The 51,847-nt window shown below is 43.1% G+C and overlaps 7 protein-coding genes across 7 annotated transcripts in view; 5 read left to right on the forward strand and 2 right to left on the reverse strand.

The window, feature by feature from the left end:
• On the forward strand, window positions 1,334–5,928 carry LOC8069135 (protein RETICULATA, chloroplastic). The gene is made up of 8 exons (XM_002459538.2): window positions 1,334–2,205; window positions 2,301–2,399; window positions 2,492–2,712; window positions 3,733–3,802; window positions 3,894–3,973; window positions 4,400–4,464; window positions 5,221–5,436; window positions 5,537–5,928. Exons 1-7 carry the CDS (start codon window positions 1,624–1,626, stop codon window positions 5,412–5,414), a joined length of 1,311 nt encoding a protein of 436 aa, XP_002459583.2. The 5' UTR covers window positions 1,334–1,623; the 3' UTR covers window positions 5,415–5,436; window positions 5,537–5,928.
• On the reverse strand, window positions 6,586–7,723 carry LOC8069136. Its single transcript, XM_021453100.1, has one exon. It carries the CDS (start codon window positions 7,506–7,508, stop codon window positions 6,879–6,881), a length of 630 nt encoding a protein of 209 aa, XP_021308775.1. The 5' UTR covers window positions 7,509–7,723; the 3' UTR covers window positions 6,586–6,878.
• Window positions 13,453–17,186, forward strand: LOC8069137 (DIMBOA UDP-glucosyltransferase BX8). The gene is made up of 2 exons (XM_002459540.2): window positions 13,453–14,413; window positions 16,145–17,186. The coding sequence occupies exons 1-2, from the start codon at window positions 13,849–13,851 to the stop codon at window positions 17,020–17,022; spliced, it is 1,443 nt and encodes a 480-aa protein (XP_002459585.1). The 5' UTR covers window positions 13,453–13,848; the 3' UTR covers window positions 17,023–17,186.
• LOC8069138 (DIMBOA UDP-glucosyltransferase BX8) lies at window positions 23,433–25,689 on the forward strand. Its single transcript, XM_002459541.2, has 2 exons — window positions 23,433–24,207; window positions 24,291–25,689. The coding sequence occupies exons 1-2, from the start codon at window positions 23,613–23,615 to the stop codon at window positions 25,214–25,216; spliced, it is 1,521 nt and encodes a 506-aa protein (XP_002459586.1). The 5' UTR covers window positions 23,433–23,612; the 3' UTR covers window positions 25,217–25,689.
• Window positions 26,744–30,970, forward strand: LOC110432599 (platelet glycoprotein Ib alpha chain-like). The gene is made up of 2 exons (XM_021453356.1): window positions 26,744–26,912; window positions 30,531–30,970. The coding sequence occupies exons 1-2, from the start codon at window positions 26,744–26,746 to the stop codon at window positions 30,968–30,970; spliced, it is 609 nt and encodes a 202-aa protein (XP_021309031.1).
• On the reverse strand, window positions 38,076–40,082 carry LOC8069139 (DIMBOA UDP-glucosyltransferase BX9). The gene is made up of 2 exons (XM_002461676.2): window positions 39,441–40,082; window positions 38,076–39,103 (listed from the first exon to the last, which is right to left on the reverse strand). Exons 1-2 carry the CDS (start codon window positions 39,982–39,984, stop codon window positions 38,211–38,213), a joined length of 1,437 nt encoding a protein of 478 aa, XP_002461721.1. The 5' UTR covers window positions 39,985–40,082; the 3' UTR covers window positions 38,076–38,210.
• Window positions 50,505–51,847, forward strand: part of LOC8081774 (UDP-glycosyltransferase 76C2) — a 1,842-nt gene continuing 499 nt past the window's right edge. The window contains exons 1-2 of the mRNA XM_002459542.2: window positions 50,505–51,099; window positions 51,311–51,847. The exon at window positions 51,311–51,847 is cut by the window's right edge and continues 499 nt beyond it. Coding sequence (XP_002459587.1) covers window positions 50,571–51,099; window positions 51,311–51,847 — 1,066 coding nt within the window. The 5' untranslated portion in view covers window positions 50,505–50,570. The remainder of the gene's footprint in view (window positions 51,100–51,310) is intronic.

Consider the following 51,847-nt stretch of genomic DNA (forward strand, 5'->3'; position numbering starts at 1 on the left):
GTTATGCCTCTCCTGATATCCAAAATAGGTCTTCTACTCTGTTGGAGACTATATGTATTATGTTGGAGACCATTTTGGGTTTAGATTTCCAAATAGGTCTCCTATTAGAGACAAGCTAACATACTTGGGAACATGCTACATCATGTGTTGTCATGTAGGTTGGGATTCGGCAACGAGAACTTACTCCCTCATCCCTATTTTTTTTTAGTGTTGCGATGCGAACCATATTAATAAAAAAATTCTCAAGTTTGCTTAAATTTATAGAAATATAAGCAATATATTTATGTTTTTAAATAAATTATAAAAATAGATTCAATGATCTAATGATACTATTTGTATACTATAAATATTAATATTTTATGTTATATTTAAAGTTAAGTATAATTGATTTCTCGAGAAGTGAGAATGACATATGACAGAGGAAGTACACTATAGGCATAGAAAAGGAGAATAGCAATTTACACTAATAAAATTATATAATGTGCAAATTTGCAAAATAAAAAGGCATACCACGTGCAATAGATCAGACATGCATCGATTAGACATGACCTGTTTAGTTGCTACAGTAAAGCAAGAGGGGTGTTTTCCGTTGGTTTTCGTCCATTTTCATCCCTAGCTATAGCCGTTGCAGCCGTGTTTTTTTTTTCACTCACAGTTTTTTTTTGACAATAATTTTTTCACTCACAGTTCACTGCAGGAGCAGCTGCAAGAGTAGCTGAACAACCCCTTAGAAGAAACTTTTATATGTAAATATTATTTATTTATCTTATTTTAATAAATTCAAAACTAATATAAATATATACTCTACATGTTGTATCTATGAAATTATTAAATGAAGCTCATAGTCATTAGGAAATAATACTACAGCAAAACATATACTCCCTCCATATCTAGAAAGAAAGAAAGAAAGTTGTTTTGGACAAGGTTTGGGTCAAACATTAAAAATATAAATCATGAATAACTTTTAAGTTGTTAAGTTTGAGAATATGAAAACTATATGAATAGATTTATCTTGAAAAATATGTTTATAAAAATATAATATCACTTTTAGATAAATATTTTTTTTAAATAAGAAGTTAAAGTTAGGTTTTGAAGACCGTATCATTGTTCTAAATGATTTTTTTTATAGTTATAGAGAGAGTATTTTTTAAAAATTCTCACATGAGCACGATTGACCACAGGTAAAAAAAAAAGCATGGGAAACGCCCACTTGCACCCTCCACGTCACGATATATGGGCCCGTTCTGTCACCCTCACAAACTTTTTTTCCCTAGCGTGTAAACCAGGAAACTTGGGCCTCCTTACGGGCCCGCATGGCTGAGGGTACGCACGGCCCCCGGCCGCAGCGAAACGCCGGCTCCGCCTCCCCAAAGGACCCCAACCACTGTTCTTCTTCCCGCCGCGCCGCCACCCCACCAATCCCCTCTCCCCTCCTCCCTCCAAGGCTCCCAATCCCCGCTATTTCCCGCACCGGAATCCCACCCGATCCCCCGCAGAGTCTCCGTGATTCACCGCGCTCCTCTCCGTGGCGCGCTCCCCTCTCTCGCCGCGGCAGAATCGTTCACCCATCCCAATCCGAACCGTTTTTTCTCTCTCTCTCTCTCTCTCTCTCTCGGACCGAGCATGAGCATGGCGTTCTCCTGCGCGGGCGCGCGCCTCCACGGCCGCACCGGCGTCGGCGGCGCCAAATGCCGTCCCGGCGCCGCGGCCCTGCTCGGCCGGCGGGGCAGCTCCTGCTTCCCCGCGACCGCCCGGAGGTGGAGCACCGCCTTCCCCAGGGGAATCCGCGCCGACCTCCCGCCGCCGCGGGCGAGCGCGGATGGCGGCGGCGCCACCTCCGGCCCGGCGGCAGTCGCTGTCCCCGAAGCGGGGGACGCTACTGAGCAGGTGGCCGCCGCGGTTGCCCAACCTGCTGTTGTGCTCCCGGAGAGGCTTGACGTCGATGATGGGGCTGGTGGGAACGGCAAGCTCCCGCCCGCCGCCGGCGGCGGTGGTGGCGGTGGAGGTGGGGACGGGGAGAATGGCGGCGGGGGTGATGGTGACGAGGGGGAGGATGAGTTCGGGCCCATCCTCAGCTTCGACCAGGTGGTCCAGGAGGCCGAGAAGCGCGGGGTTAGCCTGCCCAGTTTGCCCGCGGACATGGTTGAGGCGGCCAAGAGCGTTGGGATTCAGAAACTGCTGCTGCTGAGATACCTGGACATGCAGGTCTTTTTAAAAGAGTTATCGTGATTGTACTTGTGTGTTTGCTTGTTTGTAAGTTCATTTGATTCTGAAATTGTTTTGTTGTTTGGGTCTCAAAGGCGTCGGCGTGGCCCTTGGGACCTGCGATTAGGTCCTGCTCGCTTCTCCGGAATAGGATGCTGGTTGATCCTGCATTCCTCTTCAAAATCGGCACTGAGGTTGGTTCAACTAGTATTGTGCATTTTTGTAATGGTACTGGCAATGGTCTATCGGTTCAGTTTTGACTGTTTGCTCCATGGTTATGTTGCAGATAGTTATAGATACGTGTTGTGCGACATTTGCTGAGGTTCAGAAGAGAGGGGAGGAGTTTTGGTCAGAGTTTGAGCTGTATGCAGCAGATATGTTGGTAGGAGTAGTTGTTAATGTAGCTTTAGTCGGCATGTTAGCGCCATATGCTAGATTTGGTAGCAGATCTGCACCAGAAGGTCTCCTTGGGCGCGTTAGGCATGCTTATGATGCCCTCCCAAGCAGGTTTGTTGTGAACAGAAATTATCCTCTAAAGTTATATCTAAAGCATACCATTCTACTAGTTGTGTGAACCTATGTGGGCTATTGAAATTTACTCAACCAGGAAAAATAATTACTCGAAACAGATAATTATCAGAAGGGATTTTGTAGATGAGTTATATAGGGGCACCAAATACTGCTATCATGCTTGTTTGATTCTCTTTTTTAGTTGGGTGGGGGTTGGTTATTTTCCTGCATTAGAGTAAAATGACATATTATGCGGGATCAATAGGAGCAATTTTCTATGCCACTGAATTGTACACAATGTTTGAGACCCCCCCAATCTGCTATGATAAGAATAAACCATGAAAATGTTCACAGAATAATTCAGTATCATTGTTACCAGTATAATAATTATCAGTTGGACATGATATTTTTTTGTACTTAATGACAAGGAAAAAATATGTCAAATATGGAAAATTATTAAAGCTGGAGGCTGTAGCTGAAATGCTGAATCCTTAGCTCCTACACTGGGGCTATTGGAAATACATGTTTACCGGCATACTTCAGATTAATTCTGTGGTGAACTAAAGCCTTGGCAAACATGTTTCTTAGATTATTTTTCGTATGTTGGCTACATATAATTGATTGTGAAATCACCTTGAATCATCGTAACATGTATGTTGGAGCTCTGTTTCCATCTTGTAGCATATATAAGCATTTCTGTTAAGGTGTGTAGTTCGGCCTTTTGTAGCCTGAACAAGTATGGTGTGCCCAAATGTTGCTACTTGTTACTCTAAACCGGAGCATAGGAGTCTTTGGAGGACAAAATAATAATACTGCCAAGGGCCTATATTCTTTTGTTGCATAACCTGTTGAAATAGTGATCTTGCTCTCCTAGCCTTGTCTTCCATTTTCATTACTTGTTGCATGTTTGATGTATAGTTTTACCACTATCATATTCTGGCAATGCAGTTCATTTTTTTTCCTGTACTGCATTCAGCCATTCATTTGGGTAATGATCAACAAAACTGATTCTTACAGCGTTTTTGAAGCTGAAAGACCAGGATACAAATTTTCTGTGCAGCAACGGATAGGAACATACTTTTTCAAGGTATTTTTTATTTAGTGAAATACTTACTATTTTCCCCAGAAATGTTATCAACTATATCTATTTAAATGTCTGAAATATTATTTGTGAACAGGGAATATTGTATGGTTCTGTTGGATTCTTTTGTGGTCTTGTGGGACAAGGGATTGCTAATTTGATAATGACAGCCAAACGGTATGTTCTCTTGTAATATCTGATAATGTGCATGCTTACCATGTTCATAGTTTTGCTCCCTCATCTTGTTATTCTGTTTAACACACATATATGTTAGTAAGAAAATCATGTCTCAGGGCTCATGAAGCTAATGTTTTATTTACTTTATCTGGCTGTGGTGTACTTGAGTTTTGACGCTGCAACATGGTGTTTACTTGCATGATCACTGGCAATTTGTTCTAAACCTTCTTACATTTATAGAGGGTCTATTTCTGATTTCTTGACCAGTGTGGATTATTGCCTATTTCAATAAGTAGGTCGAGTGTTAGGTGATAGCTAAAGATTAAGATGTGTATGGTGATAAAGCTTAGCAATCTCTTTCACAAATTGTTTGTGTACTATTCGTGAATCTCAGATTTAATTATTTCCTTTAAATTTGTACCTCAGGAGTGTTAAGAAGTCAGAGGATGATGTACCTGTTCCACCTCTTCTCAAGACTTCTGCTTTGTGGGGTAAGGCTGTCCAGACAAGTTCTTATCACCATCTCATATCTCAATTGCTTGTATGTTGACATCACTCGATTAATGTTTCTCCTTCATCCCTGTATGTGGTTGAATTAAATGTATGTAGGTTTTTGTTGATTTTAACACTAAACAACTATATGTTTGGGATACATGATCATGTGCAAAACTTTAGTTTGCAATAAATATATGCATGGTAGTGTCTAAATATTTTCAGAAACAAAGGAAAAATCCGTTTTCTTTTATCTTGCTGGGTCCTGCATGCTTAAGTGATCTCATACCTTCCTGCATTAAACGTTTCTGAACTGCTTATTTTGTTTGTTTGGTTGATTTTCTTTTGGACACTGATATTGGATAACTTGTGAAGCTATAGTGAAGGTTATATTGATCGAGCGAGAATATTTCTTTCAAACTATCAAAGCTATGTGGTATGACTGTGATCATGGCAAGTCGGCAATTGATATTTAGCAGGCATCTTCATAATGCAATGCCATTGTCTCACTGCTGTGGTTCAAATGCATCTGATTAAAGTTTCCTATGATGACATCATTACAAGTTTTCGTTGTTGTACCTGTAGTCAAAATCTGCAGTTCTTGTTTAGCCAAGTTTTTTTACTGTAGTCAATGAAGTCTGGTTGATACTCTTAGTGTTTTGATAATGATATATAGGTTTTGTACCTCACTATTTCCTGATTGTATCTTCTGAAACTCTGTAAAGTGTAAGCAATAATGGACCTGATTTTTGCAGGTGCATTCCTTGCTGTTTCTTCCAACACACGGTACCAGATTATTAATGGATTAGAGCGCCTGGTTGAGGCTTCACCTGTTGCGAAGCGTGTCCCAGCTGCTTCTTTGGCATTCACTGTTGGTGTGCGGTTTGCCAATAACGTGTATGGAGGAATGCAGTTTGTTGACTGGGCAAGAATGAGTGGTTGCCAATGAGGTGCGAGCTTTCATTTTCATGGTGAGAATCTTCCATTCCTTGTGCTATACATGTGTTCCCCCATAAATGTAGCTCTCTTCTCTTGGTGTAACCAATGGCTAACATTATCGCAATTACGCAGATGCTTCTTGTTGCAGTCACCATTCACTGTGATGCCGTATTGCTGTTGCTTGCTGTCTGCTATTTGTTATTCCACCGAAATTCGTCGAATTTTCATCATGACAAAGTCAAAGATGTGGTATAAATATCTTGGGGGCAGAAGATCTAAAAAATAAATGTGGAGGTTTCTCAGAGATTGAGGAGTTTAGCATTAGGAGTGCTTAGGGCAGGGTAGAACCTGAAGAGATTGAAGTACTTGTTTTGTTGTTCAAGATATCACCCTCTTGATTTGGATAGTTGAGTCTCCTAGATATACTTTATTAAATTGCTGTCTCCATATTCTGATATGTTATCTGGACTATTTTGAAAGTCCACTATCTTGCCACTTAATATTTCTTAGTTTTTATGGTGCAAGTGTTCCACAAAACTCCACTATTTATGTTTTGCCAGAAACCTAATACGCGTGGTCTGAAGTACTAGATGACATGCCACTTATGATGAACCCCAAAACATTGCTCGTGGGGATGAACTGGTTTTGTTATTCCCCCTCTCCTGAACTGAACGATTGCAGTTTCTCAGTTGAGATTGCATAGTTTTCAAGCGGCAGTACATGTGCCAAAACAAACAAAGTTGAGAAATTCAGCTTAATTTTTTTTTCCAGTCAGTTGTAGGTCTTGCAGCAGTGGATGCTCCATCCGCTGAAGCAGAGTCATGCGTTTGACTATACAACATTACAACTCGCAGTTGACGCTGGCACGGAAAGGATTGTTCAGGAAACGGATGCACAAAACCTGAAGACAGCAATTCGTCATTCCAACGACTTTCAAGTCAGATTATAGGTGGATAGCCCAGAGGCCATGAATTTTGTTGCTAATGCAGATTTTGCGACCTTCCATGCTCACAATGCAGATAAAGACAAACTCAGACCTGATACCTGGGACTGCTACAGATCTTAGTAGTAATTGAGATCTGGGACAATTTCTCATATCAAAAGTTGAGAGACCAACCAGCAGTTGAGCTCCATCTCATCATTGCTTTGCTTCAGTCTAGGGACATCTGACCAACTTGGCATGCACAAGTACAAAGCCCACTTACATTGCAGATAAAAGCACAGCAGATTCATCACTTGCTCGAAACAAGCACACTCCAGACCACAATCATCATAATAGTATCACATGGATTTATATATTTTAATTTAATCTACAAAAGTCAGCTGCATTATTGTTCCTCTGGAACTGGAAGTCTCACCATCACCACCAATCAGTCAATCACACACAAAGATGGAAGGATCACATCGACAAAAAATCCGATTGAAAACACTGGTGATTTGGTGTCTTCTCTTCTTGATCTGCTAGCGACTACTACTAGCGTGTGAAGGCGTAGAAGACGATGCCGATGTAGATGAGCATGGCGGAAGGGACGAGTGTGACGAGCGGCACGACGGCGGCCCAGGCGGCGGCCCCGCCGGCGCCGCACCCGAGGCGGCCGAGCTTCACCTGCACCACGTTGACGAGCGCCATCATCAGGAACCCGCACCCGGCGACGGAGCCCACGGCGGACGCGAGGATCCCGACGCGGAGCGCGGCGCGGTTGATCCGCGCGGTCCGGCCTACCACGGCGGAGGAGGAAGACGCGGCACCGCCACCGGCGCCGGCGCGGCGGTGGGGCGGGTAGGTGCGGACGAGCTGCTTGAGGCAGAGCGCGACGAGGCTGGAGAAGAGGAAGCAGGCGAAGGCGAGCACGTGGAAGGACACCAGGTCGGACTCGGCGCGGTCCCCAGCCGCGCAGGGGTTCCCCGTGCGCGGGTCGGCGCCGTCGGCCAGCCCCGGACCGTCGGAGGAGGGCCGCCACGCCAGGCCCAGGAAGGCGGCCAGCGTGAAGAGCGAGTTCACGTTCACGATGCCGTCCAGCGCCGTGATGTGGATGCTGGTTCCCCCGCCCCCGCCGCTCCCGCCGCCGCCGCCACCCCCCGTCGCGACGTCGCCGCCGTCCATGCTGCTCTGCTGCTTGCTGCTTCTTTGGATTGGATTGGGGAAGGTGAGTTTGGGGATCGGACTGGCACTGCCAAGCACCAAGAAGCGCGTGGTCGGCTGGTCGGTGAGCACGTGTGCCCATATGACGGACACGGACCAACCTCAGGTGCGAGAGTGGGTGGGTGCAGCGCGTCGACACTGCGAAAGTTGGGCTTATTTAGTTGTGTTTTTTTATTTTGTTATTGTAGTATTTTCGTATGTATTTGATAAATATTATTTAATTATGTACTAACTAGGTTTAAAAGATTCGTCTCGTGATTTATATGTGCAATTAGTTTTTTTTCATCGATATTTATTGCGCCATACATGTACCGCAAGATTCGATGTAACAGAGAATCTTAAAAACTTTTTGGATTTTAGTGGGAACTAAACAAGGCTTGATTGGTAGGTACGTACAAAAAAGAATCATATACTCTCTTAATAAATAAGTCTTTAGATGTATCTTAAAATATATTTTAAAGTTTGATCAAATTTATCAAGAAACAAAGATTTACGGTACTAGATTAGTTTCATTGTGTTAGAACTATAAAACATACTCCCTTTCGTACCAGTTTTAGTTAATGTCCTAGGCGATTTCAGCGATTCCATGAAGCTTGACGTTTTGGCCGCATGAGGGTCCGGCTAGACTTGATTGCCCTTGCCCCTTCGTTGCCCACACGCGCACACATAAATGAAGCAACAAGCAAAAAGAGTGGTTGCCAGAGATCAAACATGAGATGCAGCACTCTAACCTCTACACACTAGCCAATTGAGCTGGTTTACTTTCTCAGGCCTTGTTTAGTTCCCAGAAAATTTTGCAAAATTTTTCAGATTTTCCATCACATCGAATTTTTGACGCATGCATAAAGTATTAAATATAGATGAAAATAAAAACTAATTGCACAGTTTGGTCGGAATTGACGAGACGAATCTTTTAAGCCTAGTTAGTCCATGATTGGACAATATTTGTCAAATACAAACGAAATTGCTACCGTGTTGATTTCCCAAAATTTTTTGAAACTAAACAAGGCCTCATACAAAGAGCATCCACAACCATATTTATTAGGGGTAGACATAAAAAATTAACCCCTAATTAATCACTCTTTGGTTATTACAATCATGTTATAAACGTCAAGAATTATGAGTATGGAGGAGTATATTTTTACAATATATATGCTTGTTTGATGCTATAAATATTTCTATTTTTTTTAAAAAAATTTATTAGTTAAATATATAAAAACTTAGAAATTATAATATGTTTAGCGACGGAGGGAGTTCAAGTATCCGGACCGACAAATGGCTCAAAAGGTTTGAGTGATGCTAGCCCAAGAAAAAAGAAGTCCGATATTCAGGGCTAGTTTGGCTAGGTAAGTTTGGAGCAGAGAAAGCTGGAGCGGAGTAATATAATTTGGATATATCAGACGTAAATCAGAGAATTTATTCATACATATACAAGTATTATTATTAGTATTCCAATACATGTGTGGGATCTATCACAGTTAATTAACAGTTATACCGAGAATCATTGTTCACATGCCTTTAGATACGAGCTGGGTGCTGGTGCGGTACAGCTTGAGCCAAAGCTGCTGCTGCACCGATTCACATTCTAGCTAGCTTCGTGTTCTAACGTAAGCTTGAAACACGAAAGTACGTTTGTACATCACTAATTTGCTTCTAATCTAATACTGTAGACAAAGCATATCAAACATTATTAATGACCGGAATCTGACTCTACAAAAGAAATTGGAGCGTTGTATATGACACGATCCAAATGTGAATGATTCCCATTTTATTAAGACCGGCCGTAAAGAGAGCTGAAGTTCAAGGGGAAGAAAATTAATTCAGCCCGATCTGGCCCAACCTGAACCCCTAGCCCATCATGAAACATGTGAGAAATTGGCCTGTAGACCTTGTTAGACTGGGCCAGATAATAATTTCCTGGTTCCGGGAACTTTTGTATGAGTCCATACGATGACAAGTTTTTATTTTATTTTATTTTATTTTGCCGATGTGTGGCTACTGGCTAGCCCGAGGATTGGTACGTCGGTTCCGTTTGATAGTGGTGTAGTACTTCCTTCTCCAGGTCTTGTTTAGATATATTTTTTTTTATTTTGACACTATAACACTTTTGTTTTTATTTAACAACTATTATTATCCAACTATAGAGTAACTAGGCTTAAACGATTTGTTTCGCGATTTACAGATAAATTGTACAATTAGTTTTTGTTTTTATCTATATTTAATGTTTTATGTATGTACTGCAAGATTCAATGTGACAGAATTTAAAAAGTTTTTGGTTTTTGAGTGAAGCCGTCGTTCTGGCAGTTTATTTATATGTCTCTTCCATACATTCGGACGCACCTTATGTCTAAATTTAAAGAATCTTTATTGTACTCGGTGAAAAACTAAAATGACACATAAATGACAGGATAGAGGAAGTATCTATTTTGCCTTTGAGCTGGCTTTTAAAAAATTGAAAAACTGAGTGCTGAGTCTATACCTATTTATAAAGAGCCAAAATTTCAGTTTGCTAAATTTTCTTCTGCCCCTCATCCTATCCGTCCTGTCCGTGTTCGGTTCACTGATGCCTCCGTCCAACTTTTCTAGAAGGGGAAAAACAAAATAAAAAACATTCTAAGGGTCCTAATGCAAAATCTCATATTACCGCTCTCGTTACAATGGAAGAGAGAAAAAAAAATAAAATTTTTTTTAAGGTTCCCAATGTAAAATCTCCAATTTACTTTTCTTTTATTTTTTAAATCAGCTGAAAATTAATAAATACATAGTAATTCATTGAAAAATCTAAAAATTATAAAACAAATTTTGTTCAGCTCCACATATGTACATCCATGCAGTAAACAAAAAATATCGCAAATTTTAGTACACTTTTTTTTAAATGCTTGCCTATGCTTTCTACTGTAAAATTAAAATTATAGTTATCTTGCTCCAATTATTATAAAAATTTAATGGTAGCCTATTTAATGTGATGCTTGATTCATATTTCATAGCAATCCTAATCTAAATTAAAAAAATAATGCTAGCATCAAATTTCTCATGTTTTAATATAATACTGAGGCATATTAAGAGGTAATATTAGAGTGAGATAAGATTTCTATTTTCTATTTTTATTATTAAATAAATATGTTTTTAAGCTACATATTATTGTAAATATTAACTATCTCATACCATAGATGTTACGGTTATCAATAAAATAAATTATGGACTTTAAATTTTATAAAAAGGATAAATATAAATAGATATGTAACATTATGTCATCACTTTCTAGGGTTATTTGATGTTTTTCTTCCGTTGCAATATTACCAAATTAAGGAAAAGCAATTTTTTTTTAAAAAAAATTGTAGCCCCCGGCCCCCACTCCTCCCATGGCTCCGCTCCCCGTCCCCGTCCACCCGCCAATCGCTCCCATCCCCGTCCCGCCGCCGCCACTTCCTCCGCCGGGGGTGGAGGCGAGGCCGACTACGAGGTCTCCGACGACCACCGCGCCGCGTGGGAGCGTCACGAGCAATCGGTGCAGGAGCTCCTCTAGCGGCGCCGCGCCTACGCCATGGTCCGGCTCGAGGCCGATGGCCAGGTCGACCGTCTCCTTCGCGCGCAGGAGGACGACCACGCTGCACGCACCAGCGAGGAGGAGCAGATCCAGTACCCCTTCTTCACCAAGGGCACGCAGGAGCTTCTCAAGGCGCGTGTCGACATTGCACAGTACTCGCTGCCCGGTGCCAAGGCCAGGATTGAGATGGCCAAGCGCTGCCACGAGGATTCCGGTGAAGACCTAGAGGCGGAGGCCGAACTCGTCGTGAAGCAGGCTGGGGAGTTTGTCCTGGAGTGTAGCGAGATTGGAGATGATCGCCCTCTCATCGGCTGTTCCTTCTCTTGTGATGCATCAATGCTGGCCACAAGGTACTTCCTCTTAATCATACGGAATTACATATGTTTTGTTTATGTATGTCTCAAACAAATGCTGTGATGAAAGGATGTTGAGAACTGTTACCTATTAATTGTATTATTATGTGGCGGCTGTGACTGTGGGCTTTTGTCACTAGCTGCGCCGCTGGTTTTGCTTTGCATTGCACTGAGCGACAATAAAAGTGGACTGATCTGACGTGCTGTTTTATGGAATTGTTCCTCATCTTATGCTTTTATGTTTTCTTTACGTAATATTCTTCCCCTTTTAATTTTTATACATATTTTTATATTATTAAAAATTATTTTTTACTCTTTTTCCTCCACTGTACATGAAGATTTCTGATTTTTTTATGGGACATGATTTTTTTCTATTTCTTTTCAAGGTGATTTCCGATATTAGTTTGATAGTTTTGTTTGTTTTGGTGGGGTTATATTTATTTGATTCAAGGTTGGACTAAACTCATTTAAATTTTATAAAAAGTGTACAATTATCAAATAATAAATTCTATACCCGTTGCAACGCACGGGCATGTTTTTCTAGTAAATAATAAATAAATAAATTAAAACCTAATGCAAGAGATGAGAGAGCATCTGACTGTTCGCCATTGCAGATGCCTTGAGCCTGCAGCCTGACATGCTGCTGATTTTTGTTAGGCCTGATGGGACTATATTTAATTTTTGTTTTCAGCACATAGCCTTGTTTACTTCCGAAAAGTGAAAAGTTTTCGGTACTGTAGCACTTTCGTTTGTTTGTGACAAATATTATCTAATCATGAACTAACTAGGATTAAAAGATTCGTCTCGTGATTTACAGCTAAACTGTATAATTAGTTTTTGTTTTCGTCTACATTTAATGTTTCATGCATGAGCCACAAAATTCGATGTGACGGGAAATCTTGAAAATTTTTTAGTTTTTAGAGTGAACTAAACATGGCCAGGTGGAAGTAAACAAGGCCGTACGTTGGTGAGACTTGACAACGCAGAGGCATATCAGACCTGCCAACCTGAAAGTAGCCAGCTAAAAAAAAATAGATCCCAGTATATCACTGTTTTACAGGAAGCTTCTCTCTTGTGCACATCACCATCTCAAGATACACAGAGAGCACCTTATTTATTTCTGACAACTGAAGGTTAATGATTTAAAGATATGTGGTCTCATGCGAAATAAATTATGAGCAAGCGTGTCCACTAATATCCAAAATGTGAGAAAAATCAAGGTTTGCTCATAAATGAATACTGTTGACATGTTTGCTCATAATTTATTTGCTCATATACTCCCTCGATATCCATAAAGCAAATCGTTTTGGACAGTGACACGGTCTCTAAAGTCTAACTTTGACTTGTTGTTTTTATAAAAATATTTATCAAAAAGTGGTATAGATATATTTTTTATGAAAGTTTTTTCAAAACAAATCTATTCATATGATTTTCATATTTTCAAACTGAACAATTTAAAAGTCATTTATGATTTATATTCTCAATGTTTAATCCAAACCTTATCCAAAACGACTTGTTTTATGGGTACGAAGGTAGTATGTGAGAAAAATGTGAGAAAAATCAAGGTAAGTGTCAACAATCATCATTTATTAGCAAACGTGTCAACAATCATCATTTATTAACTAAAAGAGATCCCATATATACTCACTTTATCTCCAACAAAATCAATTCTTAGAATCCATGTCAATCAAATTTTATAAAAAAAGTAACGACATATATAACATAACATGAGTATCTTATAAAAATATTTTCTACAATAAATCTTATGATACTAATTTGATATCCTAAATTTTAGTATTCTTTTAGAAAATAAAAATTCGATCAAAGTTTCAAAACTTTAACTTCAGACAACTCTAGAAATAACATTGTGAGTATTAGCGTTTATATACCGATGATCTGCTGCAGCATTTTTTTAATCAATAAAATAAAAATAGTACTACTATTGATGGTTACCCGCTACAGCTATATTATAGGCTGGCTGTTGCTTAGCCGCCTAGCTAGGTGGTTGGTGAAACGTGAATGCGGCAGGGCCGCGCGAGCCAACCGCGACGAAAACACGATAAACCCTGAGCTGTCTGTCCTGTATATAAAAACAACGACGACAACAATACAACACAGAGCACGCATGCTAACGAAGGCCTAGACCTAGAGCACACGCATTTCCCAACTCATCTCCCACATCAAATCCTCTTCACATCCCTCGCGTATCTTGCTTGCTTCCTTCCTCGCTTCCAGCTGCAAATTTTCAGCCTTTCTTTTGCTTGATTTCAGCAATATTTCGATCGATCCTCTCGCGCGCGTCAATCGCCTCCAAATCAAATCCCATCCATTTTAGTATCCATCCATCTCTTTCATTCATCGTCAAGAGCTGCAGCCAGACAACCAACCAGCCAGCCAGACCATGGCGACGACGGCGGTGTCGTCGTCGTCGACCCCTCCGGCAAGCTCCGGCGGCGGCGGCGGCGTCCGCCGGCGGCGCGTGCTGATGTTCCCGCTGCCGTTCCAGGGCCACCTGAGCCCGATGCTGCAGCTGGCCGGGGCGCTGCACGCGCGGGGCGGCCTGGACATCACCGTCTTCCACGCCGCCTTCAACGCGCCCGACCCGGCGCGCCACCCTCCGGGGTACCGCTTCGTCCCCGTCGGCGAGGCCGTGGCGTGGGCCGACCTCGTCGTGTCCGGCGGGGACGACGACATCCCCGGCGCGCTGCTGCGGATCAACGACCGCCTGCGGGACCCGTTCCGGGACCGCCTGCGCCAGGCTCTCGCCCTCGCGGACGACGGCGCCGGCGCGCCGCCGCCGCCGGCGTGCCTGGTGCTGGACTCCAACCTCCGCGGGATGCAGCTGGTGGCCGAGGAGCTCGGCGTGCCCACGCTCGTGCTGCGCACCGGCGCCGCCGCTTGCCTCGTCGCATACATGGCGTTCCCGGCGCTCTGCGACAAGGGCCTTCTACCGCCGACATCCAAAGGTGACTCATCACTCTGCTCTGCAGTTTCGCCTTTTGTCTTGTCAACGCCTACGGTGTACTGTATGCTAGAGTTGTTCTAAGTGACCAAATTTCTAGAAAAAATGCTAGGATTTATAGTATCAAATTAGTATTATTAGATTCATCATAGAATATATTTTCATATAATGTGTATTTTATATTATAGATGTTGTTACTCTTTTCTATAAAGTTAGTCAAACTTTAAAAAATTTGACTGGCACGGATCCTAGGAATTGATTCTTTCAGGGACGGAGGGAGTACGTACTAACTAGAGAGATCAAGGCCTTGTTTAGTTCCGAATTTTTTTTTGGTTTTCGAACTGTAGCACTTTCGTTTTTAGTTGACAAATATTGTCCAATTATGAAGTAACTAGGCTTAAAAGATTTATCCCACGATTTACAGATAAGTTTTTATTTTCGTCTATATTTAATGCTTCATGCACGTGCCGCAAGATTCGATGTGACGGGAAATCTTGAAAAGTTTTTGGATTTTGGGGTGGACTAAACAAGACCCAAATCATAGAAGGTATATGCATTTTGAAAAAGGTAAAAGGAGCAATTGATTTGAGACGTGAGCAGGTAAACGAATAATCTAGCTTGCTTACATGTGCATTTTTACAACCTTCTCTCTTTTGGATGCTCATGTGAATGATAATGCGGATTTTTGTTAGTATGTTCGCCACAATAGGTGCGACTTTAATTATGTCGTTTCACGAAAACTCTAATTGTCTTAAAGATGATTATGCTATCAAGATGTGAATTTGACATCTCATTTTATACTTAAAATAAACTATACTTAATTCAACTATGTGTCAAGGTACTATGACACAAGTTAGAGAAACCAACACATACCATTCAGATTCCAAACATTCATATTTGGTTCAACTACTCCTCTATTCTAAATTATAATTTTGACTTCTCTCTCACTCTCTCTAGATTTTACTATGCACCTAGATATATACACTATGATAAGATAAATAATAAAAAATAATGTATTTAGAAATGCCACAACATCTTATAATTTTGAATGAAGGGACTAGTATTTATCATGGTGTTGCCCACTGCTGTTTGAAATTAAACTTACATATTATATGGAAACAAACTCATATAATTCAGATTCCATATTTACCATGGTACTAATACTACCAACTGGTGTTAAAATTGTTTATGTTACACGTGTTTTTGATGATTATTTCTACTAGTCCTATTGTTTCACACTCTCATGTTGTTTGCCACCCACCAGTCCATGCATCGATGATAACTTTCATTCCGTTTAATTCATCTATTGTGAGTGATATAAAGATGTCATTTTCTCATTGAAAAAAACCTTTTCTAGATAATGATGATGCACAAACCATCAAAGTGGATCGCACTTTCAGGGATTAGTACAGTTCATGCTAAGTTTAACAACACATGGTTAATAAGAGACAAGCTACAACTTGTTGCATTATTAAATTGAAAATTAGTACCATAACTATTCTTTTTATAAGGCTTGTAAACTTGCTAAGCTTCGAAATATTTTTTTGCCTCATAATGTGGAAAAAAGGGGATCACCCATAATTTTTTGAATTGAATTGTATGCATTTAGAAGCCAACTTGGAGGCCACAATAATGATTGTCGGTGGGAAAACCACAAGAAATGGAAGATATGTGCCAATTGTGTTATCTATTGGATACACTGACAATTTCTCATTGTTTTTCAACTATATTCCAGATAATTCCTGGTTGGACATGCCATTAGATGATCTTACACCACTACGACTAAGAGACATGGTCTTCTCATCGACTACTGCACATGCTAATATGAGAAAATGCCTGAAATGTTTAGTGGATGCAACAAGGAGTTCTTCTGGTGTCATACTTAACACCTTCCAAGACCTTGAGAATTCTGATCTTCAAAAGATTGCCAATGGCATCGGAGTTCCAATATATCCTATTGGGCCACTTCACAAGATTTCTTCAGGCACTGAGGACAGCTTGTTAGCACAAGATTGGGCTTGTTTAGAGTGGTTGGACAAACAAGAGGTGGATTCTGTTCTTTATGTGAGCTTTGGGAGCTTGGCAAATATAGATGAAAAGGAACTGTTGGAGATAGCATGGGGCTTGGCCAACAGTCAAATGCCATTTCTATGGGTTATTCGTCATAACTTGGTCAAATCCTCTAATGATGTGAGCCTTCCTGATGGCTTTAAGGAGGCGACACATGGAAGGGGAATGGTGGTGCCCTGGGTTCCACAACAAGAAGTTTTACGACACCATGCAATTGGTGGATTTTGGACTCATAATGGATGGAACTCAACTCTAGAGAGTATTTGTGAAGGTGTCCCGATGATATGTAGACCCCAGTTTGCTGACCAGATGATAAATATGAGGTATGTCCAAGAAGTGTGGAAGATAGGGTTTGAGCTAGATGGTGACTTGGAGAGGGGGAAGATCGAGAGGGCTGTTAAAAAGTTACTTTGTATGGAAGAAGGAAGGCATATGAGACAAAGAGCCAAGGATTTAAGGAACAATGCCATTAAGTGCATCAAGGAAGAAGGCAGCTCTAAGTCCGCAATTGAGCTATTGCTAAATCAGATAATGTCATTTTAGTTTATATGCGTATTATGTACTTTACATGTAAGAAGTAATTCCATGAGAAGGTAGTTAAATAACAGTGCATGAGATGAAAAGTGGAAGATGGCTCATGTGATTCATTGAGAATAAACATTTGTGAATAATATAGTTTATAATTTTATTGGAGAACTCTTTACATATTCTGTGGATAGCATAGTTTGTGTCTTTGTGCCTTTGTTCCTCATGTATAAATATTTTCGCTTGATTTTTAGCTATTCTTGTGTGTGTATGGATGGCCAAATAGGCAACATGATATGGGCATGACTAGGCATGGACAGTTGGGCATAGTTACCTGGTCATGCTGCATGTCGTGTTGAGACTAGAGCTTAGGCATCACTGGCTTAGCCATGCCGTGCTGGTATGCTAACCACGATAGGCTTGGTGTGCTCGTGCCAGCCCAAGCATGACAGTAGCCATAGCTACCCATTTGGTTCCAAATTGAACAATTCATTCGATCAGTTCATCTATATCACAAAACTCACACATGAATATCATCACATATTCATAGATCATAGCATAAAGTACAATATGCGCGCGCGCGCACACAAATAAAGTTCAATCTTACAATAGCAATATAAGTTTGAGCTGTGCATTGACTATGCCATTAAAAAACTAAGTAAAGACTCATATCTCATGAGAAAACCCTAGCTAGGGGAAAAAAATACTAAAACCCAGCTCTAAATGTTCTATTGTTACATTACGTATTACACATAGCAGAAGTTCATTCATTGACATCTAGGTACAAATCATTGAGAGCTTCCTCAAGTTTCTTGTCCTTCACCCCGTGTTGCACCTTTGCATCATCTAGCTTATGTCTAGGCTCAAATGATGTTACCGATCCTCGAGGATCCTAGCTAGCTACTAGAAAGACTAGCTAAAAAAAACATCAGAAATATAGCAATTAATTTTCAGGGAAAATATAATATTTCCACGACTAAAATATTGTATAGTTGTAGTTTAAATAAAACTAAATAAATTGTGTACCATCGATCATTGGACTCTCGTGAGCAAATGGGCCGGAAATGGAGGTGCTTCCCGGTCTTAAGAAATTCATTATGGTTTCTCATATCTAGTTACTCCTGTAGTATTTTATTTAGAAATATCTTTGTTGCTGCCTCCTGTATTGACTCAATGATTGGACATCCCCTTCCATGTATGCAGCTAGATGGGTTTATCACCATCTCAATCAACGACATCATCTATAATGAGCAACTACTTGATAGGTTTCTTAAAGCAACAACATGTCTCAAAGCGCTGGAACTTGCCGATCAATATATTATCTTTCATATTGAGATAGAAACAGACTCAAAACAATTGGAGGAAGCTATCACAACATATTCTCGAGATCTAGGCCCCAGCGAAATCATCTTCAAAGCCATTCGTCAGCTCCTACTATACTATTGCGCTTTAATCTTTTGGATTTAAAGCATGTGCCTCGCTCTTGTAACTCGTCTGCGCACGAGGTTGCTTAGTTAGCTAGAGTACAAATAACCTTTCTAGTCGTGTAAATGTTGCTGCAACTCAAGATTCAGTTAAGCTTTCGTTGATTAATACAAAGCTTTAGAGCCAAGGAGTGTGATAAAAAAAACTAGTTTCCAGGGGCATATATGCATGGATGCAGGCCTTAAAGAATGCATTGTAGACAATGATGCATGTGTGAATATATGGGCCGTTGGGTTTCGGTGGTGTGACATAACTGTTGGTTTTTTTAATATATTCCTATATCTATAGAATAGCATGTGAACGAAATTGTAGTTTTCACATGGTCCAAGTCGTGTCTTCTTAATATACGCTCATAATAGGAAAGCAATGCAAATGCAGTTTTCTTCGGCCATATATCCCGATCGAAAAAGAAACATTTTTTTTTGTTCCTGGCAATGGTCTTTATCTCGTTCGTCGTCGAGATCTCTGTGTCGTATTCGTGCCATTATTATGTCCCCACGTGGCCGAGTGCAGCCGGTTTTTGTTTTGGTTTGTGAAATACGGTTGCAGGTTCTAAAAGTGAAAAGGTGCTGTTTGACGTGATCGACCAAACACGTATTGTTTGGGGAGCTCATGAAGCATGCGGGCTAGGCCTCTCCGAAAGAGGTCTAAATAGAGGTTTTGACCGCTAAATGTAAAAACCGGTTCTATAAAAAAAGAGTACACTTATAAATGACCACTCCTATATAAATGTCCAAGGATATAAGAGGTGAAGTTTCTTTGGAATGAATAACAATGTAACTCAAATTTTTGTAACTCGGGATTAAGATTTGGAGCTATACAAAACGTGGGTATAATATAGATGAAGAACTGTTTCTAAATATACATATTTGTATTTTATAGTGTTTGTGACATGGTGATGTAGTAAGCTATAATTTTATAAAATTCTTCTTCTGTAAAAAAAAGAATCATTGTTGGAGAGGGTAGAGCCTCCGAGGGAAGGTCCCTCGGAAGTCTAATAAAATCCTTCTAGAGTCTTTAAGCAAAGACAACAATACCTCCAAGTATCTATTTATCAATAGTTGCCCCTCACCATGTTTTAGCACGAGAAAATGTGCACATGAAAGAAGATATGTTTGTTTCTATTTCGGGAAGATGTCACTGCTACAATAATTCTAATCAAGGCAGGCATAAACGGTTAACCATGCAAGGTGGTTTTAGTAACCACCTCGGATGAAAGATCACGGTAAATGGAATATTTTCTGAGATGTTTTGCTGCTTGTCTCGGTTAACTAACTAAAAGAAGAAAAAAAAATCCATGGACAAGCCGGCGAGCCCATCTATGGCCCGCCGAGCCCATCCAAGTGCCGCTGTTGTAGCTGCTTGTCAGACCACTAGGATTTGCCCACCTACCTCTAGATTTGGTCGCCCACCGTCAGATCCGACCTTCGGCCGCCGAGATCCAACCGCACGCCGTCAAATCGTGATGCATGCCGCCAAGAGAGGAGAGATGGGAGTCGCGTTGTGTCGTGGAGAGCAGAGATGGGAGCCCCATCGCCGTGCCACCCGTGGGCCCACGCCCGGCCGTGCTGCCTCTACCACCACCTCCGCACCGTGCCGCCTCCGCCACAACCAGAACCGCCCCACAGCGCGCGCCAGTGATGCCGCGACGCCAGCGGGCTTGTGCCAATGGAGTCACTCCCACACATGCCATCGACGCCATGCCGCCAGCGGGCCCGCGCCCTCGGAGCCACCTCCTGCACCACCGATGCCATGCCGCCAGCAGGCTCGCGCTGCCGGAGCCACCATGCACCTACGAGAGAGAGAGAGAGAGAGAGAGAGAGGGAGGGAGTTGGAGAGATAGAGGGAAAGAGAGTGAGAGAGACAGAGATAGATGCAGAGGGAGAGGCGTGGTGGCTGGAGCGGATCTGAGGAGAAGGAAGGGGTGATGAGAGTGAAAGGGGCGCTGGAAATGGGCTGATGAGAGAGACCTAGGGTTTCTTCTATTTACACAATGTGACCACTTAGCGGCCCGAGTGGGCTTTCTATTGTGCTAGGCCACTATTAATCGAGGCGGGCTTTATAAGTGGCCTGCCTCCAAAAGTGGTGGTATTTGTAGAGGCGGGCCACTTGTAAAGCCCGCCTCGGTTAATGGATTTTAGGAGCCTCTGTAAATAGAATTTTTTACAAGGTGGTTGTTTATAACCGTCTCGGTTAATAAAAATCGACTGCCTTGAAGTGGATCTGACACTATTACACAAAAACTTATTTGAGACGTTTTCAAAATGGCCTCTAGGGCAATTGGCCTGACTACCCGCCTTAGTTATTTGTTGCAGTGCAGCTGGCCCAATAACCGCCTCGAATAATGTTTAATTAAGACAAATAATATAAAGAATCTGCTTCAATTAGTAATACCGGCCTAAAGTAAACTGGAAATATTTCCTGTCCTCAATCATACAGGATCCGTGCGCCGCCTCCTCACCCGCGTTATCTTTTTTCATTTTTGGAAAAAGTCTACCTTTTCTCCTCCAACTTTAACGAAAGTTCGTTTTCCCTCCCTCAACTTCAAAACTGAGCAAACCACCTCCTCAACTTTTTAAACCGTACATTTTACCTCTCTGGAACGGTTTCGAAGGTAGTTTTGCTACACTGAAGGGTGGTTTTGCTACAGTAACAGCAGTTTTGTCTTTTTCTTTTTTTTTTAATTATTTTGGCTGAGTTTTTGAAAAATCATAATAAATCACATAAAATTCATAAAATGGAAATCCATTTTTTTTGAACTCCACATAATTAGATGTACATAGTAATCATATAATATAGTATGCTTTAGTACAAAGTTTTTGCTATAAAGGTTTTGTCCTTTTTCTTTTTTATTTATTTGGCTGAATCTTGGAAAAATTATAGTAAATCATAGAAAAATTATAAAATAGATAATACAGTTTTTTTAGACTCCACATGAGTATATATACAGAACATATGATATATGTATGCTTTAGTCCAACAAAATAATTATAGAAGTTGCAACTATGAATTATTTTAATTAATTACAGAAAAATATAGATCTAAAGTTAATTTTATTTACTAAAGCATACCATATTATATATTTACTGTGTAGATATTCTCATGTGGAGTCTAATAAAATTAGATTTTATATTGTATGATTTTTCTGTAATTTACTATTATTTTTCAAATATTTAGCTGAAATAAATAAAAACGAAAAAGACAAAACCCAAAATTTTGTACTAAAGCATACCATATTATATATTCACTGTATAAATCTACTTATGTGGAGTCCAATAAAGATTGGATTGTCTATTTTACTATGATTTTTCAAAGATTCAGTCAAAATAAATAAAAAAGAAAAAGATAAAACCATATTCATTGATGCAAAACCGCCTTCGATAATGTTCTAGGGAGGTAAAATGCATGATTTGAAAAGTTAAAAGAGATGGTTTGCTCAGTTTTAGAGTTGAGAAAGGAAAAATAAACTTTTGTGAAAGTTGATAAAGTAGACATTTTCCTTCATTTTTATTATTCAGCCGAGCGTGGCCCATCCACAAGAGCAAGCGGCCCAGGTCTGCATGCTCCACGAGCGCGGCCAGGTCTAGAGTCATGAGCGAGCGCCGGATTCCCACTCCGACGTACAGGTACGTATTTTTCTTTTTTACTTTTCCTTTTCCCTATTGTATTTGTTGTTTTATTCTAATTTTTGTTTATTTCCATTTTTTATTTTTTGCGTTTTTTTATTTTGGTTCATTATTTTGATTTTTTTATTTTTTTGTTATTTTATTTTATTGTCTTTTCATTCTTCTTTGTTTTTTTTGTTTTTCTTTGTTTTTTTCTATTTACTTTAGTTTTTTTTCTTGCATATTTTTTGTTTTGATTTTATTTTTTAGTTTGTAGTTCATATTTTTTATTTTTATATCTTTTCTTCTATGTTATTTAGCACTAACTAATTAATTCACTTATTTTTAATTTTTTATATTTTATGATATATGTGAGGTTCACGTAATACATATGTGATGTCTAATACTATTTTTTGTGATGTCCGTGAGTACAAATGTAATATTCTACAATATTTCTTCTACAGTAAACATTGATGTTCTAAGATATTTTGTTGTAATGTTCGATAGTATTTTTTTTCTTCTTTTTATTTGACTAGTTAATTACTCCCTCTGTCTTAAAAAAACCAATGTTTTTTACTTTGACCAATCATGTTTGATCGCTCGTCTTATTCAAATTTTTTATGCAAATTCTAAAATAGATAAATCATTATTAAAGTACCTCTAATGATCAAATAAGTCATATCAAAATAGACGATATTTATACAAAATGTTTTAATAAAATGGATGGTCAAACAAGATGTCTGAAAGTCAACAACTATGGTATTTTTGAAACGGAGGGAGTACTTCACTAATTTATTATTTTATTTTTTATATTCCAATACTTAATAATTCTTTAATCGGCCAAAAACACCATTATTACTATTACTAGTGGCCGAATTAACCAAACTAATGCATGGATGACCAAGTTGTTTGACATTCCAATGTGGATATCTATTATGTTTTAAAATAAATATAGCATAAGCTAAATTTGAGTGCTAACAGATTGTAAGCAGCAGATATATGTGTATCCGAACGAATAAAGGAAATGTCCAAGTAGAAGATGTAGACTAGACTTTGTAAATTTTAAGGTGAATATAACATGAAGAATCAGATTATATTGTTCATCCCAATATGATGTACTTAGTGGTGAAGTTAGAGCAAATTAAAAAGAGAAGGTGTACTTAGCTTATTGGTGCATAGACATTTTTCGTTGAATGTATATATAGTGAAATTTTGGACATAATCACTGTTTTTACAATTTTAGGGGGTCAAATTAATGATGGAAGACAAAGACAAAGGCTGTCAAAGTAAAATCTACCTACCCTTTAATCTAAGTTGGGACGGGATCGGAGGGGAAAAAATGACAAAGTAAATCCATGTGTACTACACGTGAAAGTGGAATATGAGACGACGAATCAAAAGGCATTCAAAACAAGGCCTGGGTAAGGACGATCCAAATGACCTTATTATGTTAGAAAAATCCAGTTAAAAGTTGAATCCTTGTCCACCGGAGACTAACCTAACATTAAGAACCAGAGCATGGTGTCAACTGGCAAGTGGGCAGCAACCACACATCCAAGACTCCACAAGAAACCGTCAATGGGTTCCATTGGAGGACACACCGCCACCGGCGACCGGCGCCGCCGCGTGCTGTTCTTCCCGCTCCCGTACCAGGGCCACATCAACCCCATGTTCCAGCTCGCCGGCCTCCTCCACTCGCGCGGGTTCGCCGTCACCGTCTTCCACACCGACTTCAACGCCCCCGACAAGTCCCGCCACCCTGCCTACGACTTCGTCCCCGTGCCCGTCGTCTCCGACTGCTTGCCGCCGGAGGGCAGCTCGGATGCCTTCCAGGTGACCGTCCAGCACATCCTCGCCGTGAACCGCGCCTGTGAGGCTCCGTTCCGGGAGCGCCTGGCCGCGCTGCTGTCGTCGTCGGAGTCGGAGCAGCAGGCACAGCAGGAGGACGACGACGTCGCGTGCCTCGTCGCCGACGCCCACCTTCTGACGCTCCTGGACGTTGCGCGGGGGCTCGGCGTGCCCACGCTCGTGCTGCGCACCGGCAGCGCTGCCGGCCTCCGCATGTTCGCGGCGTTCCCCGTGCTCTCCGACAAGGGGTACCAGCCGGCGCAAGGTACGTAGTAGCTTAGCACGCACACGCACTGATCCACCACCAACTCATGAATAATGCTCCTGTGCTCTCTATCGGTGTGGCAGAGTCGCAGCTGGAGGCGCCGGTGAGGGAGCTGCCGCCGTACCGCGTCCGGGACCTGCCGTCGACTACCGTCGCCTACCACGGCGTAATAAGCGAGGTCATTTCCCGTATAGTGACGGCCGTGACGACCTCCTCGGGCGTCATCCTCAACACCATGGACGCGCTCGAGTCCGGCGAGCTGGCGTCGCTCCGGCGAGACCTCGGCGTGCCCGTGTTCGACATCGGCCCGCTCCACAAGCTCTCACCAGCGGCCTCGAGCACGAGCAGCTTGCTCCTGCAGGACCGCGGCTGTCTCGAGTGGCTCGACGCGCAAGCCCCGGCGTCCGTGCTCTACGTCAGCTTCGGCAGCCTCGCCAGCATGTCCGCCGCCGAGCTGGTGGAAACAGCCTGGGGCATAGCCAACAGCGGCCACCCGTTCCTGTGGGTTCTCCGTCCGGGGCTCGTCCGCGGAACGCCACCGTCGTCGTCGTCGTCGGAGGCGCCAGCGCCAGTACTACCAGCGCTGCCCGACGGCTTCGACGCCGCGACGCGCGGGCGTGGCGTGGTCGTGAGGTGGGCGCCGCAGGAGGAGGTCCTGGAGCACCCCGCCGTGGGCGCGTTCTGGACGCACTGCGGCTGGAACTCGACGCTGGAGAGCGTGTGCGCCGGCGTGCCGATCATGGCGCGCCCGTGCTTCGGCGACCAGATGGGGAACGCGAGGTACGTGGAGGACGTGTGGCGGACGGGCCTCACGCTCGTCGACGGCGAGGAGATCGTGAGGGGCAAGGTGGAGGCGGCCGTCGCGGCGGTGATGGGGCCAGGAGAGTCCGGCGACGGGCTGCGGCGGAGGGCGCGGGAGCTCAAGAGCAGCGCGGCGGAGTGCATGGCCGAGGATGGGTCGTCCTGGACGAGCGTCGACAAGCTGGTAGAACACATACTGACACTGTAGGCGGTTTGTACGAGAGCAGCCACGTGGTGCTGTTCTTGGGTACTTACTCTTTTCCATTGGAAACAGGAGCTCATGATCCTCAACTCGGCACTCAGTCACAGTAGACTCGATCTCATGGATACCTTCAGGTGACCATGCATGTGAACTTTGTTTTGTCTCTTGCTGTGTTTGTGTGTTCTTGTCCTATCCATGATCTGTGCTAACTTTGCGTATACAACTTGTATGTTGCCACTGGATGACTGACTTTGACTTGCGGACTGTGGTGGAGCATGACAAGAAAGGGTTTCGTTGGTTGGATGGTTTTCTCAGAGACCGATTCTTTAGGCTTCAGTTAGCTAGCATAGGACCGAGTATTTGAGTTGTAATTTATGACTAGTCTTAGCGTGTCCTAGTCTTCAACTGATCCAAGCTTGTAGGAGTCAGTTAGTCTTGAGTGGCTAGCCTTGATCGGTATCGTGTATATGTACTCTGAACTCTGCACATGAATGAATTAAGCATTCATGTTCTTACATGGTATCAAAGCCTTTCTTCGATCCCCACCCTCTGCTTCCGCTATTCCCACCCATGACGAGCCCCGTTAGTTCATCCGCCGGCACCAACCCCTTCGCTGATCCTCCTCCACCCTCTGCCTCGTCCCTCATGATGCTGAACATCCGTAGCCATGTCACCGTCGCTCTCTCCACCGACGAGGGCAACTTCCGGCAATGGCGTTCCTTCTTCGAGGTGACCCTCAAAAAATTCAGCCTCCTCGACCACATCGACGGCTCGGTGGATGCCGCTGCCATGATCGACGACGCCGAGTGGCTCCAGGTTGATGCCTGCATCGTCTCTTGGCTCTACGCCACCATCTCCAAGGAGATCCGGAACAATGTCAATCGCCCCAACGCCACCGCCTACACCGTCTGGAGAGCGATCACAGGCCAATTCCTCAACAACAGCCTTTAGCGCGCCGTGTACGCCCAACAAGAATTTCACAGCCTTTTCCAGGGCGACATGGGCATCGCCGAGTACTGCGGCAAGCTGAAGCGCCTCGCCGACACGCTCTCGACTGCGGCGCCGCCGTCTCCGACCTCACTCTCGTCATCAACACTCTGCGCGGGCTGAACAACAAATTCAGCCAGGCGATCGCGGTCCTCTCCGTCATGAACCCACCCCACCTTTCTCTACACCAAATCCTACCTCATGCAGGAAGAGCACTGGATACGACACTCCCATCAGATGGAGGCGCAGACAGCACTCCTTGCGGCGACCCCTACGACCAACACTCCGACCCGGCCCGTCGCGCCTACTCCACCAGCGTCCCCGGCGGCCAACAACGGGAACAATGACCGCCGTAAGAAGCGCAAGGCAACTGATGGTCGCAACCGCCAGAATGCCCCCGGTGGCCAAGGTGCTCCAACCGGCGGATCCACGGCGCCTGGCGGAGCGCCACCACAACAGTGGCAAGGCGTGGTCTAGGCCTGGCCTATGAACGTGTGGCGGCCTAGCCTTCTCGGCGCACGCCCTGGCATTAGCCCACCCCATGCAATGGCGGCGTTCTCGGCGCCACCAAACCCCTACGACGCCCACAGCTCCGACACACTCCCTACCGGTCTCTACAACGCCTTCAACAACATGGCCCTCAACAACCCTGGCGGCGGTGGGACAGAATGGTTCCTCGACACCGGCGCTATGGCACACATGGCATCCAATCCTGGTATCCTCTCTTCCCCTCCTCAATCCACTGTTCACCGTCAAATTGTTGTCGGTAATGGACAGTGTCTCCCAGCGCACTACACTAGCAATACCTCCATCACCACCTCTTCTTCTCCTTTACAGCTTCGCAATGTTCTTATTGGTCCTCAAATTGTTAAAAATCTCATTTCTGTGCGTGCGCTAACTCGTGATAATAACGTGTCTGTTGATTTTGATCCTTGGGGTTTCTCCATCAAGGATCTTCGCACCAGGATGGCACTCCTCCGATGTGACTCGTCTGGAGAACTCTACCCTCTACGCCAGTCTCCAACCACATTGTTGCCGTCTTCCTCTGCACTCCTAGCCTCCCACGACAGCACGCTCTAGCATGCCCGGCTTGGACACCTTGGCCATGCTGCACTCCAGCAGCTGTCGCACTCCATTGGTTTTACTTGTTCTAAGTCTAGTCCTCATACTTGTGATGCATGCCGTCGTGGCAAACATGTACGTCTTCCATTCAGTGCATCCACTCATATTTCATCATTTCCATTCCAGCTCCTGCATTGTGATGTATAGACCTCACCAATAATGAGCAATTCTGGTTTCAAATACTACCTAGTCATTCTGGAGGATTACTCACATTACGCCTGGACCTTTCCCCTATGCCACAAATCCGACGTTCTACCCACGATAATCTCGTTTCATGCATTTGTGCGTATACAATTCCAGACCTCCATCATTTGTCTCCAGACTGACAACGGCAAAGAGTTTGATAACTCAGCATCGTGCGCTTTCCTCGCTACCCACGGCATTGATCTTCGACTCACCTGCCCATACATCTCACAGCAGAATGGTCGCGCCGAACGTGTACTCCGCACCCTCAATGACGGCGTACGCACTCTGCTGTTCCAAGCATCAATCCCACCTAGTTTCTGGCCTGATGCCCTCGCCGCATCCACATATCTCCTCAATCGGCGCCCGTGTCGTCCTCGCAACAATTCCACTCCCTTTCATCTCCTCTTCGGGGTGCCACCAAAATACAACCATATTCGGGTTTTTGGGTGTCTTTGTTACCCCAACCTCGCATCCACTGCTGCGCACAAGCTTGAAGGGTCGAGATGGCGGACTAGAGGGGGGGTGAATAGTCCTTTCTAAAATATCACGCCGGCTAACCGAAACAAATGCGGAATTAAAACTATCGGTCTAGCCAAGACTACACCCCTCTATCTAAGTTCTCTAGCACCTTGAAAAGATCCTAAACAAACAAGCAAGGTGCTACCTTAGCAAGAGCTCACCTAAACAATTCTAGGAGCAAGGTCACACAAACCTATGCAACTAGTACTTTGTAAACCGAGGGAGCTCCTACACAAACTAGTAAGCAAAAGCACAAAACTCCTAAGCTCACTAGCAAGCTCAATAACAAGGCAACTAATGCCAAATTAGAGAGCGCAAGTTACTTAGCTACCCAAACTAAGCAATGTGACTAACAAGGTTACACAAACCAATTAGTCACGCAAGAGAACTACTTCTAGCTACACAAGCAAGAAGGTAACTAGCAAGCTACACAAGCTAACTAATTACAAGAGCAACTACACAAGCACAAGTATATGAATGTAAGAACAAGCTTGTGTTAGGGACTTGCAAACCAACGGGAAGAACAATGTTGACACGATGATTTTCTCCCGAGGTTCACCAAGCTACGTCCCCGTTGAGACAAGCTCCAAGGTTGCCGCCGGTCCTCTTGCTAGTGGTGACCCGCAAGTCACACTCTCCCACGTGGAGTGCTTACCACAAGCTCTAGCACTTGACCCGGCCAGACCACTTGTCGCTCTTCACGTCTCGCTCAACTAGAGTTGCTCTTCGCGATCCCCGCGGGGTGAGCACCGTACCCCTCACAATCTCTTCTCCGGAGCACACAATCTCCTTGCGTGCTTCGACGGAGTCACAAGCCACCAAGCCGTCTAGGAGGTGGCAACCTCCAAGAGTAACAAGCACCACCGGCTTGCAACACGAACACCTAGTGCCACTCGATGCAATCTCTCAATGCAACGCACTAGAATCGCTCACTCACACAATCGGATGATCAGTATCAAGCATATGTGAGTTAGAGGCTTCACTAGCACTCCCCAAGCATGGACACTAAGTCCCAAGGGTGCTCAGCACGAGCCAAGGCCGGCCACCACTTCTATTTATAGCCCCAAGGGCTATACTAGCCGTTGCCCCTTCACTGGGCAAAACACGTGGGCACCGGACGCTCACAGGGAGCCACCGGACGCTCAACCCCCAGCGTCCGGTGCTCAGGCGTCAGCCACGTGTCACTAGCCGTTTGAATTTGGCCGTTGCCGCCAACAGCTACCACGCGCTCGCGCCTGACAAAGGACCACCGGACGCTCAACTAGTCCACACCGGACGCGTCCGTTGCACACCGGATCCGTGCGCAGAGAGCTCCGCAAACTCGCATGGTCACCGAACGCAAGCCACCGGACGCCCCTGAGCGTCCGGTGCTCACCGGTCAGAAACTTCTCACGTGCACTCGCTAACGTCACACACCACCGAACGCTCGAACAGAAACAGCCCAGCGTCCGGTGCGCTTTGCACACCTGAGTCACAGACACCACACCGGACGCTCTGGACCAGCGTCCGGTGCTGCCAACACTAGCGTCCGGTGAGAAACACTCCCGCAACTTCTCCAAAATTCCCACCGACGCAATAGAAAAAATGCACTTAATTTTCTCAAAAGCTCGGCGGGAGGGAGAGAGGAACCCACACCCCTCTCAACCCTAGGAACTCTACCTCCTTTGTAAAAGTGCTAACACCAACAAGTGTCCACGACCAAAGTGCATGTGTGTTAGCTTTTCACAAACATTTTCCCAAAGAAGTTAGTCTCTCAACTTGCCACGCCACTCGATCCTAACACGTAAGCAAAGTTAGATTGCTCAAGTGGCACTAGATGACCGATATGCAAACAAGTTTGCCTCTCTTGATAGTACGGCCATCTATCCTAAATCCGGTCATAAACTTCTCTACACACCTATGACCGGTGAAATGGAAAAGCCCTAGGTTATACCTTTGCCTTGCGCTTTTCATTCCAACTCCTCCAATGTTGATGCAACACATGCACCAACCAATCACCAAATGATATGATCCACTTCATATCATCATGTGACCATATTGGTTCATTGATCTTGACCTCACTTGCTCTTCACCGTTGCCTCGGTCCATCGGCGCCAAGTCTTGCTCAAGCTTTACCGTCACACGCGGTCCCTCGCTTCAAAGCCTCCGACTTGCCCTTCACTCTTGCAACCGGTCCATCAAGCCAAGCCTCATCTTGATCTTCTCCACCTTGGTCACATGACTCCATGTCATGTCTCATATGCAATGAGCTCCTCCATCATCACATCATCACCTGTGGACTAATCTCCTGTGTATCTCACATAAACACTATTAGTCCACCTAAGTTGTCACTCAATTACCAAAACCAAACAAGGACCTTTCAAAGCTTGCACCACGCTCTGCTCGATGCGTCTTCCTTGGTTACCCACTTGATCAAAAGGGATACAAGTGTTATAATCCTGTGACCAAACGAGTAATCATCTCACGTCACGTCTATTTTGACGAGACTTGCTTTCCGTTTACGTAGGTTGCTGCAGCTCCACCACCGGTGGACTCTCCATGTTCGTCGTGCCCGCCGGACGACGTCCTGATCCACCCAGGACCGCGTCAGCCTCAACGTCGGCACCACACGCTGCAACAACGGCGCCGCGCAGCGCCACAACGCACCCTCATTTGACTGAGGTCCCGTTGCCATCTCCTGCGCGCGACACCACCCTTGTGCCACCTACGGCCACGACTCAGTCTACGGCCGCAGAACCAACGTCTGCACCCACGACATCTCCTGTAGCCACGACGTCCACTTCAGCGCCATCACCACCGCCCGCTGCTCAGCCTCCACGACACCACATGGTCACACGTGCGCAACATGGGATCCGGATGCCCAATCCCAAGTATGCGCACCTGGCAACGACGTCCCAACCGACAACCCCACCAACGTCGGTGCGCGCCGCCATGCGCGACCCATAGTGGATGGCCGCAATGCAGGAGGAGTACGACACGCTCAAGAACAACGGAACGTGGACACTTGTACCTCGACCTGCCCACGCCAACATCATCACCGGCAAGTGGCTGTTCAAGAATAAGCTGCACCCCGATGGCACCTTGGAGCGACGCAAAGCCCGATGGGTCGTGCGGGGTTTCTCGCAACGTCCTGGTGTCGACTTTCACCAGACCTTCTCACCGGTTATCAAACCAGTGACGATCCGCACTTTGCTCCACCTCGCCGCCATTCGACGATGGGCGGTGCACCAGCTCAACGTCAAGAACGCATTCCTCCACGGTGAACTTGCTGAACGCGTCTACTGCCATCAGCCAGCCGGCTTCATCGACAAAGAACACCCCGACCACGTTTGCCTGCTCGTCAAGTCTCTCTATGGACTCAAGCAAGCGCCGCGAGCGTGGTTCCTGCGGCTCGGCAACCACCTCCTCGCCATGGGCTTCACTGCGTGCTTGCTTGAGCAGCATCGTGTGCTCCGATAGCTCGCTGTTCATCTACAAAAGCGGGGCACACGTGGCATATCTTCTCGTGTATGCCGACGACATCATCCTCACTGCGTTGTCCACCACACTGCTGTGCCACGTGGTTGATCACCTTTGTCAAGCCTTCGTGATCAAGGACCTAGGCGCGCTCCACTTCTTCCTCGGCATACAAGTGCGCCGTGATGCTGCTGGTTTCTACCTCAATCTGGCCCAATATGCAGAAGACATCCTCGAACGGGCAGGCATGACCAACTGCAAGCCGGCGACAACACCAGTTGAAGCCAAGCCCAAGTGTCAGCAACGGATGGTGAGGTGGCGACTGATGCATCATTCTACCGCAGCATCACTGGAGCCCTCCAGTATCTCACGCTCTCGCGCCCGGACATCGCCTACAGCGTAAACCAGGCGTGTCTTCATATGCATGCTCCGCGCGACGTCCACTGGAACCTTGTCAAGCGAATACTCAGATACCTTCGCGACACAATCAACCATGGCATCACCATCTCGGCCACACCATCAACGACACTGACAGTCTACTCCGACGCCGATTGGCCAGGCTGCCTCGACACTCGACGTTCGACATCTGGCTACTGTGTATTCCTCGGTGACTCACTCGTGTCATGGTCGTCCAAGAGGCAGACCACGGTCTCGCGATCGAGCGCCAAAGCTGAATACCGAGCAGTTGCTAATGCTGCTGCAGAGTGCTCCTGGCTGCGCAATCTTCTTCGAGAACTCCATGTCATTGTTGATAAAGCCACGGTAATCTACTGCGACAATGTGTCTGCAGTATACCTCTCCGAGAACCCAGTTCATCACCGGCGGACCAAGCATATTACCCACTCGGTACCAATTTGCAGACATCATGACCAAAGGGCTTCCAACGTCATTGTTCAACGAGTTTAGGGACAATCTGTGCATTCGATCACACGAAGCTCCAACTGAGGGGGGTGTCAGAGACCGATTCTTCAGGCTTCAGTTAGCTAGCATAGGACCGAGTATTTCAGACTTTCAGTTGTAATTCATATGACTAGTCTTAGCGTGTCCTAGTCTTCAGCTGATCCAAGCTTGTAGGAGTAAGTTAATTAGTCTTGAGTGGCTAGCCTTGATCGGCATCGTGTATATGTACTCTGAACTCTGCACATGAATGAATTGAGCGTTCATCTCTTACATGGTTATTAACCCTCGATCACTAGTTGTTTGGAGTCGATGATCTTACTGCTACTTGCGCTGAGACAGCCCTTTTTCCGAGCATGCAAACCAGGTGTTTTATGAGATGTGTGAGAGGGTTAACTTTACCAATAGAGAAGATGTAATTCTATATAATACAAAACACAACCAAACACATTCAATGGAGCCAGGTTTAGACAATGCATAACAACTAAAGATCGGGTTTCCGCTAGGCTATCTAGGCGTAGATTCTAGTCAAGCTAGAAGTAAGCCACGAACTAGACACATCCTTTGACTAAGCCTTTCATTGTGTTGTGTTAGTGATGAGTTTATATCCAGGGTTTAGCTTTGACGTAGAACTCATGCATATACATAACTACATATATAGCACGTATATGTGTACTCGCTCTATCATGTAATTTAGTGTATTCTAGGAATCTTAAGACAAATTAAGTGATAACATAAAAAACACATGATTTCATCTCCTAAATAGACGCCATCATTAACGTGATTAATGATGATTGGTTGACAAATGAAAAATATTTAATGCAATCCAAAATATATTATATCTGAGGACAAATTTTAAATGCTAGAATGCAATATGTTACATGACTAAGGGAGTAAAATACTAATAGAAGAAAGACACTAGTTTAACTCAAAATAGAGTATGAATAGAATTGAACATTATAGCTTGGTAGGATTGATTCGTACAACAGAAAGCACACTAAATGGTAAGAATGGTTTTCTTGACGCCTTCCTCGGTGAATTCCTCTTCCAACTCCGGCCATTGACATGGCCCTCTCTGATGATCTAGTGTCATTGAATTTCTGGCTTGGAAGGGTGGCGGTGGCTGAAATTTTCCGTAAGGTTGGTTTGCTATCGAATTAAAATACAATATTTATATATTGTTTTTCCGATTGCAAAGCATAAAAATATTTAGATGTAAATATATCATAATTTTAATTTCATATTAGGTATGTATTGCTACAATTAAACATTGAGTTTCCTGAATTCCTTTGACAACCTATAAAATATACAATTCTAATATTTATTAAAGTCAGCAATGAGTAATTTCTGACGTGTCAAAAATTGGCCTATCAATTGATGATTATGACAAGAGAGATCACTCGGTTTTTGGTATGTAGCCCTTGTTGGAATTATAGACATATATTTATTTAGATCAGCTTAGGCAATAAACTGAGTAAGAATTTAGTTTATGATTTGATTAGTTAGTCCATGGAATGATCTAGATTTTAGTAAGAATAAATTTTGTTACTAATTAAAATTATATCTTGATAAAAATCTTTGTTTCATGAAGAGATACCAAGGTTTAAAGACCTGTAATGTTATATTTATTATTTATTTTACAAGTTTATGATTTGATTAGTTACTCCATCGAATGATCTAGATTTTAGTAAAAATAAGTTTTGTTACTAATGAAAACTATATCTTGGTAAAAATCTTTGTTCTGTGGAGGCCAAGGTTCAAATAACTTTAATGCTATATTTATTATTTATTATTTATTTTGTGAGAAAAAACACCAATCAAAAGTAGAGAAAACATAGGTTCGTAATATAAAGAACAAGCGAAAAAACAGAAACCAAAAAATTAAAAATGCAAAATGATTACAAAAAGAAATCGAAAACCAAAAGAAATTGAAACACAATGGGAAAAATTAAAGTGAAATAAAGGCATGAAAGGATGCACTTAGATCCTCCCAGCTTTTCTTTCTTTCTTGCACTTTTCCATCAGGATTCCTTCCTTCTTGTATATTTTCTTTTCTGATCCTTTTTCCTAAACCACGAATAGAGGCGGCCAATCTATAATCGGTCCTACATGGTCAGATATAAGCGGAAAAGAATATGGTGGAAAAAGAAATATGACGGTCTATGATTTTGATTTCTATGTGTGTTGATAATGGAAATTGGAGGAGTGTTGTCTCTTGCTTTTCTTTATTCTGGTTGTTTTTAGCTCTCTCTAGGTCCGATTTGTTTTTATTTTATAGTTGTAGGATAGTTGTTTGCAGTCCTATTTGGACAAGGATTTAGTCCTAGACGAAATATGTATTCGAACTGCCGAAGTGGAAAAAGAGGCTAAAAAGAATTCATAAAACTGACCACGGCTTACTGAAATCAATTGTATGTGGTTCTGTCCGACTGATTAAGGAAAAAGACACGTAGCTCCCTCTAATTCTAATATGTCTACACGTCCATAAGAAAAAGAGAAAAGTCATCCAGAGAGAAAAGAGAGACGTACTGATGGAAAAAAATAAACAAATCGAAAAAAGGATACGTAGAGCAAACTTCTACGGAATAACATGGATTACCTATCTATAAAGAGCCAAAATTTCAGTTTGCCAATAGATTTCTTCCGTCACCATGTCCGAGCCATGTTCGAATAGTAGAGGGAAGAAAGAAGAAAAAATCCAACAAAATCGAAACCATGATGGAATCACACTCTAACAACCAGAGTCCTTGTCACTCCTGCCTTCCAAAATCTCTACCGAAATATAGAGTATTAACGTGGGAGAAAACCGAAGCTGGCCCAAGTACGGTATCCCAAACCTGTCCAAACGCAGGATCGTATGGCTCCTGGTGTGTACATAGGCCTTCGATGACAACGAGTCAACGACGAATGACGAAGCAGTTCTATCCATCCGGATGTTAACGGTTATTAAGCCCCTTATGTCGGTTCACAAGTTGTTCATACTCAAATTTGTACAAGTTTAATAGTCACTCGGCTTGGATGGCTGAGCGCATATTTTGAACAATAGTCTGAGTGTATTTGTGAGTTAATCTGATGTTGAGCCTGTCGCCACTGGCCGAAGTGTCCTTTATCGATCGATCTGAGCCAAAGATTAGAAAAGAGAGACTCACTCGATTGAATTGCCTGGCCTCTCCAGTTTCCCGTACATGGCTACAAGATGGATGGATGGCTGTGATATGGTATTGGTATATATACTCAAAGGATGCTATACCTACCTGAGTTAACAAGAAGGATCCGAGTCCAGCTAGGAGATCAATTAGGAAAGGAGATTGATTTTCAATAATTGGATACAGATGACATGAAGATTGAGTCCAGCTCCTATACGTGCAGCTCATGCGTAACCATTTTGACCGATGGTGACGAACGTTTAATTTGGCATGCTAGAAGACCCTCAAAAGGACTCGGAAGCTTGATGCCTGTTATACACAGCTAGCTACCTTGATCATAAAAAGCAAGGAACGAAAGTTTTAGCTGTGAATTGGATATGGTAATGCATAGCGTATATACCCTGCATAACGTATATACCTGGACCACACGGACCTGCTGCCGGCTACGTCGACTGATGACGCTGTCCTAGATTCATGCGCTGTCGCTCAAGCATGCCGGTGACATGCCGACATACAACTCACTCAACTGCACGTGCCGACGTCGTCCATGGTCAGCCCCAACACCATGTTCAGCCACGACTTGCCAAAGCTGTTAAATAAATAGGCAATTTCTATACCATTTCAATTTCATAAATTAATATTATGGTAAACTCATTCATGTATTTAGACTTTTTGCTTGTTCGTAGGGTTTAAGATAAAAAACTGCAAACAAGTATAATAAAAACAACAAATGAGTAGTAAAAATCAACCTCAAGATTTATATAGACTTCGTCTTCTCAATAAAAAATATATTGTTACCTTCTTGTCTTTTCACGAACAATGCACAAATTGACAGAAACTTATAAAATCTATATAAAATAAAAATCAAATCTAGAATTTATAATTCAAAAGTTTATTAGGCTCCTTTCAACCAGAGAGTGTAACGTGCCATTGCGCGTGAAATAAAAATCCTAAAAAGTCTAAGAGCATGTATATAAACTATATATAGACAGTTTGCTTCAAAGTCAGTTTTAAAAACTTAAAAATTGTAAAATTTAATATAAAAAATAAAACACAAATAAATATAATAAAGTGCTTATTTTCTACAAATGTCTGTATGCTCCCGTAGCAACGCACGGGCATATTTTGCTAGTAATACAAAAATTCGGATGGGGAAAATTTTCGGAAGTCCCTTTAGACCCGTAGTGGAAAAATCTTGTTGGAAAAAATTCTTGGCGAAAATTTTAACTTTTATTATTAGGTATATAGAATCGGTTACTCCTTTGTTTCATCACTACGCGACACAGAGGCTTTGTCGAGTGTCTCTAGCACCAGCAAAGGCCTAAAAATACTCGACAAAGCCTTTGCCGAGTGCCACACTCGGCAAAGAGCATATGGTAAAAATCTGATCGGCAAAGAGGTCTCTGTTGAGTATTTTTTATCGGGCACTCGGCAAAGGCTTTGCCGAGTGCCGATACTCGGCAAAGACAAAAATAAAAAAACTCCGCAAAAATAGGAAAAAGAATTTTTTTAAGGGAGAGGGCTGCCATCAGCTAGCACGATTTGAATCTGGGACCTCTCTGAGGACCACCATACTCCTTATCTACTGCAATACAACATCACTTGTGTCTATAATCTTTTTTGGTTCCTCATTTATTATACCAAATCACATGTAAATTGATTATTTGAGCCTCTAAACGATTTCAAATAAAAAAGTTATCAACTACAAAGTTTCATAACTTTTTGAGATCTATAATTTTTATTTAGGGAATTTCTCCATCCGAAGTCGTTTACAAAATTTAAATTTCAAATTTGAGAAATTTAAACGTAGTTTTTGCATGACAAAATGATTTCAAATCAAAAAAGTTTCATAACTTTTCAAGACCTACAAAGTTTATTTAGGCAGTTTTTTCATCTGAGGTAATTTCAGAAAATCAAAATTTAAAACTTTTAAATAAAGACACAGTTTTGAATGATAAGATAAACTCAAATCAAAACGTTGTCAACTATAAATTTTTATAACTTGTCAAGATCTTCAAAGTTTATTTTTGTTGTTTGGTCATTTGCTCATCTGACACGGTAATTCTAACATTTTTCATAAATCTTATATATAAGAGAGATGTAAAATTTGTTTACAAATTTATTTTCACTTTGTTAAATAAAGAAATAGCCAAAATAAATATTGTAGATCTTGAGAAGTTATACAACTTTGTAGTTCAAAACTTTTTGATTTGAATTTGTTTAGGGTTTCAAAATTTGATTTGAAATTTTCTTTGCCGAGTGTTTTTTTGGCACTCGGCAAAGAAGGTCTTTGTTGAGTGTCAAAGAAAAAACACTCAGACAAAGAAGGTTTTTGTCGAGTGTTTTTTTGGCACTCGGCAAAGAACCCTCTTTGCCGCCGAGTGTTTTTCTTTTGGTCCTCGGCAAAGAAGCTCTTTGCCGAGTGTCCGAAGAAAAACACCCAGCAAACCACTAGACATTCGGCAAAGAGCCGAATTCCGGTAGTGCATCTTTGTTAAAAAAAATGGAGATGAAGCATTAGAAAAGAAAACCTGCAGACTACAACATTGAAGTTTACGACATTGCCAAGGTGATATACTTGATCTGAATCGTATGTTTGTACAAACCACCATAACACTAGAATGCCTGAATAAACTACAATTTAGATTCCACAGCTGCCAAAAAATAATATAGGCAGCACACAAAGATCACATTGAAAGTATATAATCCACCAACTTATCAATGGCAACCTGTGAAGTCCCACCAGTTTCCAAACAATCCGCCACAGTCTTCTTGAGCTCCTTAGCTCTATCCCTCATCTCCTCTCCCTCCTTTTCCTTCATGAGCTTCCTAACGGCCTCCTCTATTTTGCCTCTCTCAAGCTCACCTTCCAACTCCAACCCTACACCCCATGTGTTCACCACGTACCTAGTGTTCATCATCTGATCCGCGAACTGAGGCCTGCAAATCATCGGAACACCCTCACTGATACTCTCCAACGTGGAGTTCCATCCGTTGTGAGTCCAAAATCCACCGACCGCCGGGTGCGCCAGCACCTCCAGCTGCGGCGCCCACCGGATCACCTTGCCCCTGCCATGAACTGCAGCCTCAAATCCATTTGGAAAATCCGGACCACCATCAAAGCCCTGTACCGAATCTTCACGAACCACCCATAGAAAAGGATGTCCACTGTTGGCCAAGCCCCAAGCCACCTCCAAGAACTCCTTGGCATCCATGGATGCCAAGCTTCCGAAGCTCACGTACAGCACGGATTCTGTGGGCTGCTTGTCCAGCCACTCGATGCAACTGCTGCTGCAGTCTTGGTCCAGCATGCTACTCCTCCTTGTGTTCTTGGAGGACAGCTTGTGGAGAGGGCCAGGAGCAAGTACCATAGGGATGTGGAGCTCTTGGCAGAGCCTCTTCAGCTCTGGTTTCTCCAGAGCGTCGAGTGTGTTGATCACTACACCGGAGGAATTCCTCGTTGCTTCCATGGCCCGAGCGAGTAGCTCGCGCATTTTCTTGGGGTCGCTCCGGCTTGAGTAGAAGAGGTCCCTTACCCTCAGCGGCGGCAGCTCTTTCACTGGCATGTAGAGTTTGGACTCTAAAAAAAACAGAGCATACATCAAGTAAGAGCACATATTTTTTTTTTGTTTCCGATCATGTAAAAGGTTTGTGCGTCTTTGTATTAAGGTAGAAATAGTCTGATTACAAGAAGTATAAGCACGCACTCTACAGTCGAAGTACATACTGTTCATACTTATCAGTTGAGAAAATAAGATCTCCGAGAGTTCTACTATCTATCATGTATGCTCGCCTGCGTGCGCTTTGCCTTTCCTAAATGTCGATTGTAATTTGCCGATGGCTAGCTAATAATGCTTCTCTCTTTGCTCACAAAAAAAAATGTATGCTCCAATGCAGTGATGCTCTAGTGAACGGACCTTGAGGAGGCAGATAGCCCTTTTGGTGAAGCATGGGGTACGCCATGAAGCATCGGAGGCAGGCAGCGCTGGCGGTGCGCAGCACCAGCGTCCTGAGCCCGACCGCCGCAGCAGCGCTGGGCACGGCGAGGAGGTTGGCGTCGAAGACGATGCACGCGGCAGGGGGCAGCGTCTCGTCCGCGACCACGGACTCGAGGACGGCCCTGAGGGCCGCCGCCCCGTCGGCCTCCATGGCGGCGTTCATGGCCTCGATGATGTCGACGACGTTCCCGGACGCCGCGACGTCGGGCGGGACGCCGTCGGGGACCGGCACGAACTGGAACTCCCGGTGGCGCGCGGCGTCCGGCGCGTTGAGGCCCGTGTGGAGCACGGTCACCGCGAGCCCCCGCGCGTGCAGCACGTCGCCCAGCTGCAGCATCGGGTTGATGTGGCCCTGGAACGGCAGCGGGAACATCAGGACGCGCCGCGGACGCCGCCACCGTGATCTACTGCCGTTGGCGCCGGCGGCGTCGCCGCCGGTGGGCGGTTCGTGGACGCCGGCCATCGATCCCGTGCCTGCCAGCTCGTCTCGATCGATTCGGCAGACAGCACGCACAGCTACGCAGCTTGGCAGCAGGAGCACGCGCCATTTGAAAAACCAACGCTCTCGTTGATTGATCTATATCGTCTGAACCAAGGCCTTGTTTTGTTTACTTTACCCCGAAATCCAAAAAGTTTCAAGATTCTCTATCACATCGAATCTTTCGGTACATGTATGAAGCATTAAATATAGACAAAAACAAAAAACTAATTATACAGTTTGGCTGTAAATCGCGAGACGAATCTTTTGACCCTATTAGTCTATGATTGGACAATATTACCACAAACAAACGAAAATGCTACAGTAGTGAAATCCAAAATTTTTTCACATCTAAACAAGGCCCAAGTTATCATTAGGGAAAAAAACATTCCACAGCTGCTACGCATGTCCTATATGTTTGTAGTACCTGCTACGGACACGTGGGTGGTTGGTAGTGCTGCATTATTGATTTGTTAATTAGATAGACAAGTGTATGTTGTGGCTCACTAAGCTTCTTCGCTTCTTGCCGGTTGTCCGGGAGGAGAATTATCGTGTGGCTGCAAAAGAACCAAAGAACAGAAGCTAGCTACTGATTACTGAACCGAGAGTGACGGAAAAACATGAAACTGAATGACTGTCCGGAACATATCAGCGCTACTTTTCAATAATAGAATAGTGTTTTTTTTCTCATAATCAATATTAACCTTTTTTCAGCCAACCGAATAGGCTCTATGGACAACAGGCAAAGTAGAAGTACTTAATATTACCAGTGACTCTCTTTTGACGAAGAACTTGAGTATTACTTGATATAGATGCGGTTGTGCAGTCTCCTCAAATAGGGACAACAGACAACAAACCCCTTGCAACGCCTTATAGATTGGTTGGGTAAGTTTTAGTGTCGAGTGAATCACCTTTAATTAATTTATCCTCAAATCACATTTGGTCTTCTTACCTTTAATTAATTTATCGTGAAATCACATTTGGTCTTCTATACATAATGTGGATTATTTTCAAGGCCAACTGCGGATAACTATCAGGGTTGTTATTAACTACTAGAACAAAAAATCTAATAGATTTGGCACCGATATGTGTGTTCTACAAGGTGCCAGTCCACAGTCAGCTACTAGCTAGGCGCACTTATGCGTTGGGGTGACAAGGTACCACGGAGTCTAAGGATACGTGTAAGTGCAATCAAGCCCTAATTATGGATTTTGGTGATAATAACCACATGATTAGACGACTAATGAGTTTTATTGATATGATAAGCAGGTAAAATAAGAATGATGATAATACATGTGATGATGGAGCCTCAGATCACAAAAAGACGCGGTGATGAATTCAAAGGCATTTAAATTCTTTGATATTTGATCTTAAGTTTAGGATATGGCGCACTCTAAAGAGGGATGCAAATCTATGTGGTCTGAGAAAGATAGAATGCTTAAGAATCTAACTAAAATAAACCAAAAAGGGGCACATAAGCACTACACTACTTACATTAGAACCCTACGAAAATCAGAAGTTATAGACCCCTATTAGAAGTTATGATGTCGTTCTATTGTTGGGTGCAATCTTGCAAAATTCATAAGTTCGTCTCCTATGAGAAGTTCTAATGTTGGGCGTAACTCTGTGAAACTCAGAAGTTCTGGTCCCCTAGCAGAAGTTCTGATTTTCATAATAATGGTTAGATTTGAGCTAGATCTATATATACTTATCCTCTCTCTATCTAACCATGACCCACTCACTCTATTGCGCCCTAAACTTCGGAAAAGTGCGCATCCTAGCTTCAAAAAGCCTCTCTCTTCTCTTCTCTTTGCTCCTAGCTTCAAATCCTGCAAGAGATTGAGTTGAGAGAAGGGATTTGGTGAGAGAAATATTGAAGCAAGCTTGAGCACTCGATTTCTTCATCAAGCCAGTTTGATTTGCTTTTGTTACTCTTGGGGCTTTGCCCCTAGTTAGCTAGGTGTTGCCCGTGGAGCTTCCAACTTATGTGGCAGCCTTGGAAGGTTTATAATCACCCAATCATCTAGTGAAATCACCCCTCATCTCAAGAGATTGCTCTCTTAACTTGAGAACAAGGATAGGGTTGAAAGAGACCTAAAAGCCTTTATGGCTTCCTCAATAATATGGACAGAGGAAAGCCTTAGTGGCAAGGTGAACCACAGGATAAACACCTTGTGTCTCTTGCGTTCTTGCTTTATTTTGTTCTATACTTGTTCTTTGTTGTCTCTCTCTCTCCTTCAAGCTATTTTTAGGGGTTGATCCTAATCTACGAATTGGTGGCACTCAAGGGCAAGGAGGTACTTGGGTAGCTTCATCTATCCATAAGGAAGTGTGGTAATTCGTAGATCTAAATCTCATATTGTTTTAAGCATTGATCTCATAGGTTCCCCCATTGGTTAGATGTTCTGATAGTTTGCGTCAGAACTTCTGATACTTACCCCTGAGACTAATCTGCTGTTTCAAGTCTGTCTAAAGAAATTTTAGGTACACCTATTCACCCTCCCTCTAGACGACATCAAGGTCCTTACAATAGGCCGTACCCTAGGTGGCACCATACCATGCATCAATGGCGAGTCAGAAATGTCATCCTATATGTAAATCAATGTAGGCAAGGATATTGAGTGGTGGGAAGGAAGTTATGGGTGGTGGGGGAGGAGATTGAACAATGGGCAACAATAAGGGAGGAGCTGGGAACAACAAATGGTAGTGACAAAAGAGGAGGCAGGGACAACCAACAACAGTGAGGGGAAGGCATGGACATTGGGCAATGGAGGCACAAGCGAAGGCGATGTTAGAAGAGACAATTGTAGTCTTCTCGGTTACTTATGATAGCATTCAAATATTCTTCTTCTTAATTGGATGGCTAGCAACAATGGTAAGTTCAAACCAATGTTTTATCAGTTGCATTTATTATTCTTATGTGATCTCTATTATCGAGATATTGGACCAATAATAAGGCTTGCGGGGCAGTTGGGCTAGTCGGGCTGGTACACTATGGCTAAACCTTGGGTGGAATGGCAATACACACTTCCTTATCCGTATCTTGGCAGGCCATGCTTTATCTGGTCGTGTTGTGGCACCCATTTTGCCATCTATCACTACATTCAATCACTGCTTGGACCCTATTATACCAATAGTTTGTTGCAATACTTTGGAAGTTAATTGTATTGTCCTATATTTAGAATTAGGTTAGGGACTTGATAGAGATCCACAGGTATGATTTGGCACCCACACTCTGCTAATAGGTAGAATGATGAAATATTTTTTCCTTTTTATTAGGAAAAGTCCAATTGAATTACTCCACAAGTTTAGCTTATATGTCAAGATAACCACTAAGTTAATGTGTGGTTTGATATACTCACTTCAACTATTTAAATTGTTTTAGTTTGCCCTTAGCAAGATTTGTCATTTTTGTTTCCAAGTGCATAAGTTGAGTTTTAGTTTGCAGGCATCATAATTTATGTTTAAGAACAAGACTTCTAAAATGACCAAAGGCCTCATCTTTAGATGCCATAAAGTAAACCCAAGAATATCTAGAGAAATCATCAACAACCACTACTACATACCACTTACCACAAAAAGACTGAACTCTCAATGGTCCAACTATATCAAGAGATGTAGAAGCTGTCCAGGTGCATTTGTCATGAACTAAGGGGAGGATGTGAACCTGCACACATCTTACCATGTCTACAGTAACAATACACTATATCCCTTTCATTTTTAAGTTTAGACAAACCACGTATAAGATCCATACCACTAACTCGCATGAGATGATCAAAACCAACATGCCCAAGTCTATGATGCCAAAAGAATAAGTCTTTTGAAACATTGGCAACTAGACACCTAAACTTAGCATCATGCACGGCAACAAAATCTGCTTTAAAAACTCTTCCAAATCTCGAAATTTTAAAAACTATATCACCTGAAGAATCTAACACTTCACATTCACTTTTATTAAAGCATACTTCAAGATCTTCATCAATCATTTGTGAGACAGAAAGCAGATTGAATTTCAAGTTCTTAACGAGAGCCACATCTTTAAACATAAACTTGTTATTTACCTTCATTGTATATTTTGCCACGACAGGTGTAGAAGTAGCATCTCGAAAAGTGACACTTTCTGCTCGAGATGCATGGGAGAGGGAGGAGAACCAACCTTTATCACCGGACATGTGATGTGAGCATCCAGAGTCCACTAACCATATGTTCTCCTTCCTTGCTCGAGAAGCCTACATAGAAACACAAGATGTCGAGGCCTCGGTACTGGGGTAGAAATTAAACATTTAGGAATCCAGTATTGGGGTTAGAAATTAAACATGTAGGCACAGAACGAGTGTTCTTATGTAAAATTTTAGATTTAGTACCACTCAAATTTCTAGTCACAAAAGAAGCCTTTCTCAATTAGATCTAGCCTTAGCTTTTTCTTTCTTTTGTTGTTTGGCTAGTCTAAAACAAAATTGCAAAATGTGTCCATCTTTACCACAATGATTGCAAGTATACTTAACTTTATATTTTGTATAACTAGTAGAAGCAACATTTACATTTTCTTGATTAGAAGATGACATAGTACCAGTGGATTTAAAAACTATCTTTTTAGTTCCATTAGCTATCTAAAATTTACCATTACCAAGAGGTTTGGAAATAGTTGGTGCATGAGATTTAGAATGAGCATAAGGATCAAATCCTAAACCTATTTGATGTGTGCAGTCTTTTGTTCCAAAATTTGATTCAATATTTCAGTTCCTATCCTCCCTTGCAAGTAATTAATACATTTCAAAAGGTTTTCGCATGCATCCTTTTTAGATTTATCATTTTTTACCACAGTTAGAGCATGAAAGAACCTCATGAATATCAAAGTTTTCTTTTAATTGTGCTATTTTAACATTAGCGTCTTTCAATTTCAACTTAAGCAATTCACATTCATCACAGGAAGTTGGTTCAACAGTAGCACAAACATGATTCTCATTTTTATCTTTTTCAACCTTAAGTTGTTCCAAAGTGGAAACATGCACATCCCTTAATGAAGTAAGTTCAGTATATACTATATATCACATGATTTACAAGAATTAATCTATCAATTTCAGGGTATAAATATTTAATCAAAACATCATGTTTCTTAATCTTTTTATTTCTTTTCTCTAGTAAGGTACCAAGTTTTTCAACAACTTTAGCTAAATCATCATAAGAAGGTTCTACCTCGTTGTAGCTGTCGTCAGAAGCATCATTGTCATTGGATCTTTTACTACTTGCTATTAGACAAAGCCCAATTAAAATTTTCCTTCCTTTGGAAGTGTCTTCCTCACTATCTGTGTCGACATCACTCAAATTAACTTTCTCAAGAGCTAAAAGAACACGATGCACCACCTTGCGGTTCAAATAGCCCTTCTTGTTATTGCCTTTTAATGTGTGCTTCTTTGTTGTTTCGATTTCATCTTCTTCATCATCTTTATGTTTTGCAATTCTTGCTAAAAACTTTGGACACACTTGGGACATGTGTGATTTGGATCCCCACACTCAAAACACTTTTGAGGACCACTCCATGACCTCACATTTTTGCAAAGCTCTTGTGAAACCTGTAGAAATAAGTGCTAAATCTTGTTCCGGGAGTTGTTCTAGTTGTTCATCAGTTAGTGAAGACAAAGAAGACAATGCATAGCTAGTGGAAGAGTTATCGCCATTAAAATTGCTAGATTGTGAAGCTAGAGCTATTGATTTATCAGCAATATTTTTTCTAGCAAGAACATCTAGTTTATGAGTTTTTAGTTTAGAATAAAGCACATCTAAAGTAGGTGTATTCATCACAGTAGACTCTCTTACAGATGTAACTTTCATCTCCCAAATAGACATACCTAGAGCTCCAAGTAATTGACGTGCATTTTCAGCATCATTATATATAACATTAACAACACATAGATTACTTAAAATTTTAATAAAACGAGCAAAAAAAATCATTTAATGCTTCACCAGGTTTCATCTCAAAACGCATATAATCCTTTTTATACATATCTTGGTGTACTTCTTTAATTGTAGATGAACCTTCATGATAATCACAAAGTGCTTTCCATACATGATATGCAGATTTGAGATGCATAACACGATCGAAGTCACTTTTACCAAGCCCTTGAATAATATAGTTCCTCGCCTTGTTGTTAGCTTCCACTTGTACCATGTTTGCCGTGGTCGCAGCATCAATCTCCTCATAAGGCTTGTAGACCTTCTTCCAAATAGTGAAGCCTTGTGCCTGAATATAGGACTCCATCTTTGCTTTCGAGAACTGAGAATCAACACCATCAAAAACACATGATTTTGCTGAATACCTATCTGTCTCCATGTTTTCTAATTGTCGGTTAAGATCAATTAGAAAAAGAACCTTGCTTCATAACACTTGTAGGATCGATACACTCTAGATAGGCAATCGGAGGGGGGTGAATGATTGCAGAAGCCAAAATTAAAATTTAAACTTCACCCTAAACACAAAACCGAATCAAGCCTTGTTTTCAATTCTAGACAGAACATTGTGCCTTTAATAGAAATAAACTCAACCATCAAATATGCTCCAATTGATCTCAAAATTTAACACAATAAACTATATGAAATTTGTGAATGAAACCAACTGGAATCATGTCAATCGGAGGTCTACAACTCTAGATATAAAATAAACAATATCACTGCAGCTAATAGTGAGACGAGAAATGGCTCACCTCTATTTTGTGATTATGCAAAATGTATTAAAGCTTATGCAATGAGACTTTTCTGATTACTAGCGCAATGCCCTGGCACAGTTAGATCGAACAAAAGACATGTCTAACTTTGCAAACAAGATATGAATCTAAAACAAAAAGCTAGACATATAAATCAAGAAGTTGATCCGTAGAACGAGATTAACAACACATCGATATGAGAGAACTGGACTTCATTACTTTGATAATGTGTTCACAAGATGCAACTTATAAGCATCCACAAAAGGATTCTACACAAAATCCCAAAGCACTGCAACAACTGTTGGCTAAACCCAGCCTACACTGCCTCTCTTTTTCTCTGGTGTTGCACTCGGCTACTTCTGATATTCTCCACTGATACCTCGACTTGCACACCTCGTTCTCTTTTTATGGACAGGCACAACACCCCTGTGATGCCCAACATGGACACGGCATGCAGATCCTATCCTCAAATCCCGCACAACCATTTGGCCTGGTCAGTTCCTTGACCAACTCCAAGCCAACCAAATATAGCCATACGTGAACACCACCACGTAGTCCCACGACAATCACGCATGATCATCTTAGCGGAGCTCTAAAAATTACTTCCAATGACTTGTGCCTGGTCTCCATAGCAACACGCCCTCCTTGGCTTCGCACAACCTTAGGACTGTCAGGTCTCCACATCACCATGCAATCTTTACGGAGCTCCTATCCATGCATGTATCATAGGTGCATCATAGCACCAAGTCCATGCCTGGACTTTGTCAAACGAACATGCCAATGCCCCATGCATTGCACACACCACGGTAACGTGTAACTCATTGTTCTCTTAGCCCAAACGTCACGTATGACATCCTTGACCGATAGGACCTCAGTTCCTCCCTGAACTTAGTCCCGAAACCTCAGTTTCAGTCCGTCATCGACCACCTTCCGCCTCAAGCAACACCTGCACATGAACAAACACGCAAACTGTGTCCGAGCCCAAGTCCACGACTTGACTCAAGTTAATCCGCACAACACCTCACATGAGTATGTCATGAAACAATGCCAAATCACCATGCTACCACAAGCATATATAAGCAGCACATGCATATCACCCTATGCCATAATCCAAATCACTTTGCAATGCTAATTTCATATGAAACCAATTTTTCATCACATGATCTCACAGAGATAAAGCTATCAAGAGTTTAAGAAAACATGGAGATTTCTCAGGAATCTATCAAGTTACTCATCAATAACAATTTTCAGTTTACTAATAAAGAATTTGGCATATGAAAAATATGTCTAAATATTGAAATCACTATGTGGTACCTAAAAACTGAGTTATCCTCACGAACGACAACCTAATAGACGAAATGGAGTAAAACTTGCTGCTTAGATAGTCATGATAAACTCATGATGAAAACATGCAACACCTCTTTTTCGATTGACCTTATACTAAATTTCTTTGTCATATATGCTATATATTTTATATATTGCGCCTCCAAGAGAGAAGAGACTTGATGATTTATTTCATACTTGGGTTATGCAACGGATTAGAATAATAAAGTGAATTAAACATAATGACAAGGTGGGCAAACGAACATTGCTTTTTATGGATGCCAACCAATTAAAGACATTTATGTGAATCTTATTCGGGGAAATATTGGTTCCGATTTGGGGCACCATCGCATCGCAGCAACTTGAGGATCAAGAAAAGTTGTTGACTATTCTTTGAGGCCAACACGGAGACAGAAGCTATGTAGTGTTTTAACTCCCCCATAGATGACCATTATTATATATTTATATTCATTCGGAATGTGTCAATACTACTGTCTGACTTGTGATACCTGATTGTGTTTGTCACAATCATGGTCGTGCTGACGAATTTATCATATATCAATATATCAGCTGGTTAGGTTTTTTACGGTGGAACCTGTCTAAGTTCTCGACTTGACATGAGTGTTCATATTTTTCTGGATTTATTTTAGAATGTATAGGTGTTATGCTTTCAATGATAGGTGACATTCTCTTCGATGGCGATACGCCTGTAGTAACTTTATGAGAGGTGTTCATAAGGGTAGGGTTTACGTACGTGTGCTCATAAAGATGAGTGTGTCTGTATTATAAATGTCTACATTGTATTGTGTAATTGTAAAAAAAAATCATGGCCGTGTTGGAGGTTGCTTTAATTAGCTGCAACTTTGTAATAATCCTGGACGACTTTTCTATGGGTTCAAGGTTAAAGCTGGAACGTTTTATTCAGTTTTTCTATAGCTTACAAATTTGCAAGCTCCGTCTGTAAGTCCATCTAGAATCTAGATTGGTCAAAAGCGCCCAAATTTAGGTTCATACATGAATCTATGAGGAGTTATATAAAATTGCACGATCTTCTTCGAAGATTCGTCAACCGTTGCTCATTTCAACCTGCCTGGGGGCAGGCACCGCAGTGGCCGTATCCTTTGACCATACCATCTACTCAGTATTTCATAACATATCCCTGTGGACGCTGTGAGAGCGCGATCATCCCCAATGCTTTACTTACGAAGTTGCCTCCAAGCAACGGGGAGAGATAAATAATGTGAGAAATTATTGGTGAGGTGAGCCATGAGCCCATGACCATGAAGCAGATATAGATTTGCTTCCCACTGTATATATATATATCAAGCTGCTACATAGGCTTCATTTCCCAAAGACTTCGGCTTGGGCTCAGTGGGTTCAGGGACGGGCTTCAGTTGCAAACCTGAAAGGGGACCTGTATGGGGATCACTGGAGCACTCTTCGTCAGATTCTGCCGCTATATCAAGCTATCACCACGGTTCAAATTGGAGATGGAACCTTCTGTTCGTTCTGGCATGATGTATGGTTCCAGGATGAGTCACTGGAAGATTTATGCCCAACCCTCTACAGCCACTGCATTGAAAAGGACTGCACTGTCGCTGAAATGTTCAGCATTGGCCTGCCTAATTCGCTGGTGCCAAGGCTCACTGCGAGGGCGACATCTGAATTGCATTTTGTACAGCAGCTTCTAGGGGGTGTAAACCTAGATGACTCCGCAGATAAGAGACTCTCGGTTTTCAGCAAGGGGGAGGCTGGCCTTGACACCGGCGCCCTGTACAGACTGCTCAAATCCAGGGGGCAACGAAACGACTTTGGAGCCAGTTTTGTCTGGAAAAACTCTGCTCCACCGCGTGTGCAATTGTTCATGTGGCTCCTAGTCCAGGAAAGGATTCAAAGCAGGTCTCTACTACGAAAAAAACATATTGTACAGGACTCAACCTGTCAAGTGTGCAATGCGAGCGAAGAAACCCCAGAACATATCATTGGTGGTTGTGCAATTGCTATAAGTTTCTGGGCACGCCTTAACCTCAACTCTATGATTCGAATCCAGCTTCAAGACCTTCAGTCGGTTACTCCACCTCCTGGGCTTCCTGTTGAAGATTTCCCGGCTTTCCTAGCGCTCGCATGCTGGGAAATTTGGAAAGGCAGAAACGCTAAGGTTTTCAGGCAAGAGAGCATCTAAGCGGATCAACTTCTTAACCGCTGCAAATCCTCCGCTCAGCTTTGGAGTCACAGATTCTCAGCCAGGAAAAAACACATACCCCAGTCTTGGTGCAGCTTCTTTGAAATGGCTAGATCAGGCCAAGGATAGTTACATTGTTTAGATCGTGTGGTGCTGTGGTTTCCAATTGAACCCGACACCCCCCCCAACCCCCTGTCACCATCTAGGTGATCTGTAATCTAGAAACATGTATTACTTCACGGGCCGTTTTGGGGCCAAGAAATAAAATCAGGTGGGGAACGCCTCACCCCCGTTGCTTGTCAAAAAATATATAGCCACTAACCGAGATATCCAGCCATCCAGCGTCCCAGCAAGCAACACTAACAATGGCCCGAGGGGACGGTCCAGCTCCAGCTCCAGCTCCAACTCCAGCCCGCGGCGCTCGCGTCGTGCTGTGCCCACTGTCGTTCCAGGGCCACCTCAGCCCGATGCTGCACCTCGCCGGCGCGCTGCACGCGCGGGGGCTCGCCGTCACCGTCCTCCACACGGCGTTCAACGCGCCGGACCCCGCGCGCCACCCGGCCGGGATCACCTTCGTCGCCGTGCCGGACGTCATCCCGGAGGCCGTGGCGCCCGCGACGAACAACGGCGGCATCGCCAAGCTCCTCGCCCTGAACGCCGCCATGGAGTCCTCGGGCCACGTCCGCCACGCGCTCGCGTCGCTCCTCGCAGAGGAGGGGGCACCGCGGCTGGCGTGCCTCATCTTCGACTCCACCCTCTCCGCCGCGCAGGACGCCGGCGCTGGCCTCGGGATTCCCACGCTCGTGCTTCAGACCGGCAGCGCCACCAGCTTCCGGTTGTTCAGGTCCAACATCTACGACATGCTCCACGACAAGGGCTATCTGCCGGCCACAGGTTCGTGACATGTCCGTAACAAATGCTAGCTGCTACTGACTTCAGAAATATCTATGCAGTGTTTTAATTAATTAGGAAAGAATTTGCCATGAAAAAAAAAACTTGATAGGGATTATTTGTACTTTTACTACAAGCTTCATTGTCCCTAGCTATGCCTATGACACATTCACACAACCAACAAGAGGCCACGTTACATTTTGTTTCATTTCAGAGTCCAACCTACACATGCCGGTAAAGGAGCTTCCACCCTTACAAGTGAGGGACCTGTTTGACCCAAGCAAGCTTCCCAACAAAGAGATCGTGCACAAGATCTTGAGTCGTGCCACCGAGACAACAACAAACTCCTCCGGTGCAATACTCAACACATCTGAGGCTCTTGAGTCCCACGAGCTTCAGATCATCCATGACAAATTTGCCCATAAAGGTATTCCACCCTTTGCCATCGGTCCGCTTCACAAGCTCATCACCTCTAACAATGGCGTCGAGACTAGTCTACTTCATCAGGACCGCAGTTGCATCAAGTGGTTGGATACACAAGCCCCTGGCTCCGTGCTATATGTGAACTTTGGTAGTGTTGTTCATGTGACTCAAGATGAGCTTACTGAGATCGCATGGGGCCTAGCGAACAGCGGCAAGCCATTTCTATGGGTGGTTCGGCGTGGCCTTGTGCTTTTAGTGGACAAACATGGGGAGCTCCCGGATGGGTTTATGCCGGCTGTGGAGGGTAGAGGCAAGGTGATTGAATGGG

This window comes from Sorghum bicolor, chromosome 2 (genome assembly GCF_000003195.3).
Source record: "Sorghum bicolor cultivar BTx623 chromosome 2, Sorghum_bicolor_NCBIv3, whole genome shotgun sequence".
Taxonomy (NCBI): Eukaryota; Viridiplantae; Streptophyta; class Magnoliopsida; order Poales; family Poaceae; genus Sorghum; species Sorghum bicolor.

Bases quoted from the DNA above. Each gene is read 5' to 3' on its own strand.
- LOC8069135 (XM_002459538.2), top strand. From the start codon at position 1,624: ATGAGCATGGCGTTCTCCTGCGCGGGCGCGCGCCTCCACGGCCGCACC. The intron at 2,400-2,491 runs GTTGGTTCAACT...GTTATGTTGCAG, and splicing joins TCTTCAAAATCGGCACTGAG to ATAGTTATAGATACGTGTTG. The intron at 3,974-4,399 runs GTATGTTCTCTT...TTTGTACCTCAG, and splicing joins TTGATAATGACAGCCAAACG to GAGTGTTAAGAAGTCAGAGG.
- LOC8069136 (XM_021453100.1), bottom strand. From the start codon at position 7,508: ATGGACGGCGGCGACGTCGCGACGGGGGGTGGCGGCGGCGGCGGGAGC.
- LOC8069137 (XM_002459540.2), top strand. From the start codon at position 13,849: ATGGCGACGACGGCGGTGTCGTCGTCGTCGACCCCTCCGGCAAGCTCC. The intron at 14,414-16,144 runs GTGACTCATCAC...ACTATATTCCAG, and splicing joins TCTACCGCCGACATCCAAAG to ATAATTCCTGGTTGGACATG.
- LOC8069138 (XM_002459541.2), top strand. From the start codon at position 23,613: ATGGTGTCAACTGGCAAGTGGGCAGCAACCACACATCCAAGACTCCAC. The intron at 24,208-24,290 runs GTACGTAGTAGC...TCGGTGTGGCAG, and splicing joins GGGGTACCAGCCGGCGCAAG to AGTCGCAGCTGGAGGCGCCG.
- LOC110432599 (XM_021453356.1), top strand. From the start codon at position 26,744: ATGGCGGCGTTCTCGGCGCCACCAAACCCCTACGACGCCCACAGCTCC. The intron at 26,913-30,530 runs GTATCCTCTCTT...CCGTTTACGTAG, and splicing joins ACACATGGCATCCAATCCTG to GTTGCTGCAGCTCCACCACC.
- LOC8069139 (XM_002461676.2), bottom strand. From the start codon at position 39,984: ATGGCCGGCGTCCACGAACCGCCCACCGGCGGCGACGCCGCCGGCGCC. The intron at 39,104-39,440 runs GTCCGTTCACTA...TGTTTTTTTTAG, and splicing joins GGGCTATCTGCCTCCTCAAG to AGTCCAAACTCTACATGCCA.